A 72,089-nucleotide genomic window follows, 5' to 3' on the forward strand; every position below is an offset into this window, starting at 1 on the left:
AATGGGTTATTCCTCCTGTGCCTAACACAATTTTTGTAAAGATGGCAAGGAGGACGAGGATAGACATTGGCTCAGTTCTGTAGCAGTGGGATAAAGACTGGGTTTTTACTCGAGTGCCTGTTACACTCTGCCTTAATTATATGAGGACTGGTGAGTTGGGCAAGTGATGTCAAAAATTAGGTATATGAGGGCTCAGTGCTCCTTCCATGTGGGGGGGTAAGCAGACAAAGGCCTATGTTTTATAGAGAAAATAGATGTAAGAGTTGGGCTCCATGTAGGGCAAGAGGGTGAGTTGGCCTGGTGTAAGCAAAAATCCTAAGGATGAGACAGATTGTTGATTAAGTTGAGCTTTGGAGAGGGAGACATTACCACCTTTGTTGGGAAGGCGAGGAAAGTGATGGCGTAAGAAATAGAAGTGGGCAAAGAACAGCTACAGAGGAGAAGGTCATCCACATGTTGGATAAGGGTACTATTTGGAAGAGAAAGGTTAGAGGAATCTGATGCCAGTGCTTATCCAAAGAGGTGGTTAAGCTATCCCTAAAACCCTATGGGAGAATTGTCCAAGTTAACTGTTGGGGGTGTTGGGTGTTGGGGTCAGTCCAGCTGACCCCTCTGTATATTTACTGTATAATTACTCAGGCTAGGACTTCCAGTACTTATTAAATAGAAGTGTTAGTAGCAGGCATCCCTGTTTTGTTCCTGATCTTAAAGCAAAATTTTCAGTCTTTCACCATTGAATATAATGTCAGCCGTGAGCTTTTTGTAAGTGACTTTTATTATGTTAATGCTTTTCTACTCCTGGTTCACTGAGTATTTTTATTATAAAAGGATATTAAATTTTGCCAACTTTTTTTTTCTACATATTGAGATAATCATTTGGTTTTTCTTTATTCTATTATTGTGGTATATTATATTTATTGATTTTTATATGTTGAACTCTCTGTGAATTCCAGGAATAAACCCACTTGATCATGGTGTATAATTTTTTGAATATGTCACTGAGTTCTCTTTGCTAGGATTTTCTGGAAGATTTTTGCATCAATCTTCATCTGGGACATTCATTGGTCTATAGTTTTCTTGTAGTGTCTGACTTTAGTATCAGAATAATGCTGGCCTCTTAAAATGACTTTGGACGTGCGTCTTTTAAATATTTTTGAAGAGTTTGAGGCTTGGTGTTAATTATTCATTAAACGTTTGATAGCATTCACCAGTGAAGCCATCTGGTCCTGGTCTTTTCTTTGTCGGGCTTTGATTATAGATTCACTTACCCTAACTTGCTATAGATCTGTTAAGATTTTCTATTTTCTTTTCTAACAATCTAATTTTAGTGGATTGTTATACCTTTCAAAGAATTTGTTCATTTCATGTAGGTTTTCCTACTTGTTGGCATATAATTTTTCCTAGTATTCTTTTATAATTATATTCATTTCTGTAAAATCAGTTGTACTTTTTTTCTCTTTCATTCTGATTTTAATTGAATCTTCTTTTTTTTTTTTAGTCGATCTAGCTAAAGGTTTGTTAATTTTGCTGAGCTTTCAAACAACAAATTATTGGTTTCACTGATATTGTCTATTGTTTTCCACTTCTGTATTTTTTTATCTCTACTAGAATCTTTATTATTTCCTTTCTTCTCTTAGCTTTGGGTTTCGTTTGTTCTTTTTCTGATTCCTTGAGTATAAAGATAGGTTTCTGATTTTAAATCTTTTTGTTTGTTTTCATTTGTCTTAAGGCTTTTCTAATTTCCCATGTAATTTTTCTTTGGCTCATTGTTTTTTTAAGTGAATGTTATTTCCACTTTTTGTGAATTTTTCAGTTTTCCTTCTACTATTTATTTCTAGTTTCTTTCCATTGTGCTCATAAAAGACACTGTATATGATTTCAATCTTTTTAAATGTTTTAAGACTGTAGCCTAACATTTGCTCCATCCTAGAGAATATTCTATACGTGCTTGACAAAAATGTGAGTTCTGTATATGTTAGGGCCAATTGTCCTGTACTGTTTTTAAGTCCTCTGTTACTTTTTTGATTTGTCTAGTTGTTTCATTATTGGAAATGAGGTATTAAAGTTTCCTGCTATTATTATAAAGCTATCTACATTTCCCTTTAATACTGTTTATGTTTGTTTCATATATGTAGGAGCTCTGATGCATATATATATATATATTTATAATTTTCATATTTTCTTCAATTGAACCTTTTATAATTATATAATATTCTTTGCCTCTTGTAACAATTTTTAGCTTAAAGCTTATTTTTTGTTATACTAGAATGGCCACTCCTACTCTCTTTTGCTTGTTATTTGCATGGAATATCTTTTTCCGTTCTTTCACTGTTAACCTATTCATGTCCTCAGGTCTAAAATGAAACAGTATAGTTGAATCTTATTGTTTCATCCATTCTGCTAATTCTTTTGACTGGTAATTTTAATCCCTTTTACATTTAATATAATTACTAATAGAGAAGAGCTTACTTTTACTATTGTGTTGTTTTGTGTGTGTCTCTAACTTTTTGTCCCTTAATTCCTCCCTTGACTTGTTTTGTGTTTAATTGAGTTTTTTATAATGACACATTTTTCATTTCTCATTTCCTTTTGTGTATGTTTTATAGATTTTTTTTGTATCTTTATCATGAGGATTACATAAAACATTCCAATGTTGTAACACTCTATTTTGATGTGATAACAACTTAACTTCAATCGCTTATAAAAATCTACCTTACGCTTTTGCCACTAATTTTTTGTTGTTAATGTTACAAATTACATTTTTATGTATTGCATACCAATTAAAATAAATCTACAGTTATTTTTATACTTCTTTTATTTTTTTAATTTTATAAAAGAATTAAAAGGGGGATTATAAACCAAAATTAAATAATGGTCTTCTTTTGTACGTATAGTTATCTTTAGCTGAGAGCTTCATATTTTCTAACTGCTCCAAGTTACTCTCAGTTACCTTTTTATTTCAATTTTAAGACTTCCTTTAGCATTTCGTGTAGAGCATGAGTAGTAGTAATGAACTCCCCTACCTTTTGTTTATTTGAGAATGCCTTAACTTCCTCCACATTGTTTAACAACCGTTTTTCCAGACATAGAATTTTTGGTTGAAAAGTTTTTTTTTTTTCTTTCAGCCCTTTGAAGATATCATCCCATGTATCTATCTATCTATCTATCTATCTATCAATGCCCTTCTTACTTACAAGGTTTCTGTTGAGAAATCCACTGATCATGTTATAAGGACTTCCATATTTATTACCTACTATTTTTCTATTGCTGCTTTCAAGATTTTCTCTTTGTCTTGACTCTTGACAGTTTGATTATGATGTGCCTCACTGTGGGTCTCTTTGCGTTTCCTATTTAGAGGTCATTGAGATTCTTATATTTGTATATTCATGTTTTTCCTCAAATGTATATACTCTGTATTCTTCAAATTCAACATATTTCTTCAGACAAGTTTTGTGCCCCTTTTTCTAACTTATCTCCTTCTGGGTCTCTTATAATGTATAATGTATACGTTTGTCTGCCTGATGGCATCCCAAAACTTCCTTTGACTCTGTTCACTTTTCTTCATTTTCTTTTCACTCTCAGACTCCATAATTTCCAATAAACTGTCTTTTAGGTCACTAGTTTTTAATTTTGCCTGCTCAAGTCTGCTGTTGAACTTCTTTAGTGAATTTTTCAATTCAGTTGTTGTATTTTTTTTTTTTTTAGCTCCAGAATTTCTACTTGGTTCATTTTTATAATTTCCATATCTTTGTTTGACATTCTTATTTTGTTCATGTATTGTTTGCCTGATTTTATTCATTATGTCTTTCTGTATTCATTAAGCTATTCAAGACAGATGTTTTAAAAGTCTTTGCCAGTTAATACATAGACCTGGTTTTTTTAGGGTTAGTTTCTAGAGACTTATGTTGTTCTTTTAAATAGTCCTTGTTCTCTGTCTCTTTGTATGTCTTGTGCTCTTTGTTGAAAATTGAGAATTTGGGGCGCCTGGGTGGCGCAGTCGGTTAAGCGTCCGACTTCAGCCAGGTCACGATCTCACGGTCCGTGGGTTCGAGCCCCGCGTCGGGCTCTGGGCTGATGGCTCAGAGCCTGGAGCCTGTTTCCGATTCTGTGTCTCCCTCTCTCTCTGCCCCTCCCCCGTTCATGCTCTGTCTCGCTCTGTCCCAAAAATAAATAAAAAACGTTGAAAAAAATTAAAAAAAAAAAAGAAAATTGAGAATTTGGAAAAAATAGCCATTTCTTCCAGTCTTCAAAAGGGTCATCTGAAGCTCTTTACCTCATGGCATTTACCACTGCTTTCAACAGCCTCCAACCTAATATCCTACCTATGCTGACTGTTCTCTTCAGCTCTCCAAGTCAAGTACAAACCAGTACCCAGACAGCTCCCAGAGAAACCAACATATTGCAAGTTCCACTTTTTTCTTTTTTTTTTCTTTTTCTTTTTTTTTTTTTTTTTTTTTTTTTTTGAGCAGCAGGCAAAAGTTTGTTAGAGTATAAGATTAGAAAGTAAGAGTAGTAGGAAAGCTGTCTTTACAGAGAGGGGACATTCAAAAGTGAATGCCCCTTTTTCCTCTATCCTTAAGAGGAACTTGGAACTGAGCAGTTTATTCCCCACTACACCATGGTCCACCAGAGGTGGGATATGGCAAGGGCAAGCAAAAATGCCATGAAATTTCCTGGCATTTAGATTGAGGCTTTTTATTGGTTAGGTATTTGCTTGATTACTGCCACATCTTAACTACTTTCTGGAGTTCTTACAAAGCCATTGTGACCTGTATGTTGCTTTTTATTTAGTCTTTCCGTGGGCAGTGAGGGCTTGGAACTTTTCGTCTGCCATCTTGCTGACACCACTCCAGAATAATCCGCTTTTATGTTCCCATAAACTTTGTGGCCGTGCTCAAACGTCCAATCCCCGTCTTCAGTTGAAGATATTTCGGGATGATTCACTAGGCAGGGCTGATAATGACAGCACCCACTACCCAGAACCGCAAGTGTACAGGTACATTCTATGAAAAGAAGATCATGCTAACATTCAAAAATGTGAATTTAAACAGATAAAACCTTAAAATATAAACACTGAAAAACTTTATAAATATCTTCTCAAATATAGATTTATAATCGATATAGTGTTACCTCATTCATTTTTTTTTTGTTAAATAAAATACTGACAAGTACTAAATAAGCAATAAATATTTTCTCTTTCCCCTTTTACTCCACCGTCTTCCACGGGAATGTACTCTTTCCAACTCTTCTCCCTCCCACTATGTTAACCAAAATTTTACAATCTCAGCAATTTTACAATCTTCACTGAATGCTGAAGATTCATTCTATTAATTATATTCAATAGATGGTAACATAGCATGAACATATTAAAATATCCGTGCACTTCAAATATTGGTGTATGATAGTCTTTAATGACTAAATTACAGTAGACTTATGTAATGCTCTTGATTAAATGTATGCAAAACATTCTGACCTTGAAATTATACTAAATAATGATTGGCACAATTTACTACCGAGCATAACCAGGAACAGTGTAAAATGTACTCTGAATTATTCTTATCATACCTGGGAAAATTAGAGCATTATATTTTTCATGGCACTTACAAAAATCAATCAAGTTTAGTTCCGCTATTTCTGATAAAGTGTCCTTATTTTAGAATCACCAAAGGGGTCAAATTGGGTCAAAGCCCTTTCTACCTTGGTCCGTGGAAGCTAGACCCTGCTGGACTCTTCAAGTTCCTTCGGTGTACAAAACAAGTTTGGAGATAACGCAGATGTTTCTTTGCAAACTATGCAAGAGTTTTTGGAGGCAAAAAAAATGCGGGATTGAAGACTTTTATTACAAATGTGAAGCTTATTTGTAGCATCTGCATATTAATGAATCTTATGGCCTTTATACCACGGTTCTTTTAGTTGCAGTCTGTCACAAAATGGAGAATCTTTAGAGCCCCTTCAGGAACGATACGAGATCCTTAAAAATCAGGACAATAAAGTTAAGCAGGACATCTGGGAACATGAAGAATGTGACAATGTGATCAGAATATGCTCTGTCAAAATGAGAACATTGAAGAAGGATTTCTAATGGCTCCCTAAACAGACCTATTGGGTGACATAAAGTTGAAATACCAAAGTGGATATGAAAATTATTTTCTCCCTAGCACTGTCATAGCATTTATCTTATTGCCTTTTGGTTTCACATTTTTGTTTCCTTCATAGGATCACGAGCAATTTGAGGACAAGTTCTGTCTGTTCCTTTTTACTTTTATTGTGTGTGTGTGTGTGTGTGCCACAGCCCATTGTGTAATGTCTGACACATAATGGACATTCAGTCAGTATTTGTTGAGTGAGTAAAGGAAGGTTAATGTTCTGCCAGCAACATTTTCTATGGGGATAACAAACACTGGCCAATTAGAAATTAGAAGGCATTTATAAATATATGATGAGAGAGAATCAATAGATTTCAAAATATTCTTTTGAGTCTTCTAGGCTACTAATTGACTGAATGTTCCAAAATCATATGATAGAAATTACTGAAATGGGCCCCAGGACTTAGGGACCACTCTGTGGAACTGATGGGATTGTACCTTGGATGTTAGACCCAAAATGAAAATATCAGAATTTGACTCTTCACAGAAAGTATAAAAAATTCCAAATATTAACATACTTAAATAATATATACAAATACTGATTAGCTATATTTAAGTTTTTCTTATTTGTTATTTCCCATAATGTTTGATTTGACCAATTATGGTAAAAATACAGATGGATGATGATAATGATGATGATGATGATGATGATATTTGTGGTGATTTACACACATGGGATCTACTTTGATAATATGCAAACAACTGCTGCAATGTAATATGTAATACAGGCATAATTTCCCTTAATCTTATTGAACAGATAGATTATATTGAGTTTTCTATAGACATGTAGCAGTTTACTCATCTAAAGTTTGTAGAATATAAACCCAAAGAATAACGTTCTTTAGAAAATCAAAGAACAAAAAAAGGCTTATACAGAATCAAAAAGGTTGAGAGAGATCCTTAGATCGGGGAATTTTCTCCAAAACACCCATAAGGATTTATTCCCCTTGTGAACATATCATTATCCAGGATCTTGCCTTTATATAGTTTTGAGGCTTATGAACCTAAATTTAGAAAATATTTCAGGTTAGGACTAATTTTAATCTAATTTGTAAATCTGGTACAGTAAACCTACATGTCTATTTATTGATTTCACATGGATGTTTTACATAGCATGGACTCAAAGTCTCACTATGGTATAGTCCTTTTTTTCTCTCTCTTTCTAAAGAGAGGGATATGTTAGCTTGAGTTCCTCAGACGTGGACCCAGAGATAATAATCTGTGATTACAAAAGTTTCCCAGAAGAAATGAGTGAAGGAGGAAATGGGACAGAGAAGTGGGGAGACTACTGGTACTCTGTCAGAGACTCGCAGGAAATTTGGAGTGTGCCCAACCTCCGAATTGTCCCGCCCAGGAATAAGGCATTTGGGGCACCTGTTATTGCAACCTGTCACTTACTAGTGAAGCCTCATGCCTGTAAGGATGCAAATTCCCAAGTAAATTTTGTTCTCCATTCACACAGCTGATGAAACCTCTCATTCCCCTTGGGTAGCGTTCCAGAAAGAACGAGTTACAGGTACTCGCTGCTGGGAGCAAACTCTCACAGAAGCTTTGGGGGTGCACAAAATGCTCAAAAGGAAGCCAAGTGGTTCTGGGAAGAGCACCCATATGGTTGTCTCATACACATAGACATGTATGGGAAGCTAAATCATGATTGTAAAGTTTTGTGAAGGCAAACCAGTAACAAACTTGACTGACAGACTGGATCATTTCATGTTTTCAGATAAAATAATCTGGTACATCAGTAATTACAGGAAACATGGTCTATCCCATAAGGAAAGAAGCTAGTCAGCAAAGTTTTCCCTGTCCTGAAAAAGTGTGCATTTTGCCTTCGTGATTACATATACTTTTTCTTTCTTCTTTTCTTCCTCCCTTACTTCCTTTCTCTCTCTTTCTGTTTCTCTTTCCTTCCTTTCTTTCTCTTTTTCTTTCCTTTCTTCCTTTCTTTATTTTTTCTAAATTTCTTACCTTTTATTTTGATTTTCTTTTTTTTTTTTTTTTTTTTACAAATAATCAGTCCCCCTTCAGAATACCTTGTTCTTTCTTTGGAAATGTCAATAATGTTAATCAGAATACATAAAGATTATCAGACCAGCGTAATTACAGTAATCTTAACCAGAATATATAACGATTATCAGGCCAGCAACTTATTCTATAATTTTGACATACTAGTGTCAGTTTGCAACCCTTTCAGAAGCTTCTTTGGTGTAATCTCAAACCAGGCAACATAAGGACAAGGCAGGTAGAGGCTGAGTAAAGAAGCAGCCGCTCCAGGTTCATAGGTGGAAGTTTTAATAAACCAAGAAAACTTACACATCAGGCTTGTCTTGGGGGGCAGCTAGATAAATAGATCCCCACACTTGCCCTCAGCATCTCAGGTTTATAAAAAGGCCTTAGTTTTAGTCAGGTACACCATGCAGGTGTGTTCAACATCTCAAGGCTCTGTCCCAGAGCAGCTTCTGAGAGAGGGAAAGGCAAGTGGAATGCACATTGCAAGGACAGGGGAAGGGGTGGAGAACCTCTGAGTTCCCTGGGGGCAGCCCAAAGATCAATCACCTCTCTTCGATGACTTTGCCCAAAAATTACCACAATGCTTTTATGTTTAAAATGTAATTTTTAGGAGACAAAATTGTTTCCAAGTTATCGGTAGAGGTTTGCTGAAGGGTTGAAGTGCTAACAACACACACTGACACTACATGAAGTTACTAAAGCGGATTTAGTTATTTTACTTTGATCAGAGCAAAATAAACAAACAACAACTTTGGACGGTATGAAACTTTTAATCCATTTTGTCAGAACATACCTAATGTTACATTAATAGACACTTCTACAAAAATAAATTTAAAAAAACAGATGCTTCCAGTTTGGATTTTCTCATTTTTAATGGGGTGGTCCTAGATATGATGGCATTATCTTTCTTCCCACTGTACACAACGAAGACACTGGGTGAAATACACATTCAAACTTTTTCCACATATCAGACCAGACACACACACACACACACACACACACACACAGGACTGTGAGCTATAAGAGAAAGAAGGGGAACCCACAACAGTGCTTACTCACCCTCAGAGGCTGCTCTGGACCATGGGACAGAGCAGGAAGATTCAGGGGCAACCCCAAGCAGAGAGGCAAGGCCTCTCTGAGTCCAGGACTGTTAGGGGAGGAGTCAGGGGAGGAACAGGTGGATGGGATTTGAGTGCTGGAGTTGTAAAGAGGAAGGGACCCTGCAAACGAGCTCAAAAATCTGCATAAAAGACCCCTAATGTGTATGGGGTAATACTGAGTCCCACATGCACAGAGTGAAGCATCACATGACTGGCAATAAAGGGAAAGGAAGTATAATAATTCCATCAGCTTGCACGACATGGGGAAAGTGTTCTGATCAGCAAGACTCCTTGTCAAACCCCCTGGGTACTCACCCCAGAATTGTAGTGCAGGGCCAAACTTCCATACTGTGCTGAAAAGCAAGACTTAGACTTTTTAGTTTGCTCTCACTTTCGTAATAAGCCCTAAGACATAAAGTCCATGTTACCAATCACTTGCAATTTATGCTAGCATTTTGGCTATTAACATACCTTTTTTACTATTCTAATTTTTTTTATTTAATGTTATCCCATTATCAGACCACATTGCATTCTCTGAATACACTAGAGTAATCCTATTTTCATTTTGCCTTTCTACTGAGTTGTTTTTTTTTTTTTAATGAAACATACCTGTATATTTGTCCCTGTTTTAGTCTACTTCTTATTTGTTTGTCATCAAATTACTGAGTAGTTTTTTTTCTTAACAGAGCCTCATTTATTTATAATAATAATAAATGAGATTGTTATTATGAACACATATTGTAATAAAAGTCAATGAGCCAGATTATCTTTAGAATAGTCTTGACCAAAACACTTCCTTTCTGTTATATTTCACAATGGACATGAATCTCACTATTATATATGAATTCTTTCCTTAGTACTAAAAATTGCTGGTGTATTCATTACATACACAGAGTTTTTCCTTGTCTCATTGCCTGGGAAACAATATAATTATGGAAAATATTGTGTTTGCCTGTGCATAATATTTCCCAAATGAGAGATAAATGCCTAGATTTCTGCCATGATACGAGTATGTTCTGTCTGAAATATTTTCATATTCATTGAGTATTATGCACAAAGAGTAGGGTATGTATGAATATAAATGTTATATGCTTTCCTCTAAATGTAATTAGTTCCACAAAGAATATAGCTCTTTATTTAAAAATATAAAAACTGGGAAGGGACCATGGAAAGTTTTTTGCATCTCTCCTCCCTGAAATGCAGCCAGATCAACACCAAATCATCTTGCACACCTAGAAAACTGATTTGAGGGTAACACAACAATCTGCCCAATTTAAACCACAGAACTCGGCAGGCGAAGTCCCAGTGGACTCCAGAGAACAACCACATTTGCTGGTGTTGGAACAAGGACATTAAGAGTCAAGCCTGGTGTCAGATGTGTGTTGTGAGTTACCATAATCCCTGAAATGCTGCTGCTACACGATCACACAAACTTTTTCTGTGGTGGGCTGGCATCTGGGCATTGCTCAGTGAGACCATTCCCCAGAGGGTCTGAGCGGGTCAAAGCCCCAGTCCCTCAGAAGTGAGGCCTTGTGAAAGAGCCCCATCTGAAATAAAACTCAGGAGGGAGGTGCTGCCTCTCAGCTTGATGGCTTGGTCACAGACTGTGTAGAAGCAGGGAGTGGGCAGAAGACTGAGACAAAGGAGGGGTGCTTGATTACCAGTGGGGGAGAGCACAGAATTCTGAAACTAGAGACTGGGTAGCTGTGTGATGCCATTTTCACCCCTCCTGCACATGTGCATACATGCCTACACACACCAGAACAATCCACCCCAGTAAGCTAAGCAGTGCCATCTAGTGGAGAATGGAACCATTACAAGAAACCCCACCCAACTGGGCCAACTGCACTCTTGAGGAACACCACAAGTCTCTCCCCCTGCTTAGTTTACAGACTATAAAGTGCTTCATAGATTGACTTTTAGGGGAAACTGGATATAATTTCAGTAGGATTTCATTCTGTTAGCTTGTCCATCTATTGATTTTTTTCCTTTTCCTTTTTTTTTCTTATTCTTGAATACAGAAAGAGAAAAAAAAATATTTTTATTTTCCGTTTTTTTAAATTTTTTAATGTTTATTTACTTTTGAGAGAGAGCAAGCAGAGGAGGAACAGAAAGAGATAGAGACTCAGAATCTGAAGCAGGCTCAGGCTCTGAGCTGTCAGCACATATCCCGATGTAGGGCTCGAACCCATGAACCGCGAGATCATGACCTGAGCTGAAGTCGGACGCTTAACTGACTGAGCCACCCAGGTGCCCCCTTATTTTCTGTTTTTATAAGAAAGAGTTTTCTTTATTGTTTCCTACTTTATTTTTTTCACTTTTTTGTAAATGTTTTAAATTCTATTTTACTTTCATAGTTTCATTTTATTCTATTTTACGGTATTCATTTTTTCAAATTTGCAAAAGTTTCCCTTTTTTTTCTTTCACTTTTTTCTTTATTTTATCAAGCTTCTTCCAACAACCAGACCAAAACACATCTAGAAGCTAGAACCCTTAATTTGATTTTTTGTATTGTTTTAAAGTTTTTAATTTTTATATTTTTTACTTTATTATTCCCTTTCTTCCTTCAAAGTGACAAAACAAAGGATTCACCCCAAAAGAAAGAATAGGAATAAATGACATCCAGGGACTTAATCAACACAGATAAAAGCAAGATGTTTGAACCAGAATTTAGAATTATGATAATAAGAATACTAGCTGGGGTTTAATATAGATTAGAATCCCTTTCTGTAGAGATAAAGAAGTAAAAGCTAGTCAGGATGAAATTTAAAATGCTATAACTGAGCTTCAATCTCAAATGGATGCCATGGCAGCAAGGATGGATGGGGCAGAGCAGAGAATCAGTGATACAGAGGACAAAATTATGGCGAATAATGAAGCAGAAAAAAAGAGGGAGACTAAGGCAAAAGAGTACAATATAAGAACTAGAGAACTCAGTGACTCATTAAAAAGGGGAAAAGACATCCAAATCATAGGGTTCCAGAAGACAAAGAAAGAGAAAAAGGGATAGAAGGTTTATGTGAGCAAATCATAGTGGAAAACTTTCCTAACCTGGGGAAAGACACAGATATCAAAATCCAGGAAGCACAGAGAACTCCCATTAGATTCAACAAAAATTGGCCATCAACAAGGCATATCATAGTCAAATTCGCAAAATACTCAGGGAAGGAAAGAATCATGAAAGCAGCAAGGGAAAAAAGTCCTTAACCTACAAGGGAAGGAATATCAGGTTCACAGCAGACCTAGCCACAGAACTTGAAAGGCCAGAAAGGAGTGGCAGAATATATTCAATGTGCTGAATCAGAAAAATATGCAGCCAAGAATTCTTTATCCAGCAAGACTGTCATTCAAAATAGAAGGAGAGATGGAAAGTTTCCCAGACAAACAAAAACTAAACCAGCCTCACAAAAAAATGTTAAGGGGGACTCTCTGAGGGGAGAAAAGACAAAAACAAAACAAAACAAAGCAAAACAAAGCACCAAAAGACCAAAAGCAACAAAGACTAGAAAGGACCAGAGAACACCATGAGAAACTCCAACTCTACAGGCAACATAATGTCAATAAATTCAGATATTTCAGTATTCACTCAATAGACTAATTGTTTCAATAAAAAGACATAGGGTAAGAGAATGGATAAGAAAACAAGATCCATCTATATGCTGTATACAAGAGACCCATTTTAGACCTAAAAACGCTTTCAGATTGAAAGGAAGGGGATGGAGAACCATCTATCATGCTAATAGTTATCAAACAACAACAACTACAATTACAACAAAAAAACCCAGAGTGGCCATACTTATACCAGACAAAATTGTTTTATTTTAAAGCTAGATTTTAAAATAAAGACTGTAACAAGAGATGAAGAAAGACATTATATCATAACTAAAGGGTCTATCCACCAAGAGTATCTAACAACTGTAAACATTTACGCTCCAAACATGAGGCACCCAAATATGTAAACCAATCACAAAGATACAGAAACTCATTGATAATAATACCATAATAGTAGGGTATTTCACCACCCCACTTACAACAATGGATGGATCATTTAAACAGAAAATCAACAAGGAAACAATGGCTTTGAATGAGGCTCTGGACTGGATGGACTTGACAGATATATTCAGAACATTTCATCCTAAAGCAGCAGAATATACATTTTTCCCAAGTGCACATGGAACATTCTCCACAATAGATCACATACTGGGACACAAATCAGCCCTAAACAAGTAAAAATAGATTGAGGTCCTATCTTGCATATTTTTAGACCACTACGCTATGAAACTTGAAATCAACCACATGAAAAAATTTGGAAAGATAACAAGTACTTGGAGACTAAAGAACATCCTACTAAAGAATGAATGGGCTAACCAAGAAGTTAAAGATGAAATTTAAAAGGACATGGAAGCCAACAAAAATGACCATAACTCAAAACCTCTGGGACGCAGCAAAGGCGGTAATAAGAGCAATCCAGGTCTTCCTAAAGAAGGAAGAAAGATCTCAGATGCACAAACTAAACTTATACCTTAAAGAGCTGGAAAAAGAACAGCAAATAAAACCCCAAACCAGCAGAAGACAGGAAATAATAAAGATTAGAGCAGAAGTCAATGATATCAAGACCAAACCAAACCAAACAAAACAAAAAACAGTAGAACAGATCAATGAAACCAGGTACTTGTTCTTTGAAAGAATTAACAAAATCGATAAACCCCTAGCCAGTTTGATCAAAAAGAAAAAGGAAAGGACCCAAATAAGTAAAATCAAGAATGAAAGAGGAGAGATCACAACCAACACAGCAGAAATAAAAACAATTATAAGAGAATATTATGAGTAATTATATGCCAATAAAATTGTCAATCTGGGAGAAATGGGAAAATTCTTAGAAACATATAAGCTACCAAAACTGAAGCAGGAAAAACAGAAAATTTGGACAAACCCATAACCAGTAAACAAATCGAATCAGTAATCAAAATCTTCCCAAAAAACAAGATACCAGGTCCAGATGGCTTTCCATGGGGAATTACACCAAATATTTAAAGAAGAACAGCTTTTGAAGCCATTCCAAAAAATAGAAATGGAAGGAAAACTTCCAGAACCATTTTAAGACGGCAGCATTACCTTGATTCCAATACCAGACAAAGACCCCACTAAAAAGGAGAACTATAGAACAATTTTGTTGATGAACATGGATGCAAAAATCCTCAACAAGATACTAGCCCTAGCCAACTGGATCCAATAATACATTAACAGAATTATTCACCATGACCAAGTGGGATTTATACCTGGGATGCAGGGCGGTTCAATATCCACAAAACAATCAATGTGATACATCACATCAACAAAAGAAAGGATAAGAACCACATGATCCCTTCAATACATTTAGGTGAATGCAGATTCCCTTCCGCTGGGCTTCCTTGGAAACACCTGACGAAAAACAATTTTGGAAAGCCCTGTATGATTTATTTAGTTTCTTGGACCAGGGTTATCATATGGCTGTTCCCAATATCTTTCAAATTTATAGCAGTCACTTAGAATATTAGTTAATGGACAATTCATGTATTCTCAGCATTCTTATTTTAATTGCTGAAGAAAAATGCCCTAGTATCGTAAAGTTGTGAAGTTTTACCCAATTTGAATATAAGATTTAATCCAAAAGTTAATCCTAACATTCCTAGCTTCTTTATATGACAAAATCTAAAAATTTATAACATAGAGTACATCTTTATGAATACAACCTTTAGGAATACAACCTTGAGCAGAGCTCTGATCAAAATTATACATAGTATACTTGGAAATTTAATTAATATTCAAGCCTCTGATACCTTATGTATATCATCTGATTAATATATATAAATAAACAGGATCTACATGGGAAACATCGTATAATGTATTAAAAATTGTCTCCTGGCTAAACTCAGGATTTCTACAAATGTGACCATAATACTATAGACGGACAGCAAAGGGTGTACGTTACTTTACTGCAGGTAAACAGTCAGTGAAATGTTATGTGTGACTCCTCAGAGCAGAGACGCAACAAAATCCTGCAACATGGAAAAGTTTTGGAGACCCACAAAGCCCAGCTAACATGGCGAGAGGTTCTTGGTCTCAGTCATCTATGAGAATAATATGGGATCTTGTCAGTTGTTCTGGTTTGTCTTTTGCAAGAGTATTTTTTATATTCCCGTCACTGACAACTGTTCTAGAGAAACTGGCTAGTCCTTGTTGAGCTGCGAGGGGAGCCCAGAATATTCTAAGCATGAGGTGTCCCAATCACATTACCCACCCTGACAACCCAGGCCCAGGCCCAGGCTCATCTAAGGCTAGTCTTGATTAAACAATAATTAAAACATTGGATCCAATAGTGGTACCAGAAAGGCATCAGAAAAGAGAAAGGATGGGGATGTGCAAGGAAGTGACCTTCCTGCCATGTTTCCACAGCTGGACCCAAGCCTTTACTTGTTCTAGTAAAAGAGAAAGCCACCGTCTTCTCCTTGGATCATTTAGCAAACCATCCATACTGGAACCAGGATGGAGACTCATGAACACTCTGCTTTCTTTTCCCCAATCTTCATGTTAGAAAATATTTGAAAGGTATTTTATGTCAGTCAACAGAATTTGATTAGAACAAAAGAGTAAGCTACCTATGAAATGCGGAGATGTCATTGTATTTTTAGATGCTATAAAACTGGTTCTCCAATTGGTTTCTCTTAAACACCACCATCTAAAGCATTCCAGATTTAAATGTTATAATAAGAAGAAAAGGGCTAATAGGAATTAGAAATATAAAATAAACAGGGTTTATTGAAGGACAACATGGAGGCTATGTTGTCTTTAAAAACATTTTGAGGGCACCTGGGTGGCTCAGTTGTGTAAGTGTCTGACTCTTAATTTGGACTCAGGGCGTGAGCCCTGCGTGGGGCTCCCTGCTGACAGTGCGGAGCCTTCTTGGGATTCTCTCTGTCTTCCTCTCTCTCTTCCCCTCTCTGCTCTCTCTCTCTTTCTCTCAAAAATAAATAAATAAATTTTAATACAAAAATAATAAAAATAATAAATAATGGATACTCTTGAGTATCCATTACATACTAAATACAAAAAATACAATATCTTCCCCCTCCCTAAAAGCTTACATATTAAGTCAGTAATTTCTCCTCAACTTCTTGAGAAGCTTATTTAGCCTAATGATGAAGAATCTGTAAGTATGTGAAACAAAATTACTGCTGTTCGTGTCATTCAATTATTCTTAGATAAGCAGGTATCTTTAAAGGTCCTGGCTGAGTGTAAGTGAATGTACAGATACTTTTATTCTAAATGTCAGTAATCTTGATGGGTTCATGCTGTCAATGCAAGTTAATTACTGTCTTAAGAAGTGATATTCAGGCAGAGAGTTCTATGAGCCTCCTCATAAAATTGAACTATATTTCCTCATAAATTTTACAAAGCACTTGGAAATAAATCCACACTTTAGGAGAAGATAATATCTCTGACATGTGCAGCAATTTAGGAAAATGAAAATATCACATTGAAACATTATGATAAGGAAGTGTGGAAGGAAAGTTTAGGAAACATCATTACTTATGGAATGTATATTTGTTTCCTCTTGCTGTACAGAAATGTTTAGAGTATTATTTTAATTATATTTCGGTCTTCATAATAATTTTGAGATAGGTTCTGAAGGTCTGAAAAAAGAGATGAGTCGGGAAAGAAAACTGGCATTGAAAACATTTCAGGTAAGAAGTTTGGCTGTATGTAAATTGAGATTCAAGAAAATCCACAGCTGTATTGCAAAAATAAATGTTGGGTTTTGGCTTTATTAAATTAAACTATAATATGACGCAGAAAAGTGCACAAAATGTAAATGTCCAGCTCAATGAATAATTATCACCAACGAATAATTTCTACCTGTGAAGCCAGGCCACTGCCCAGAATCTCAAATCATGCTCCCTCCCAATGTTCAGCCCCTCACTTCTCAAGGAGAACACTTTCCCTTCTGACTTGCAGCAGCTTAGGTTGATTGTGTTTATTTTGAAGTTACATTAAATGGAATTATCAATGTATATATTTTTGCGTCTGCCTTCTTTCATTCAGTATTGTGTTCCTGAGTGTCTCCCATTTCGATGCATATAAGGGGAGGGTTTGCACTTTCACAGAGGCACAGGCAGAGTATTCCCATGTATGTTAAGAACCACAGTTATATAAGTCCGTATATGTAGGCATTCTGCTCCGATGTTGACCTTTGCATCATCTCTGCACTTGGGTTTTTACCAACAATTCAACAATAATTATTATGCGTATTTCTGATGTATATATGTATGTATTTTTGTTGAGCATATTAATTGAATCATAACTGTTGATTTTCTTACAGTGAGTCTTCCACAAGCAAAGTATATTTTGCTCTATTTTGCCCATTCTTCTAGTTTCATACTAGGAAATCATTAAGGCTTTTATATGCTTTCTCCAATGTGTAATAACATTGAATACCTTTTTTAAATAAACAATTTAATGTGCTGTTTTTGAAGTTCCTAATCAAGCTTTTTCTGCCATTTTTAAGTGAATATCCTGTTTTTCTAACTAATTTGTAGAATTTCTTGTAAATAAATCATAGTCTATGTATGAGACTTCTGTTGTCTATTTGTATCATAAATATCTTCTTCTAGCCCTAGTGGACCTCGGATATGCTGTCTCCCACAGTGGAAGAAATGTATTTGCATACCATGCCAGGTGGGTTTAGAACAGGCTTTTCAAAAATTATAGTTGTAAAATTTGCCAATATTAGCCTGGTGAACCTGAATACAATTATCAATTTTCAGTATTATACATAACATCATATGTGAGGATACATTTATAAACTAGTTTATGGGAAGTTTGAAAACAAAACTAATTTTCAACAAGCCGTTGCAAATATATAAGGATAAGATATGAAAATCTAAGAAGCAGTTGGAACGGATGAGATATTAGGAAATGGGAATAAAGAACCTTTTTCTAAGTAAAAAGCCATTATTGGATCCCAGCAGTTGGATCTATGACTGGCCACAACCAAAGTCATGGCAAGATAGGTTGGAAATATTTTCAGTACTGTCCCTAGAGATGTTCTGTATAAGCCCAGAATCTTCTCTGTCTTCTGAGAAATACATTTCAGTTTGGCCAAATAAATGTTCTGCACTGGCAGAAGGCTAGGTATGGAGGAAGGACAGCATCAGAGTATCATCACATACATCATTTTACATAACTCTAGACACCAAAACTTCATAACATGTACAACCATCTTCCTTACTGTTGCCAAAGTGCTTCTGTAAAGTTACTCAGAAAGACAGAGGTAAAGTCATTTACATCACTCCGGTGACTGGGGGAAACCGGCTTTATTCTCATGTTGATTTCTTTGTACCTATGGAGAATATATTCAGTTCGTATTGGAAACAGAATATCGATAAAGACATACAAGTGCTTTAATGCAATTTAAACCTAGGAGAAATAACATGCTGTCAGTAATTACGTAATTCAAGAAACAAAAGCTACGCAACAGTAAACTTAAAAACAGAAATCTTAATAAACCATAGAAAATCAAAACAACGTTAACATTTAATTACTGTGAACGCCTTTAAAATTTCTAGAATTCTAATTTCTTTCAGAAGAATGACTTAAAAGTTCAATGCATAATCAATAAAGCATTTATTTTTCTTTAAGAATGAATAGTGCTCAAAAATAAACAATCCCTTAATTTACTAAGCAGTTAGTAGTAGTTAGTGGTATTACACATAAAAGCAGTCGTCAGAGTTGTAGCAGCAATCATCATTTCAGAGGTCTGGCCGGTTTCTGTGCCATTGAGTGGACACGGGTAAGTTAGACTGGAGGCTACTGACCTCCAGACCAAGCATTTTCATTTCTGTGTGAACTCCGTATTATCTCTAACTCTACAATTGAAAGCATATTTAATTCTGGAATTTGAATTCTGGAAACAACATAGACAAATAGAAACTTGGCCGACCTCCGGTGCATCATTTCTTACCCGGGCAAATATGTAAATTACTATGGCTTGGGTAACATACTTGACATAATAATTTGGAGCAGGGAATCAAGATTGACAATAAATTGCTTAAACATTATTAGAACTGGGGCGCCTGGGTGACTCAGTCGGTTAAGCGTCTGACTTTGGTTCAGCTCATGATCTCACTGTTTGTGGGTTCGAGACCCTGCGCCAGGCTCTGTGCTGACAGCTCGGAGCCTGGAGCCTGCTTCGGATTCTGTGTCTCCCTCTCTCTCTGTCCCTCCTCTACTCATGCTCTGTCTCTCTGTCTCTCGAAAATGAATACATGGGGAAATATATATATATATATATATATATATATATATATATATATGGGAAAAAAATAAATGGTATATAGATGGAAAGAAAGATATCAGGTCATGATCCCACGGTTTGAGGGTTCGAGTCCCCCATCGAGCTCTGTGCTGACAGCTCAGAGCCTGGAGCCTGCTTCAGATTCTGTGTCTTTCTCTCCCTCTGCCCCTCCCCTGCTCATGCACGGTCTCTCTCTGTCTCTCAAAAATAAATAAATGTAAAAAAAAATTTTTAGAAATAATATTTTTTGCTAAAAATGTATTCTTCTATTTAATTCTACCCACCAACTGTGTATAAAATACATATATAGAGAAGAAGAATTTTTAGGGTATATATAAAGAAGAAATGATTTAAAAATAAAAAACAATATTTGAGAATTTATGCAAGAAAAATATCAGTAATGGGTAATTGCTCTTGTTAGAATAAAATATAGACCAAATGCAGTAACAGAAGTATTGTTAACTGAACAAGAAGAAAAGAGACGTATTTTAGGCTGTCTGGTATAAATCAGAAAAAATTGGAAATTTCTATCCTCGAAGAATTGTGCAGATTAGAAGTAAAAGGTAAAGTGTAAATTTTTTACCGTGAGGAGGATGTTTTTCAGGTTTGGACTGGAGAAAATGTATTTTGGAGCTTAAGGAAATAAACAAAAAACCTTAGGTTTTGAAAATTACAAAAAGAACAAGTTGGGAAGAATTCATAAAAAGTCAGTTATTTGAATCACGGAAGCGATTAAAAATGAGGCATTATCTGTGGCAGGGCGTGTTACAATCCCACCCTAAGAAAAGAAGGACTCTGCCGTCTTTAACCCCGTTAGCTTGTGAGTTCTTTTAACGCACTTATGCTGTTCAAGTATATTGAGCAAACAGCATCATAAACAAAAAAAGAGGGGGAGGAGGAACAGGAAGAGGGAGGGAGGGTTCTTATCTTCCATTGGCTAACCTATGTCTGACTGCCTCACCTCCACCAAGTGAGTGACATTAGAAGATTGTAGATAAGGGTCCCTTGGGTGGCTCAGTCCACTGAATGCATTCGACTTAGGCTCAGATCATTATCTTACGTCTGGTGGGTTTGAGCCCTGCATTGGGCTCTGTGGTGATAGCTCAGAGCCTGGAGCCTGCTTCGGATTTTGTGTCTCCCTCTCTCTCTGCCCCTCCCCTGCTCACGCTCTGTCTCTCTCTCTCTCTCTCTCAAAAATAAATAAGCATTAAAAAAAAAAAAAGTGTGTAGATAAATGCAACTGACTCATTTACCCCTAAGAGACAAAGGAGCTGGGCTGTATTTACTGTTAGATCAACTACTGCTACTAAAGAAAACAGACTCATTAAGCAAAATTATTACCTGGGTCATATTTATTTTATGTATGCAAAGTAACTTCTCATTCATAGACTATTTTAAACAATAAATTCAAATATCTGATAAGATCTTAAGTATGCATTGTCTCTTTTTTTTCCCAAAAGAAAAAAAAATGTTATAATGATTTCTGTTTTCATACACAGACTGACCAGCTGCACAAGGCTGGCAACAAGCTGAGGCAATCCTAAAAAGAACTTTAAAAAATCCGTCTGGCATGTGACCCTCTTTCTCTTTTGACCACGGAGCTTCCTCAGAGCTGGACTTTATAGATGTAATATTAGAAACACCATCACATTCTGTAACGTATTTTTAAGGACAGCTTCATGGAACCTGATGGACTGAAATAATTTGCCCATATCCCAATTATTGTGCTTTCTCATAACACCAGAACTTCTGCACAGGGGATGCTGCTGTAATGTTTTTTGTCACTTTGCAAGTTTGAGTTGTGAAAGTCAGTCTTGTACACCATTTTCCCTTCCTGTTGTCTCCATTTTGAGTAGTTTCTACAGTGTGAATGGTGGCTTCTGACTCTGGGAAACATGTTGAAGCGTATGTATTGCCGTATGATTAAAAGTTATTTTTATTAAAGTAATCAAGGATCAAAAGAGCAAATGTAAAGTTTGCATCACTTTAGACACTTTGGAGGGGTACACAGACATCTGTACTTGTGGCCAGCTGTATCTGGCCATGCTCCCAGGGCCCCAGTGGCTCTCCTGGACCCCAGGATGCTTTTAGGAGGACTCCAGAGGAAGAGGCTGAGAATGTCTGTTTGATTTCCACCTTCTTTCTTTTGCTTTCTACCTCCTTTATTGGTATCTTCTTAGCACATGCACCACTTCTAACACATAATTTTTCTCACAGCAACAAAAAAGGGAGAAACGATAAAACTAATTCACACTCAAATGCCAATGATAACTTATTAATATGAAGGCATAATATTAAAGAGTAAGTAATGAAATGCCACACATTTCCAGTACATTTTCTTCTTTGTAAGAAAATGTCCCAGTATAACCTTTTGAGGATTGTTCAATAAATGCAACTGACCTCAAGTGTTTAAGATATATAGATATAGATATAGATATAGATAGTATTATGCATTTCTATACTGACTCCATATTAATAAAAAAATGTGTCATCCTCCATTGGGTAATAATAGCCATGTTACTTTTTAAGGGTGTCAGTTGTATTATTTATTTAATGCTCAACACAAAGTTTTTAGTATTTTTTCTTATTATTACATTTTAAATATAAAGAAATTAAAGTACAAAGAAGTGTCTTCCTGAAGCTCATCAATCTTGAGTTTGTATGTTCCAGACTATATATTTAAATCTAGCTGTGTCTGATTCTGGAGCCTTGCTCTATCAATGTGTAATAATTGTGATAATAGATGAGAGTTTAAGGATAGTATGGGAATTAAAAAAAAGGATAGTATGGGAGTGTAAAGGGGAAAATAATTAAAATTTTAGTTTTCATGCTAATAGCCTCTTTAATTTCATAAAAGTTACATATATAAGCAGAAGATTAGCTCAACCAGCTTATCTTTGGAGGTTAAAATCCTGTCAAGGGCACTTAATTTCTTCATCTTCTTGAGAGATATAAACACAAATAGAGCTGTTCACTATACACTTTTGGAAAAATTTTGAATCCATAATTCTGTCTGCTCTGCATACATTTGAGATCCTATGACTTCAATGTAAGACAAGGAGTTTGCCCCAATATCCTTGGTCGAATTTGGAAATCAGCTGAATGTCTTGGCAGCTGAAGCCTTATTTTATCCCCAAGGCTGTCAGCCACCCTGTAAAAGCCAAATTTACTTGTTTTTATTTTTGCACATTCACTCCAGAGTGAATTTTATTCTTTCTAAAGACAACCTGTTTGAATGGAAATGTAGCTCTCATTAAAGATGGGAGAGGTTGCTCTAAGAGGTTTATTTTCCATTAGAGTTTCTACCTACTGCCTCTGTGTATTCTTACTCTCAACAAAGTCATTTACTTGAAAGGGGTAATAGCTGTTTTCCAGACCTGAAGAAGGAGCAATACACATTTTTATCAGCACAGTGTGTGCATGATTAATTGGGGGCTTCACCCATGAGCAAAATGATGTAGGAGATTTTGTCAACTCCTACCCGTTTGATCCGATGAAGATCAACAAAAGTATGTCTTTTAGTTCACATTCCCTAAGTATCTGAACGAAAATCTCATACTTGGTCCCTGACAACTCTTTTCACCAACCGTCTTTGCACCCATTTTCTATGTACAAATTCAAAGTGTGTGTGATAGAGGCACTGACTTCAGAAGGCTAGAACTGCTGTGATAAGCTCAAGGGGTAACTCAACCTCCAAAAAAGAATAAGTATCTGAAGACTTCGAGCCCCAAAAGACTCTGATCTATGTACATATACTACTGAAATTTTATGAATATCTCTAGTCTAGCTTGAGTAAAGAGAAACTACCTTAGGAGTTAACATTGTTTTGGGTATATTTTGAAAGACACTAAATGGACTGTTACCGTCATTTGGCATTTAAACTAACAATTTTCAAGTTGTTACATGGAAGAAATTTGGTCTTTCTTTCAGTATAATTTTTTAATGTTTATTTATTTTTGAGAGAGAGGGAGAGACAGAGCACGAGCAGAGAGGGCCAGAGAGAGAGGGAGACAGAATCTGAAGCAGGCTCCAGGTTCTGAGCTGTCAGCACAGAGTCTGACGTGGGGCTCAAACTCACGAACCGTGAGGCCATGACCTGAGCCAAAGTCAGACATTCAACCGACTGAGCCTTGGTCTTTCTTTCAAATACAACTCATCAAGTAAAGGTGCCAATATTAAAAATTATATTAAATTATTTAAAGATTAATTAAATTTAATCTCAGAATTAATTAAAATATTAAATTAATTAAAGGTATAACTAAATATTAATTAAAATTGCCAATTAAGAAAGAAGTAATTAATTACTCAGTTATAATCAGATTTTGATGTAACAAAATAGATATTAAACATAAAATTTATATAATCTTTTCTCCAAATTTTATATTTCCTTTTTCGATAAATGAAAACTTTCTGCAATCTCACCAATTAAACAGTTCTCTAAATATTTCTTCTCATAACAAACTTTCTTTCAGAGTCTACATGTATCCCAACCTGATCAACTCAAAGCACTGAAATATTATTTATATGAATTAAGCAGTGCTTTTCAATACTTACTATTCATAAGATACTCTGGTAAGCATTTTCAAGGGAGGCAATATACGATGTCCAACCTTCAGGTAGTCTTGTGATCTAGTAAGCAAAATAAAAGAAATGTACATAAGAAACTCATGCTCAGCCTGTAAACTACGCATGATTAATTGTGCGGAAAGCTACAATGCCTTTCTTCAAACACCCTTTTTTCTATCATGCCCTTCCAATTTTACTGTCACTTCTTCTTTAGGTCCCATTTGTGTACATTTATAGTTGTCACGTATACTTCCTTTCTCATGTTTCATCTCTCCAGCATTGGCACTCAGAATAGTTGTCCAATTAGAGCTACTTATCATAGATTCGTGGCGCTGAAAGTTGTGTTAACGCTCTCATTTAGAAACTGTTTCTTGCTCCTCTTAGTATTCACTCCAGCACTTAAAACAGAAATTATCACGTGGTAGAAACAGTTCTTTTCATTTGCTGAATTGGGTGGCTGAGTTTCTTTTCTGCTCCAAAATGCTTTTCTTTGATCCTCCCTTGTTTTCACAATGTTCTCAAAATTATGACACTGAAGTTTAAGGCCCAACATTATATGTGTTCAATTGATTTATCAATCTGGACTGATATGACTTCACAGAACAACTCTGCTATTTCAACCAAATCATCGTCTTCGTTATCCCTAGAAGATACTATTTTCCTTTTATAGTCTTTGACCTTCTCCGCATGCTGTTAAATCAATTAAAACCTCACCTGTCCTTTAGCAGAAACAAAAAGGAATGTTTTGGGTACACACACACACACACACACTCATATACATACACATGATGGAATATTATTCAGCCATGAGAAAAAAGGGAAATCATACCATTAGCAACAACATAGATGGACCTCGATGTTATTATGATAAGTGATATAAATTAGAGAAACACAAATACTGTATTATCTCACTTACATGCAGAATCCGCAAAGACAGTCTGATAGAAACAAAGAGTAGAATGGTAGTTACCAAAAATTTTGTGACTGGGTATTGGGGAAATATTGGCCAAAGATACAAACTTGAGGGGCACCTGGTTGGCTCAGCTGGTCAAGCATCTGACTCTGGATTTCAGCTCAGGTCATGTTCTCACAGTTCGTGAGTTCAACCCCACATCAGGCTCCGTGCTGACAGAATGGAGCCTGCTTCAGATTTTCTGTCTCCCTCTCTCTCTGCCCCTCCCCTGCTAGCACTCTCTCTCTCTCTCTCTCTCAAAATAAATAACCTTTAAAAAAAGATACAAACTTGCTTTTAGAAGATGAATAAGCTCTGAAGATCTAATGCACAACGTTGTGATTATAGTTAACAATACTGTGTTATATACTGTAAAAGAGCTAATACAGTAATTCTTGGTAATCATGTGACATGATGGCGATCTATTTAACAGTATGTTGGTAATCGTGTTGCAAAACAGACGTGTATGAAATCAATTTGTGCACACCTTAAACTTACACAAAATTATTTGTCAATTTTATCTCAGTTTAGAAAGGGTGATCGCAAACAATTGTTGAATTGAATGGGAATCTTCAGATAATTTCCGTGAAGCCTAAAAGATGCTGAGTAGCATGTATTAATTTAGTAGACATGTCAACACTTTTTCATCAATTAATTGGTTTTAATTATTGTTAATTAAAGCCTTACTATTTGCAAAATTCTCAAGATTCAGAAATAAATAAAATAGATATGACCTGCGTTTTCACAGACATTCCATTCTAAGAGGAAAGACTGAATGAATAAGCACAGGGAACGTCTATAACAATCTTCACTTTTCTTACATAGCTCTTATAATTTTATTCTTTTTTTAAAAAAAAAGCTCACTTTTTAAATTTTCTTTTCTCTAATTCCAGAAAATGAAAAATATTTTAATTTTATTTTTAGAGAGAGAGTACAAGCAGAGGAGAGGGGCAGAGACAGAGAGAGAGAGAGAATCCCAAGCAGCCCAGCATGGAGCCCAACACAGGACTCTATCCCATGACCCTGGGATCATGACCACAGCCAAAATCAAAAGTTGGTCCCTCAACTGACAGCCACCCGGGCGTCCCAAAATGAACATTTTAAAATAAATAATTAATTGATTATTGTATCTTTGTAAACAAATAAGGATTTATCTTTCCTTTGTAATTTATTATCATCTTTTTCCTAGCTTCATTGAAATATATGTGACATATGATATTGCCTGGGCTTAAGATGTACAACCTGTTCATCTGATACACAAATAGTGTTTGCCAACCCCATGATCATGTTACATAATAAGCTTTTCTTTTTCATGCTGAGAATATTTAAGACTTACTCTTTTAGCAATTTTCAAGTATATAACAGAGTACAGTTAAGTAAAATCAGCATTCTGTGCATTAAAACCCCAGAACTTATTCATCTTGTAATAGGAAGGTTGTTCCCTGTAAATCACTCCCAGTATTCCTCAATTTCCAGCCCCTGAAAACCTCCATTTTAGTCCTTTTATGAGTTAAGTTTTAGAATCCACACATAATTGAGATCATATAGTATTTGTCTTTCTGACTTATTTCACTTAGTATGGTTCAATAAGAGTACAACCATGTTGCAAATGGAAAATTTTCCTTCTTTAATTCTGAATGAATAATATTTCTCTATCTATCTGTCTATCTATCTATCTATCTATCTCTTTAGCCAATCATCTGTTGTTGGAGTTTAGATGGTTTTCATATGTTGCCTGTTGTAAATAATACTGCAACAAACATGGGGGTGAAGATGTTTTCCATACCCTTCTTTCATTTTCTTTGGATACGTACCCAAAAGTGGGATTACTGAATCATGTAGTAATTTTCTTATTGTTTTAGGAGAGCCTCCGTACTGTTTTCATAGTGGCCGTACTAATTGACATTCCCACCAACAGTGCACAAGGGTTCCCCCTTCGCCACATCATCGCCAACACTTGCTCTCTCCTGTCCTTTGGATGATAGCTATTCTAATAGGTGTAAGGTGATACCTCACTGGGGTTATGATTTACATTTCCCTGATGACATTGAGCACCTTTCCATGTACCTGTTCGTCATTTGTATGTGTTCTTTGGAAGATGTTAATTTAGTTTCTCTGTCCATTTTTGGTGAGACTTTTTTTTAATTTTTTTGCTATCGAGTTGTATAAGATCTTTTATATTCCCCCATTAACCCCTTATCAGATATGATTTGTACATATTTTCTCCTATTCCTTAGGTTGTCTTTTCATTTTGTTGATGGTTTCTTTTGCTGTGCAGCTCTTTAGTTCAATGTAGTCCCATCTGTTTATTTTTGCTTTTTCTGCCTTTGCTTTTGGTGTTAAATATCCCCCCAAAAATCATTATTAAGATCAATGTCAAGGAACTTTCTCCTTGTATTTTAATCTAGAAGTGTTCTAGGTTAATCTAGAAGTTTAATCTAGAAGTTGATTTTATGTAAGAAGCAAGATAATGATCCACTTTCATTCATTTACATGTCTTCCTAACAGTTTATTAAAGAAACTATCATCTTCTTATTGTATATTCTTGACTCTCTTGTCATAAATTAATTAACCATATATGTGTGGGTTTATGTCTCTACTCTCTATTCTGTTCCATTAATCTCTGTGCCTGGTTTTATGTCAATACCTTACTATTTTCATCACTATATTATTATAGCTTTGTAATATGGCTTTAAATCAGAGACTGGTGATGCTTCCAACTTGGTTTTTTCTTAAGATCGTTTTGGTTATTTGGGTCTTTTGTGATTCCATACAAATTTTAGAATTTCTTAAAAATTTCTGTTGAATATGCCATCATAATTTTCATAGGTATTCCACTGAATCTCTATATCACTTTGGGTAATATGGATATTTTAACAATATTAATTCTTCCAATCCATGAGTGTGAAATGTATTTCCGATTACTGGGTCAACCTCTTTCATCAATATCTATATTTCTCAGTGTACACATCTTTTACCTCTCTAGTTAAATTTATTCCTAAGTATACTTAGAATTTGTATTTGGCCTCAAAAAAAAGTGCTTGGAAGTATTCTCAACTCTTGTATTTATTTATAATTTTGAAGAGTTTAAGAAGGATTGGTATCTTTCTTCTTTAAATGACTGGTGGAATTCACCAGTTGAAGGCATCTGGACTTGAACTTTTTAATTACTGATTCAATTTTCTTACTATTAATTACTCTGTTCAGATTTTCTATTTCCTCATGATTCAATCTTGGTACACTTTACGTTCCTAAGAATATGCCCATCTCTTCTCGGTTGTGCATTTTGTTAACACCCAATTATTGACACATAAGAGTCTCTTACTACCCTTTCCATTTGTGTGATGTCAGTCTTTTTAGCTCCTCTTTCATTTTTGATTTTATTTACTCAAGTTATCTTTTTTTTTCTTGGTAAGTCTAGCTAAAGATTTGTCTATTTTGTTATTTAATAAAAACAGCTCTTGGGACGCCTGGGTGGCTCAGTTGGTTAAGTGTCCGACTTTGGCTCAGGTCATGATCTCACAGTTCATGAGTTCAAGCCCTGCGTTAGGCTCTGTGCTGATTACTCAAAACCTGGAGGCTGCTTCAGATTCTGTGTTTCCCTCTCTCTGCCCCTCCCCCTTTCACACTCTGTCTCTCTCAAAAATAAATATTAAATTTTTTTCTAAAATTAAAAAAGAAAACAGCTCTTAGTTTCACTGAGTTTTTTATTGTTTCTGATCTCTATTTCCTTTACTTCTGCTCTGATATTTGTTATTTCCTTCATTTTAATAATTTTGGGCTTAATTTTTTATTTTTTTCTAACTTCTTGAAAAATAAGTTGTGTATTGGAGATCTTTTTCCTCAATATAGGAGTTTATCATTTTAAACCTCAGTTTGCTACATAAGTATTGGTATTTTGCATTTTCATATTTATTTGTCTCAAGATACTCTTTGATTTTTTTCTTTGGATTCTTCTTTGACTCGGTTGTTTAAGAACATGTTTTTAATATCCACACAATTTTGAATTTCCAGTTTTCCTTTTACAATTGATTCTGGTTTTATACCATTGTAATTGGAAAAGATGCTTATATGATTTCAATCTACTTAAACTTCTTAGGCTGTGTGTGTGTGTGTGTGTGTGTGTGTGTGTGTGGCCTAACATAGGATCTCGCCTGGAGAACGTTCCGTTTATGTTTAAGAAAAATGTGTATTCTTGGGGTGCCTAGGTGGCTCAGTCAAACATCCCACTTTTGATATTGGCTCAGGTCATGAACTCACAGTTTGTGGGATAAAACCCTGTGACAGACTCTGCTCTGACAGTGCACAGCCTGCTTGGGATTCTCTCTCTTTTTCACTCTGCCCCTCCCCCACTTGCTCGCGCGCGCTCTCTCTCTCTCTCTCTGTCTCAAAATAAATAAACATTAAAAATTTCTTTAGGGGCGCCTGGGTGGCGCAGTCGGTTAAGCGTCCGACTTCAGCCAGGTCACGATCTCGCGGTCCGTGAGTTCGAGCCCCGCGTCGGGCTCTGGGCTGATGGCTCAGAGCCTGGAGCCTGTTTCCGATTCTGTGTCTCCCTCTCTCTCTGCCCCTCGCCCGTTCATGCTCTTTCTCTCTCTGTCCCAAAAATAAATAAACGTTGAAAAAAAAAATTAAAAAAAAAAATAATAAAAATTTCTTTAAAAAGAAAAACATCTATTCTTCTCCTGTTGGATGGAATATTTTGTAAATGTCTATTTGGTCCATCTAGTCCAATGTATAGTTTAAGTCCAATTTTTACTGATTTTCTGACTATCTGTTGTTGAAAAGGGGTAGTTAAATCTTCTAATATCATTGTATTACAGTCTATTTTCTCTGTCCAGATCTATGAATATTTCTTTTATATATTTAGTTACTTCCATGCTGGTTGAATAAATATTTACTAATGTTACATCCCCTTGATGGATTGACTCCTTTACCAATGTATGATGAACTTCTTGGTCTCTCATTACTGTTTTGGCTTAAAGTCTGTCTGGGACGCCTGGGTGGCCCAGTCGGTTGAGTGTTTGGCTTTGGCTCAGGTCATGATCCTGCAGCCTGTAGGTTGGGGTCCCAGGTTGGGCTCTGTGCTGACAGCTCGGAGCCTAGAGCCTACTTCGGATTCTGTGTCTCAGTCTCTCTCCGCTCTCTCTCTCTCTCTCTGGCTCTCAAACATAAATAAACAACAGCAACAAAATTATAAAGTCTATTTTGTCTGACACAAGTACAGCTGTCCCTGCTTTCTTTTGGTTTCCATTTATATGGAGTGTCTTTTTCCATCACATTATTTTTAATCTATGTTTGTCCTTAAAGATGATGTGTCTAGACAGCATGTAGATGGGTTTCATTCAGCCACTGTATGTGTTTTAACTGGAGAATTTAGCCTATTTGCATTTATCTTCATTACTGATAGGTCTGAATTTCTCCTACCATTTTGTCTTTTTTTTTCTAATCTCTTTGTCCCCCTGTACTTCTCTTGCTGTCTTCCTCTGTGATGTCATGATTTTCCATAATGGCATGTTTTGATTCATTTCTCTTTATGTTTTTGTATAGACTATATGTTTTTGCTTTGTGGTTAACATGAGGCTTATATAAGACATCTTATAACAGTCTATTCTAAGCTATAACAAGTTAGCTTCAAACACATACGAAAGCTGTACATTGTTACCTTCCCCACACATATTTTATAGTTTTGAAATCACACTTTCTTTCTACATTAGTATCCATTAACAATTTATTATCTTTCTAGCTATTTTTAATACATTTGCCTTTTAATGTTCATAGTAGAGTTATGAGTGATTTAACCACCACCATTGCCACATTAGAGTATTCTGAAGTTACCTCTGTATTTACCTTACCAGTGTTTTTTATATTTGTGTATGTTTTCCTCTTCCTGACTTACGTTCTTTTGTTTCAGCTTGAAGAACTCCCTTTAGCATTTCTGGTAAGGTTTTCTCTAGAAAACACTTTATCTCTCTTGTTTGTAGGGAGCAAGAGGAGACACCCCTGCACAGAGGATAGCACACCTGGACAAGGTCTTGCAGAGTCACTGTAGATAAGAGGTTTTTGAAAGCATTCCTGCATCTGTTACCCAGAAGGTATTCCTATGCCTGAAATACAATTTTGTGACCTCACCTCATCCTGTTAAGTCAGGGTGCGTGCATGATTGTTTTTTCTGTTCTGAGAAAGTTAGATTTCACATTGCAAGTGATAAAAATGACGTTTATATTTTAAGGCAGGAGGATCACATAAATTAGAATAATCATCCTGGTGATCATCTAAAAAGTAGGATGGGAAATGAAAACACCAGAAAAACCCCTGTGTAGGAAAATAGACAGAGGGGTAAGGGAAATGGAGAAGAAGAGACGGATCTCCTGGGAAATCCAGGAAGCGAAGTGGAGATACCCTGGTGGCTAAAATAATGTGAGGAACATTACGTTTTCTCATTTGAGCAATTAATGCTTTTAATCATGACTAACAGTATGACAGAGGAGAAGGTGCAAAGTACGAGAAACAGTGGGTTTCATTCAGATTACAAAAAATAGAGCACTTGTCCAATTTCTGGTGGAACTATGGTTGAATAATAGTAAGCATAAAATATGTCTGCAACCATAATAATAACCCCTCAGATAGATAAATGCCAGTATGCTAAATTTCCCAATTAAAAAAAAAGATAATTAAGAACATCTTCGTGACTTATTTTTAGCCACATTTCTATAAAGGGTTCCAATCCCAAACTAATTGTTCTGTCCACTAACTTGCCAGTGGGTTTGGGGACTGTGTAGCCTTTGGAAGCAGCAAAATGAGTCTCCCATACTGATTAGAGAAGAGCGTCCTGATGTCCACGTATGTCTCTTGGTATCCTTCTTCAAGCCCGTGACTTTCATACTGGAGTCAGTTCACAGTGAGTAACTATAACATCTTATGCTTCTCCCCTAAGTGGTTCTAGGCTATATATACATATATATATGTGTATACACATATCCAGTGTATATATCCAATATATACATATATATATATGTGTGTATATATATATGTATATATATATATGTGTGTATGTATATATGTATATATCCAATCGTCTGCATGATATCTTCTTTTGTATATGCTTAATAGGCTTTATTTTCTCGTAAATTGCAGAAACATCAACTCCAGATGGCTTAGGCAATAAAGGACTACACATCAGAGTTAGGAACAGCTTCAGGGTTGGTTTGATTCAGCAGTTCAACAGTGACATGGAGACCAATTTCTTTTCATCTCTCACTCAGCTTTTCTTCTTAAGACCGGCTTCCTCTTATGGTCCCAAGATGAATGGTAGCAATTACCTTGGCTTTCTACTTTGTCTTTGGGGAGAAAATTTTGCATTTATTCTCTTGCACAGCAGTGTAAAAGCGCTAAGGTCTTTGCAACTTGACTTTGTCTTGTCCTATTTTGATGACTTTTTTTTTTTAATTTTTTTTTCAACGTTTATTTATTTTTGGGACAGAGAAAGACAGAGCATGAACGGGGGAGGGGCAGAGAGAGAGGGAGACACAGAATCGGAAACAGGCTCCAGGCTCTGAGCCATCAGCCCAGAGCCCGACATGGGGCTCGAACTCACGGACCGCGAGATCGTGGCCTGGCTGAAGTCGGACGCTTAACCGACTGCGCCACCCAGGCGCCCCAGATGACTTTTGGACAGGTTCCCAGTCTGCCAGCAGACAAATGCGCTTCTTGGACAAATGAAGGGTTTTGTGTTACGGAGAGGAAGATGCCTTCGGTAGACACCCGTTTGCTGATATTGACAGTTTTCAGATAGTTTACATGAGCGGCATTGAGCCTGTTCTTTTAGTTCTTGTTAATATATCATGAGATGGTAAAGATGTAAAGAGTCCTCCTCCGACAGAATTTAACTAAATAACATGAGGAGTTCTTATAACACTTTTCTTCATCCAGAGTTGCTTTTGGTAGCTTTTTCAGACAGACAAAAAAGTTTCACTCCCCGTAAACCCTCATTAAAAGTTTTCTCAAGGTCCATTGGCTAAAAATGGATCATATCCAACACTGAAAGAATAAATGGTAGCAAGACACAGGAGTTTCTGGCTAGAGTGAGTCTGGGCTGCGTCTTAGAGACAGAAGTCATAATAGCCTCCTGCAACACTATGAGCTGCATCAGGGAAGAAGGGACCTGACCAACGTTAGGGCGCTTATAAAAGCAAGGGATTTGAGCATTGGGAAGACAATACCCAGACGGTCAAGGAACAGACAACCCCAACTTTGAAAAGTCTAAAGCAATATGTTGTGTTTTCTCCCACAATCAGCCTTTGTCATTTAAGTCAAGGGCAACACAATCTAGTGCCAATTACAAAAAAAAAAAAAAAAAAAAAAAGGAACGCAAGAAAGAAAAGGAAGAAAGAAAAACCCAGAAGACGCTCTCTCTTTGCTTTGTATCCCCAGCACTGGAATGTGGTTGTGAGCACATCCACGTGGCTCTCAGTTCCAATCCAGTGTTATCTCTCCACGCTCACTGCAGAGCATCTTTGCAGACTAGGTCGGCCACGGGCCTTCCCGGCATGCCTCCACATTTGCTGTTCTATCGTCCAGTCTCCACGTGTATAGACTCTTTCCCTGCCAGAGCTCAGACACAACCAGTAGGATCGAGGTGTGGAAGCATAGGACAGGTAGTAGTTCCGTCTTGAGATATAAATTACAAATATGCCCGCTCTTCCATCACCACCACATACAATAAATAAAAGCGGCCTTGTCTTCTGTCTTTATAGCTGACTTCTCACTCAAAGGAAAATTCGTCAGTAAATATGCCCCCTGATGGGAGCTCTTTTTCAAGAGATCAAACAAATATATCATCTGAACAAGTCCTTAAATCATTTGATCTATTTGCAGACTTTACCAATGATGAAAGTTCTCTTTCTTCAAAACAGTTTAGCCACTGCTCTAGTCTAAAGCCATTCAGAAATGTTTATTGGATTGCAGCTGTAAACAAAAAATAATAATAATTAACTATAGAGCTCAGCAATAATTACACAAAATAACAACTGTTGTCAAGGTAAATAACAATACTGGCTAAATCGGTAAGCTAAGCTTCAAACTATTATTATAGTAAGTGAAACTGACTCCATCCAGGAGGTATATGTTTATTTCATTGATTTTACATCTCTACAGATTTAACAATGATGCAATGATTGTTTAGGCGTTGGAATTTTAATGACTGTGTTGTTATCCATCACTATTTTTTATGTCAGTCAATTAAAATTCTAGCCCTGGCTTTGTAAATACCAAGTGTGTAATTTAGAGCAATTTGTTAAGCTTTTCTGAATTTCAGTATCTTCATCTATAAATGCTTACTTTCCAGTGTTGTTGGGAGACACTCAATAAATACCCGTTGTATTTATATCTAAACAAATGCTGAGATTACTTTGAAATTAAAGTTTTCATATTATACAAAAATTAGCATTTTGAATAATTTATATCAATTTTTTTACTCCTCGATTTTCCTTATTTTTTTCCTGGCTTTTCATCCCTGATTTACTGAGCACATTTTTGTTGGACTATTACAGATATAGATTATTCCCGTTGCTGGCCATAAAAAATTGCGTGAGGAAGGGGAGACAGAAGGAGGCGAGATCCCTTCACCTTGTGGTCTTCTAATGTGCAATTTAGATGACTAAATTGTAAGTAAATAAAAGAAACAAGTCACTGATAAATAGCACAACCTGTTCAAACTCATATAGACAGTAAATAAGAGAACGTACTCTGAATGACAGTGCAATAAAGAAATAACTTTATTTTCTTATTTTCAGATTTTTTTAGTAACCAGAAATTTTACTATTTTATTTATGGTGTTGCAGGTGACTATTAAAAATATGTAAAATGTCCTCTTATCAAAGACAACAAAGTAAAAACTAATAAAATATAATAAAAACAAACAATACTACCCTGCAATCAAAAAAAAATTTTTGATAATTGTTCTGACTTAGCCAGTAAAACACAATGGGAAATCATTGCTTTCGCTTCATTAAAATAAAGAAGCGGCCAGATTAAGTCTGAAGTCTCCTCCAGCTTTAAAATTTAGGATTGTCTTTCTTTGACCCATGAAAATTATGTAGCTTCATAGAAATCCAAATTCGCTAAAAAGGTTACCCATGTAACTAGTCCTCCAATGAAGACAGGGATTGCATCATCCCGGAAATTTCCCCTTTATTGTCAATCACCCACCCTCGTTCGTCTCAATCACCAGCCTGGCCTCTGTCCCTGTAGAAATTAATGAAACTGAAATTCTGTGGCACATATTCTTTAATGTTTGGTCGATTTTACTCAATGTGACGTCGTTGACATTAGACTATGCTGATGCCTGCATTACCTATAGGTGCGTTTAAACATTTTTGTCTTCTCTATTTATAACAGTTTATTTTTCTTTCTACATCTTGTATTGGCCCAGGGGCTGTAACACAACACTGTAGATTAGGTGGCCTACACAGCAGGAATTTATTTTCTCAGAATTCTGGAGGCTGGAAGTCCAAGATCGGAGTGCCAGTATAGTGAGCTCTTGGTAGACCTTCTTTCCGGCTTGCAGATGGGTGCTTTTTCACTGTTTTCTCACATGGCAGAGAGAGTGACCCCTCTGGTGCCTTTTCTTATACGGATATTAATCATCTTAGGAAAAAGCCCCAGTCACATAATGACCATATTTCCTTAACTACCTCGTTTTTGGCCCTATCTACAAGTACAGGCACATTGGGGGTTAGGGCCTCAACCAACTTTGGGGATACAATTCAATCCAGAATACATATTGACCAACAAGGGGGTTCCAGTTTGAAGTGATTCTGAACAAAATGCCGTGAGCAATCTTGCCCACATCTTTTTGAGGACACGTGCTTTCGTTGCCTTTCGATCCGTTCAAGTAGCAGAGTTCCTAAGTTGCTAGTTCCTGGGGTGGCGTATGCTTGGGATTACCAAAAAAGCTACCAAATTCCATTTACACTCCAGTCAACAATTTTAATAACGTCAGTCGTTCAAAGTCCTCAAAAAACTTTTCAGTGATCCAGACTTTTAATGTTAGCCATGCTAGTGAAAGTGATGTGATTACTTTTCATTTATCTGATCTCTAAGGAAGGTGAGCATTTTTTTCAAGGTATTTTGTCTGCTCGTATATCTTCTGTGAGGTTTCTCTTCACATCTTTGCACATTTTTATTGGTTTTTTTCTTATTTTAAATTTAATTTGTTTTCTAAATATTTGTGAACATTGTTATTTTGGAGACAGATTGAAGATCAAATATGTGTATTATGAATATCCCCCCCCCCATTTTGGTTTACTTGCAAATTAAAATGATCTTGTTGAGACATGGTTTTAGAATGTCTTACAGCCTTCAAGAATCCTTATTTTAGTACATTTCTTCGTCTTCAGTGTAGCCATTCTACTGTCTTATTTGAATATTTCAGATACGTGGTAAGATTTTGCCACTCTGGCTGGTCTGAAACTCCTGTGTTTCCTGGCGTGCAAAATCTCTACCATTTTCATTCTGTTGTCAACCCAAGCTGCTGCACCTGTATGACAGATAAGACGCAGCCAAGGATCCTAGTGTAATGTTGATAGAGAATTCCATCTTTCCCTCTCCCAGCTCTGGTCTTTCTCTAGTGAACTTCCCCAATAGACCCAGGTGTCAGAGCCCCTACTTATGATTTCTGTCTCATCAGTACAGTTGGATCATGACAACCTCCTTGTGTTCCACCTCTGTTCATTGTTTCAACTCCAGGAAATTTTATCTATGCAGAGATCCAAAGAATATACTGGCCTCAACTCATGGATTTCCCTGCTCTGAGAAATAGTCCTGTGCTTCTAATTTTGTAAGGTCTAAAAATCGATGCTTTGTATATTTTGTTAGTTCACTTTCAGTTGCAGGGAAATTCTAGTACAGTTATTCTATCACAGAAGGAGGTATAAATAACCATTTTTAAAATATAAGTGAATATTTACACCAAGAAAATGAAAACATAATTTGAAAAGATATATGAACCTCTATGTTTACTGCAAAATTATTTACGATAGCCAAAATATGCAAACAACTTCAGGGTCCATCAATAGATAAGGAAGATGCCGTATATATATGCAGTAGAATAATATGCAGCCATAAAAAAGAGGTCATGCTTACTGAGACAACATAGGTGGAACTACAGGGTATTATGCTAAGTGAAATAAGTCAGACTGAGAAGGAAAAATACCATATTATTTCACTCATAAGTGGAATCTAAACAAATGAATAAATAAAAAGCAGAATCAGTCCTATAAATGCAGAGAGCAAACTGAAGGCTGCCAGAGGCAAGGTGGTGGAGATAGAGAAAAATGAGTGAAGGGAGAGGGAGATACAAGCTTCTGGTCACAGAATGAATAAGCCATGGGAATAAAAGGCACAGCATTGTCAATGATGCTATAATACCAATGTAGGAGGACAGAAGGTGGCTACACTTATGGAGAACATAGCACAATGCATAGACTTGTTGAATCAGTATGTCGTATACCTGAAACTAATGTAACACTTTGTGTCAACTGTACTCAAATAAAATAATTAAAAACTTAAAGATAAAAGAGAAGATAATTCACAAGAGAGCTTGATATCGTGCCCAGTCATGTGATTCAGGTTCACCAGTTTTCCTGCACTGATATGCATGTCCTTCCAAACTATCCTAGTTACTTGGAAGGAAAACTCAACATAGTCACTTGTTAATAAAGTCATCTGAAATAAACTTGAAATATATATATATATATATACACACATACATATATATGTATGTGTGAATACATATGTTTACGTTTCTCCCTTCTTAGGTATTCAAAATAATAATATTCAAATTATGTGGATATCTTTAACCTTATTTTTTAAATCTAATAATGACTCATGGAGATTTTGCCATAATAGTGCATCGAGCTTTGTGTACTACATTGTATGGCTATATCATAATTTATTAATTATTAATGGACATTTAAATTCTTTCTGATCTTTATCATTTAAAATTGAGTTTCAGAATAGTATTATGCAGGAGAGGGACCAAGATGGCATAGCAGCATGGAAGTTCTGTGCATCTCTCGTCCTTGAAATGCAGCTAGATCAGCACCAAACCCTTTTGCACACCTAGAAAACTGATCTGAGGATTAACACAACAATCTGCATAACTTGAGCCACAGAACTTGGCAGGTACATGCATGGAGAGGTAAACTGGGGGAGAGAGAAGCCACAAAGGGTAGGGAAATGTTTTTGTGGAGAGGAGGGAGACAGAAGGGAGAGTACAGGAAAAGCACTCTCCCCAAAAGTAGCTGGAGGGAAAGAGAAAAAGTGGAAGTGACTGAACAAGAAAGGAAGAAAGGAGAAGGAGAAGGTTTCAATACCATTAGGACTCTATACACAGGGGAGACCAGAGTCAGCAATTCTGGAGCTCAATACCTGGCATTGCTTTGGTGGGAAGGGCAAATCCCTAGGAGCAGGCAGCAAGGTCCAAGGGGTCCATGGGCGACATGGGGAGAAGTGGTTCCCCTGCTAGGAGGGCATTTGGTAGAGGTCATGTGGCTACCCCATAGGCAAAGGTCCCAGCAGGCCTCAGAGGACAGACAATTGCTGGTATTGGAACAAAGACGCCAGGGTGTGGTGATTGGCATCAGTTGTGTGTTGCGATTTGCTATAATCGCTGAACCACTGCCGCTATGCAATCACATGAACTCTTTCTGGGGCAAGCTGGCACCCGGCCACAATCTGTTAGCCTCCGTAGCTGTGCAATCACAGGAGCATTCCCAGGGACAAGCCAAAACCCAGCCATTGCTCAGGGAGACCCTCCCCCAGCGGGTCAGAGTAAATCGATGTCACGGGGCCCTCAGAAGTGAGCGGTTTGGACAGCTCCATCTGTGATGAAAATTCAGCAAGGAGGTGTCCCCCGGCAGGCAGACAGCTTGGACACAACAGTGTAGAAGCAGGGAATGGTCAGAAGCCAGAGACAAAGGAGGGGTGCTTGATTGTCGCTGGTGAGAGCACAGAGTTCTGGCGCTAGAGACTAGGACGCTGGGTGACCCCATTTTCACCCCTCCCACACATGTCCATACATGTGCCCACGCGCCACAATAATCCACCCCAGTAAGCCAAGCATTGCCACCTAGTGGAAATCTCTCCTGCTTCGTGTGTGGACTATAAAATTCTTCATAGTTTGACTTCGAGGAGAAACTGGATGTAATTTCATAAGGATTTCATTCTGCTTACTGGTCCATCTATTCATTTTTCTTTTTCTTTCCTTATTGTTGGATACAGAAGAAGAAAAATTTTATTTTTATTTTCCATTTTTACCAATTCTTAAATTTTTACTATAGTCTTTCAATTTTTTATAGATTTTTTTATCCTATTTTACTTCATTTCATTTTATTCTATTTTATTGTATTCACTTTTTAATTTTTATATGTTTTCTTTTCTTTTTTTTCTGTTTTTCCTCATTCTATCAAGCTTTTTTCAACAACCATACCAAAACACATCTAGAATCTAGCTTCCTTTATTTGATTGTTTGTGTTGTTTTTAATTTTTTGATTTTGAATTTTTTATTAATTATTTTTATTCCTCCAAAATGACAAACTGAAGGAATTCACCCCACCAAAAAGAAGGAAGAAATGACAGCCAAGGACTTAATCAACAATGATAGAAGCAAGATATCTCAACTCGAATTTAGAATCATGATAATAAGAATACTATACTTGAAAAAAGCATAGAATCCCTTTTTGCAGAGATAAAATAATCTAGCCAGTATGACCAAAAAGTAAAAGGAAAGGACCCAAATAAATAAAATCAAGAATGAAAGAGGAAAGATCACAACAAACATAGCAGAAATACAAACAATAAAAAGAGAATATTATGAGCAACTATATGCCTCTAATTTGGGAAATCTGGAAGAAATGGACAAATTCCTAGAAACATATAAACTACCAAAACGGAAACAGGAAGAAATAAAAAAATTCCACAGACCCATAACCAGTAAAGAAATTGAATCAGTAATCAAAATCTCCCAAAAAACAAGAGTCCAGGTCCGGGTGGCTTTCCATGTGGAATTACACCAAACATTTAAAGAAGAGTTAAGGCCTATTCTTTTGAAACTGCTCCAAAAAATAGAAATGGAAGGAAAACTTCCAAACTCATTTGATGAGGCCAACATCACCTTGATTCCAAAACCCGACAAAGACCCCACTAAAAAGGAGAACCATAGACCAATTTCCCTGATGAACATGGATGCAAAAATTTTCAACAAGATAATAGCCAACCAGATCCAACAATACATTAAAAGAATTATTCACCACGATTAAGTGGGATTTATACCTGGGATTCAGGGCTGGTTCAATATCCACAAATCAATCAATGTGATACATCACATCAATAAAAGAAAGGACAAGAATGACATGATCCTCTTAACAGATACAGAGAAAGCATTGGACAAAATACAGTTATTCTTTCTTGATAAAAAAACTCTCAAGAAAGTAGGAATAGAAGAATCATACCTCAAGATCATGAGAGCCACATATGAAAGACCCACCGCTAATATCATCTTCAATGGGTGTAAACAGAGTGCTTCCCCCCTAACATCAGGAACATGAGAGGATGTCCAGTTTCACCACTGTTATTCAACACAGTCCTGAAAGTCCTAGCCTCAGCAATCAGACAACACAAAGAAATAAAAGGTATCCAAATCAGCAAGGAGGAAGTCCAACTTTTATTTTTTGCAGGCGACATGATACTGTATATGGAAAACTCAAAAAGCTCCACCAAAAAAATTCCTAGAACTGATCCATGAATTCAGCAAAGTCACAGGATATAAAATCAATGCACAGAAATTGGTTGCATTTCTACACACCAGTAACGAAGAACCAGAAAGAGAAGTCAAGGTATTGATCCCATTCACAGGTGCACCAAAAACCATAAAATACCTAGGAATAAACTTAACCAAAGAGGTGAAAAATACATATACACTGAAAAGTATAGACAGCTTATGAAAGAAATTGAAAAAGACACAAACAATGGAAAAATATTCCATGCTCCTGGATAGGAAGAACAAATATTGCTAAAATGTCAATAGTACCCAAAGCAATCTACATATTCTATGTAATCCCTATCAAAATAACACCATCGTTCTTCACAGAGCTAGAATAAACAATCCTAAAATTTGTATGGAACCATAAAAGACCCTGAATAGCCAAAACAATCCTCAAAAAGAAAACTAAAGCTGGAGGCATCACAATCCCGGACTTCAAGCTGTATTACAAAGCTGTAATCATAAACACAGTATGGTACTGGAATAAAAACAGACACTCAGATCAATGGAACAGAGTAGAGAACCCAGAAACGGACCCACAAGTGTATGGCAAACTAATCTTTGACAAAGCAGGAAAGAACATCTAGTGGAATAAATAATCTAGTCTCTTTAGCAAATGGTGCTGGGAAAACTGGACAGCGACATGCAGAAGAATGAACCTGGACCACTTTCTTACACCAGACACAAAACTAAATTCAAAATGAATGAAAGACCTAAATGTGAGACAGGAAACCATAAAGTCCTAGAGGGAAAAGCAGGCAAAACCCTCTTTGACCTTGGCCGCAGCAACTTCTTAGTCAACACATCTCTGGAGGCAAGGGAAACTAAAGCAAAAATGAACTTTTGAGACCTCATCAAGATAAAAACCTTCTACACAGCGAAGGAAACAATCAGCAAAACTAAACAGCAGCCAATGAAATGGGAGACGATATTTGCAAATGACATATCAGATAAAGGATTAGCATCCAAAATTTATAAAGAACTTATCAAGCTCAACATTCAAAAACAAAATCCTGTAAAGAAATAGGCAAAAGACGTGAATAGACACTTTTTTCAAAGAAGACATCCAGATGGCTAACAGACACATGAAAATATGCTCAACATCACTCATCATCAGGGAAATACAAATCAAAATCACAACGAGATGCCACCTCATATCAGTCAGAATGGCTAAAATTAACAACTCGGGCAACGACAGATGTTGGCAAGGATGCAGAGAAAGAGGAACCCTTTTGCACTGCTGGTGGGAATGCAAACTGGTGCAGCCACTCTGGAGAATAGTATGGATGTTCCTCAAAAAATTAAAAATAGAACCACCCTACGACCCAGCAATTGCAATACTAGGTATTTATCCAAAGGATGTAGGTGTGCCCTTTTGAAGGGCATCCCAACTTTATAGCAGCACTATCAACAATAGCCAATGTATGGAAAGAGCCCAAATGTCCATCGACAGATAAACAGATAAAGAAGATGTGGTATATATATACAATGGAGCATTACTCGGCAATCAAAAAGAATGACATCTTGCCATTTGCAACAACATGGATGGAACTGGAGGGGATTATGCTGAGCGAAATTAGTCCGTCAGTGAAAGACAAATATCATATGACTTCATTCATATGTGGAATTTAAGATACATAACAGAAGAACATAAGGAAGGGAAGCAAAAATATATATATAAAAGCAAGGAGGGGTACAAAACATAAAAGACTATTGAACATAGAGAACAAACAGAGGGTTGATGGAGGGGTTGTTTGTGGTGGGATAGGCTAAAGGGCAAGGAGCATGAAGGAAGACACTTGTTGGGATGGGCACTGGGTGTTATACATAGGGGATGAATTACTGGATTCTACTCCTGAAATCATTACTACAACATATGCTAACTAACTTGGATGTAAATTGAAGAAGAAGAAGAAGAAGAGGAAGAAGAAGAAGAAGAAGAAGAAGAAGAAGAAGAAGATTATTATTATGCATACATTTGTTTATTGATTTTTTGGCATTTTATCTTCACTATAATTTCTTAGAATGCTGACCAAAGGTAAAGTTATGTATAATATATATTATGTGATATATCTAATTTTATAATGACAAATTCTCTTTCATTGGAAGTACCAGTTCCATTTTGCATTCCCACTAGTATTGTGTAAGAGTTAAACACACTTTGCGGAAAGCCCATTTCTATTTTGAAAGAGATAGTGAAAAGGCAAATTATAGATTAAGAAGGAAATGCCTTGCCACAATTCTTTTTCATTAGTTACAGGCAATGGGATCCATTAGTGGCCATTGCTGTGTTGAAAGGAAGTGTGCTCAAATCTTTGCTTTTAAATTAAACAAATGAATAATCCAGAGGAAGAAAACTTTCTGAAACTTGTTCTTGGAGACCATTCATTTCTAGTTAAATGAACATTCTTAAATCAAAGCTCTTGCAACCTGCTTATGTCTACCTAACATTTAGAAGAGCATTTAAATACACCCCTATAGGGGGCGTGGCCAGCAGATTCTTCGTGTGTAGGTGAGCCTCTGTAAGAAATACTCCCCCAAATTTTCCTTTGCTGTTGCATTCTACCGTAGCAATCATTTTTGCCAGCCTCAAGAATTATCCAGCTTGGACTTTCTTACATCCCTCTATTCGTATTCCTCATAATTAGGGAGCAGCTGTTTCTAGCCTTCTCTGACAGCAACTGTCACCTGCAGATGGGATTTTGATGATTGAGGAAAATGACAGATTGCTTAATGTCAGTGACTGAATACCACAGTGAGGAGTCTCGCAGAGATGCAATATCTACATTTTACATCTGAACCTTATAATTGGCTTATTTCTGTCAGATTTCAGCAAGGGGGCCTGCAATTTCTTTTAGAATAAAACCATGAATATATGACTAGACATACCTATAGCTATGTTTCATGCTCTTTCTGTATGAAAATCAAATTACAATAATCAAACACCTTGTTTAAAGCAAGATGAGTTAGGAATGAATAGATTTGCTAGATTATTTACTCTGCAGTTTCCTTTTATGTTACAAAACTATTATAAGTTAGACAATATGTGATGAAGGTTTAATTATCATTAACTCCAGCCTAACCTCTAAATTAAGGAAGAGATCGTTACTACAGCTGTCCTTTGGAGAGTTACTTAGTTTTGCCTTTAGAAGGGTAAGGTATACACGAAGAAGAGTCTCAGAGACAGAGATTCCAAAAGCGTCAATTGTGTATTTGATTTCAAATCATATATAAACTATTTAATTAACATGATTTACAGCATAAGAAATTTGAATTCAATGGAAACAACCATATGAAAGTGCTAATTCCTTTAAAGTTATATAATTGATTTTTTTCTTTTTTCTGAAGAAGTACCAATGGCCTATGGCACATGAAAATAGAGAAGAAATAAAATAAACTAGGTAACATTCAACTTAGAGATATTATGGGAGAGGCAATATTTAAACATACCTGTCCAAGTTAAATTCCTGATTGTATTCTGCATCATTACATAAATTAATAATGTTGGAAACAAACTGATTGAAAAACAATCTTTTTTAAAAATCAGAGCACAGTAACATAAGCACTTTCTAAAAATCCAAACATAAGCCACTTTGGGTAAAGCATTTTTTTTTCAACGTTTTTTTTTTTGGGGGGGGGGACAGAGAGAGACAGAGCATGAACGGGGGAGGGGCAGAGAGAGAGGGAGACACAGAATCGGAAACAGGCTCCAGGCTCCGAGCCATCAGCCCAGAGCCCGACGCGGGGCTCGAACTCACGGACCGCGAGATCGTGACCTGGCTGAAGTCGGACGCTTAACCGACTGCGCCACCCAGGCGCCCCGGGGAAAGCTTTTTATACTGACTTACCTTCTGTCACTATATCTGGTATCTGGTAGCTGAGAGGGCAGTGAAGAATTTCCCAGCAAAGATATTAGTTATGTTACTTCAAATAAAAAAAGAAGCTAAATTTGCACAAACGTTGTTAAGAATTTCTTCTGTACCAAGTCCATACTGCCCAAACCACTTCACCACATCCCAGCCATGATGGAAATTCTTTTAGGTCTCTAGACTCAGCACGTTTGAGCAGAGGAAAAGCATTGGTTGAAACAGCTATCAAGGACCATGATGTTATTCCTTCCTATAGTGTACTATCAAATGCCATATCATGGGGAGTACAAATTCCTCATATTTATGGGGAAAAGAGTAGGTATTGGCACCCAGAAAGCAAGAAGAGGTAGACCCAAAAAACCTTTTGTGAAGATGGAAAATACAAGCCAACTTTATAGACCATTTTGTCTTCAGTTGACCAATATGCCTTTTATAAATTATTCAGAAGCATTCCAGTCTATTTGATGTAGATAAGCCCTCCAGCATCCAAAAGCTGATTGCTTAGTTTAAACTAAAAAACCCAAGCAGATGGCATCCCAATTCAACTCCAATTGAAAGAGAAGAAGAAACAAGAGACGGTGAATATTGCTTGCAGAAATTTGAAGATCTCAAAACTCATCTTCTAAGTAAGCAACCCAGAAACTGCCCAGAGCAATCTCTGTCAAGTTGTTGATGATACTGTATCTAAGTTAATTTTTCACTTTGTGGAACATGAAAGGGACATAACCAAAAAGAAAATAATAAAATACACTGTTTTATAGAAATCCTTTTCTCCTGTTATTGCAACTATCCTGAAAAAGTCTGAACCAAAAGAAAAGCTGGAATTGCAACATATTTCTCAGAAAGACTTCAGAGAAAATAATGTACAGGGAATTGGGCAGAGTTTCATGTACAAAGAAACGCAGGAACCTGAATAAAAGTTTGTGCTTATTTCAGAATGCATCCTTGACCCTTCAAGTGAATTGAGAGGGTTTGATGAGAAAATGGCTAGTAAATGGTACATGTTAAACCCTGCTGAAAATGACATAAAACTAAATTTTACACATCTATGCCCACATAAAAATAAATAGGGATGTGTTCTTGACATTTCTGGACATAACTTAATAATAAATGAAAATGACTTAGAAGAATTAACGATAGATCATCCATGGAGGGTACAGGTGTATGTACAAGTTTCTAATGTCAATACAGATAACACTGCATCTCAACCAAAGCAGAAGTCAGATACTGTGCTTTTCCCAGCAAAGGATCTGAAGGAAAAGGATCTTCATCCTTTGGTCGCAATTCTGATCTGTTAGCAACGAACAGTTAATAAGATCACCTAACAGTTCCGGCAAAGACTCCATCCCAAAGTCCTCCTGAGGAGCCCAATGAATGTGACAAAAGGGAATATGGATAGTTTACCTTTTGGTAAAGTCGAAACACTAGGAGTAAATAAGAAAATATGTAACCAACTGTGGTATTAGATAAGGAAAGAACTGAACTTCTCGGTATACAAGAAGGAAAGAGAATTGGCACCTCACCAGTGCGATCTCTACTGGACTTATTTCAGACTAGTGAAGGGAAGTCAGAAGTTTTGGGTTTCACAAGCTACACTGGAAACAGTGGTACATGGGATGGTTTAGATATTTGGAAAGAGGAAAATTTAAATAATTTATTGTCGGTGTTTTTCTCTTCGCCTTCAACTTCTACATTTACTGAGTTTTACACTTAAAAAATAAATCGGGGCACTTGGGTGGCTCAGTTGGTTAAGCATCCGACTTTGGCTCAGCTCGTGATCTTGTGGTTCATAAATTCAAGCCCCAGAGCCTGGAGGCCTGCTTTGGATCTCTGTCTCCCTCTGTCTCTCTGCCCCTCCCTCGCTTGTGCTCTCTCTCTCTCTCTCAAAAATAAACAAACATTTAAAAAAATAAATAAATAAATAAATAAATAAATTTTAGAAGTGAAAAAAAAAATCAGGAGTGCAAATGAATAAATGCACTCAAAGACAAGTTCCTGTCTTCCATTTTTCTTTAGTTATCATTTACTTTAACTTTTCTGTTATGTTTTGAGGCATTCACAATAACTTTTTGTGCAGTTATTATACTAATGAGAAAATGGATTGGAGTCATACATTGATACATGGCCTCCTCACATGCGTCAAGAGAAAAGATTATTACTAACCTTGGCTGAACTGAAGCTTCTATGGAGCCACATGTATTGTGTTTCCAACTGACAGTATTTTTCTTGTATTTAGCATAACTAACTCACACACAAGTTTTGGGAGATTAAGAGTCCTCAATAAATAGTCCCTGTTTTAACCTGGAGCCTCAACACATAGAGAAATACAAAAAGATAAAACAGAGAGCAAAAAGTCACTCCTAGAACTGATGACATCTAAACAGGAGAATATACACTGAGGTCTCTTAGTCAGTGAGGATTGCTAATAAATACCTGAGAATTAGGAAAGCCTAGCGTATTTTACAGGCAAAGTGGGACAACCACCCTGTGTTTTCCTAAGGGAGAAGCTTCTGTGGAAATGTCACATGGCCTTTGAATCCAAAAGTGCTATGAATGAAATACTTTGGACAATACATTGGACAAATCCTCCAATGATAGCACTAAATATTTTAGAAAACAATTTTTAACTATAATTACTTGCGAGACTGAATGTACAAGCAATTTAGCAGAAATCTGGCACTAATGAAGAACAAAACGGTGGATTGGAAGACAGACCAAAAACATCTAGCCAGTGGAGAGTAAAATATATAGCATACAAGATGCAAGACAGAATCTAACTCTGTTTTTGATGCTTTGACTATTGACACTTTCAAGCCCCATTTCTACCCAATTCCCTTTTGCCCCATAACTCATCAGATGGATTAGAAAGCCCAGGAGCTCCTTCCCTCGATGCTGAATAGGAACTACAAATAATGCATATTGCGCTTGGGAATCCTAAGGGTCAGTCCAGCCCTCACTGTAAGAGGAGAGCTCCTAGCACCTGTCTTCACTCAAGCCAGTTTTGATGAGCTTGGGTATCACTATGCTCTCCACAGAGTGTCCCATGATGTAAGTAATATGTTCATACCTTCCCGTTTAGATGTGACATTATCTGTTTTGACATCTGAACCAATTTTAAGTTGATGGAAGTGGGAATTGATTCTGCTTTCCAGGGGGCAAGCAAAAGATACATGAAAAAGAGCATAACTTTTGTGCAAGATAAAGCAAACGAGTCTAACAGGTCTGACGAAAGTCCCAAAGTTAAGTTGTAAACCATCTCTTTCCCATTAGACTTAGTAACAATTTTTAAATCATTTTATGCATAATAAAACGTTTTAAAGTGAATATTCCTCAAATTTACCGTCCTCAAATGATTTCATTACATTTCCATAGCAATGTGAACTTGGACACTTTCAGAAATTAACCTAATGTTACTATGCTTTTATTCTCATCATTATCGGATGGGTCTTTACTAGCTACGTTTATTCACGTATGTTGTTTACAGAGTCACAAATGAGGGAGATGTTTTTAAAGTAAGCTGCTAATTCTTCTATCACATGCCATCACTTAAAAATAATGGTCATAGGGCTGTCTGCGTGGCTCAGTCTGCTGAGCACCTATTAATTTTGCTCAGGTCATGATCTCACAGCTTGTGGGTTCGAGCCCCGCGTCAGGCTCTGTGCTGACTGTTCAGGGCTTGCTTGGGATTCTGTCTCTCTGCCCCGCCCTGACTCACAAATTCTCTCTCCCTTTGTCTCTCTCTCTCTCTCTCTCTCTCTCTCTCTCTCTCTTTCAAAAATAAAGGCATAAACATTTTTAAAACACAAAAATAAAAGTGATGGTCATAGAATAAAAACCTGGTTATTAATCAGATCTTTTTTTACAGCATGAAATTCTCACCTCACTCTTTTCCACCTGAGTGACGGGGTATGACTAACCTACGACAAACAAAACATATTTTTATTTATTTTTATTTTCTTTAACATTTATTTATTATTGAGAGACAGAGAGACACAGAGCGTGAGCAGGGGAGGGGCAGAGAGAGGGGGAGACACAGAAGCCGAAGCAGCCTCCAGGCTCCGAGCTGTCCGCACAGAGCCCCACTGGGGGCTCAAACTCACAGACCAACAGATCCTGACCTGAGCGGAAGTCGGTCGCCCAACCGACCGAGCCACCCAGGTGCCCCAAAAGATATTCTTAAATATAAGACTTAAAAGGCCTTCAAGAAGGTAACTTCTATAATTACAAAATGCCACCTTTAAAGTTATGTTTTGTAATGCTTCAAATGTGAAGCTTTAAACAGAGTTTTTAAAAAATCTCTGCACTTTAGTGAGTCAAAGGTGTGAAGTGATTTCATGGAACATCATTTGCCTAGAGGAGCAAAATAATCCGTACGCTTTAAAGTTGGTAATTTTATGATTCTGGAATTGTGGGTTTGCGGAATTGTCCAAAGAGCACCACCAGCCTTGGGCGTCTCTGTCACTTTCATTTCATTCTTTGGAAATGGGTTTCCCCATCATTAAAGAAACAAAATTGGACTTGATCTGACCTAGGCTTTCTTCTGCTTCTAAAATTATGTGATTTTCTTTGTGACATATATCCCAAATTCATTAAATTCATTAATGTTAGAAAAATCTTGATTATGTAGATAATATCATATGCCTTGATGTTTGCCTGAAGTGGGTATTTTATTTTATCTGTTTTCATCTATTTTTGCTTTTCTAACTATTGATAAGATAAAAGCGAATTTAACAAAACTTCTCAAGACAGTTTTACGCATAAATTACAACAGATGTATGTTGATTTTTTCTTTGTTGATTCCTCTTCTGATTTACTATGTAAGGTCTATTGCTTTGTTCCTTTTAGTCATAACCATTATTTTCTAAGTTTTGTTTTGTTATGAACATAAAATTGGTATATAGCATCATACAAGTTTCAGACGTACCACATATGACATCTGTATACACTACAAAGTGATCACCACCACCAAAAATCGAATTACTATCCATCACCATAGAATTGACTCACTTCACCCATTTTTAATCCACTCACACCCCCTTCTCCTCTAGTTTCCAGCAATCTGTCTCCGTGTCTGTAAGTGTGTTTTTGTACTATTTGTTCTTTTCTTTTGTTTTGTGTTTAGATTCCAAATGTGAGTGAAATAGTGCGGTATTGTCATTCCCTGTCTGACTTAAGTTCACTTGGCATAGTACCTTCAAGGTGTGTACATGTTGTTGCAAATGGCAACATCTCATTCGTCTTTGTGACTCAGTAGTATTCTGTCGAATATACCACGTCCTCTTCATACGTCATTCATCAAAACACCTGAGTTGTTTTCCAAATTTTGGCTATTGTAAATAATGCTGCAACGAAGGATAAGGGTGCATGCAACTTTTTAAATTAGTATTTTCATATCCTTTGGATAAGCAATCAGACATGAAAATGGTGGATTGTACAATATTTGTCTTTTTCTATTTTTTTAAGCAATTTTGTACTGTTTTCCATAATAGTTTCACATTTCCACCAATCCCACCAAGGGGGTTCCATTTTCTCTACACCCTCACCAACTCTTGTGTTTTTTTATCTTTTTGATAATAGCAGTTCTAACACCTGTAAGGTAATGTTGCATTGGGATTTTGATTTTCCTTTCCCTAATTATTAGTGACAGTGAACATCTTTTCATGTGCCTGTTGGCCATCTGTGTGTCTTCTTAGGAAAAGATGTCTATCCAGATTCTCTGTCCATCTTTAAATTGTGCTGTGTGATTTTTTTTATTGTTGAGTTTTTCTTGTGAGCTTTGTGTATATTTTGGATATTAAGTCCTTATTAGATATATGATTTACAAGTAACTTCTAATCCAGTAAGTTATCTTTTAATTTTGGTGGTCATTTCCTTCACTCTGTAGAAGATTTTTAGTTTGATGCAGCCCCATGTGTTTTTTTTTTTGCCTTTGTTTCCCTTGCTTTTGAAGTCAGATCCACAAACACATCATTAAGACTGACATCAAAGAGCTTATTGCCTACAATTTCTTCCAGGATTTTTATGGTTTTAGGTCTTACTTTCAAGTCTGTTATCTATTTTGAGTTAATTTCTGTGTATGATGAGAGAGAGTGCTCTGGTTTCATTAGTTTTCATTTGGCTGTCCGGTTTTCCCAGTACCATTTATTGAAGACTGTTTTTTTTTCTCCATTGTACCTTCTTGGCTCCTTTGTCATAAATTATAGCCCTGTATGTATGGGTTTACTTTGGGACTTTCAATTCTGTTTTATTGACCTGTGTTTAAGGCCAATACCATACTGGTTTGATTATTATAGCTTTGTAGTATAGTTTGAAATCAGAGAGCATGATACCTCCATCTTTGTTCTTTATCAAGATTTCTTTGACTCTTTGAAGTATTCAGTGGCTCCATACAAATTTTAGAATTATTATTTTCCTGTGAAAATGCCATTGGAATTTGAGTAGATATTGCACTGAATTTGTGGGCTAATTTGGGTATTATTAATTTTTCTGTTCTATGGGCTCAAAATACCTTTTCATTCATTTATATCTTTTTAACTTACTTTTGTCAATGTCTTATAGTTAAGACTTGATGCTTAAAAAACAAAACAACCTGAGAGTGACATCAGTAAGATGATAGATGAGAAGCCCAGGCCCTGGTACCCCCACAGAGAAACTAAGTTAATAACAATATGTAGGGCAAATTGTCTTTATGACATTTAAAAAAAAAACCAGAATAGAATGTGCAGCATCCCAGGCAAGCAAAAAACCAAAAGCCACCTCAAAGTAGGTAAGAAAGCGTGTTGTGTTTGCCAGCTACAACCCAGTCCTCTACCCTGGAACAGCATGACATGACTGGGGACAAATACGGTGACTAAATTCAAAATTTTACTAGGAATAACTGACTTAAGCAGAAGAATCAACAAACCTAAAAAAGAAAGACATTTGAAATTCTTGATTAAGAAGAACAAAAAGAGAAAAGAAGGAAGATAATTGAAGAGAGCCTAAGGGATTTATGAGTCGCTAGCAAACAAATGACTATATGCATCATGGGAGTTACAGATGGAGGAAAGAAAGAGAAAGGGGAGGAGGTTCTATTTGAAGAGATAATGGCTGAAAACTTCCTAACTTCAAGGGAGGAAAGAGACATAAAAATTTAAGAAGCTCGATGAACTCCAAGGTATAAATCAAAGGGGCTCCCACTGAAACACATCTGAGAGCAGCAATATCACCCAACTCAACTGCATTCAAGTGGAAACTGGCCATATTATCATCGTGTTGTGTTTTATTCTTTCAACTAGTGTTTCCTGCCCATACTCAGTTTGGCCATAAAAATATTATCAATTACATAATTGTTACATATTCATCTTTCAGAGGAACTCAGTTGTGTAAATATGTTGGATGGAGTAATGATCCCAAGTCATCAGTTTGGTATGTTGCATTGTAACATAATCTAATCATAGATTAGATCCTATATGAGATATATCCTATATGAGATCTATAGGATTAAACATATCCAGCCCTTTCTGGAGATATATTAATAAATAAGTGGATTTAGGAAATGAATATACAGACAGGTAATTGCCAGAGAGTCTATTTAATTTTGTATTGTGTTTAGCCATAAAGCACATTGAAAATGGTGATTAAGGTAAAAATCCATGCATAAATACCTAAAATGTGTACGCACATTTTGGTGATTTAAATAGAACTACTGTATAAATACTACTACTGTGTAAATGATAACTCTTGAATAATTCTGTATCTAGTTACTTCATTTCTTATTGTAGATTCTTCAGTTTTTAATTTTCTTTAAACTGTTTTTTAAAGAAATAGAAGATGTATTTGCTTGGGCTTCCATAACAATGTACCACAGACTGGTAGACTTAAAAGAAATTTATTTTTTCACAATTCTGGAAGGTAGAAGTCCAAGATCAAGGTACCAGAAGGACTTTCTTCTATATCCATTCTTGGTATATAGTCATTTTCTCCTGTGGAGAGGTCTTCTCTCTGAGTGTGCCTTTCGTAATCTCCTCTCATAAGGACACCAGCCATATTGGATTAAGACTCACTCTAACGACTTATTTTTAATATTAGTATCTTTTTGAAGACCCTGTCTTCAAATTCTGAGGTATTAGGGGTCAGGACTTCAGTGTATGGATTTGGGGAGTACACAATGGCTGTAACATGATATGGGCATATTTTAAGCTAAAATTAAAAATGTACAAATTAAACGTGTGTGTATAAGACCATGTGTGAATATATGTATATGATATGCACATGCACAAAATCTGAACTAACGTCAATTAGGTGGAGAGCCATTTCCAGACTGAGAATGTTACAAAATATTTTAGGTATAGCTAGAAGCCAGGATGTATAAATTCCCAAACTAATACGTAAATAGCGGTACAGAGGTACTGGATGTTTATCTTATTCTAATTTATCTTTTTCTGCATATATATTTTAAATTCTCATAAAGGAATATCAAAACAGTTATGGAGATAACACATTAAAATTAATATTGAATTCTTCAATAGAATTTGGATCAATATTTTTTTCAACTAATCGAACACACACTTGATGACTCAGGTTTGCTCTTCATTATAATAATAACATTTTTTAAAAAATGAAACATGCTTTGTAATATCATAAAAAGGAATCTTGGCAACTATTCCTAGTGCCTTCTCCTTTTAACCAGTTCTAGGCCTATATAATGTGCCAAATTCGATTGTGGGATTATCTCCATATATAGTCACAGTTTAAAAGCTATATACACTTTACTTTGGTGTCAATATCAAAATAGTTTGAAGTCTCTATATTATATACAACTGTGTCATGTATACTAAATGACTTGTACACTTTAAGGTTAAATTATCATATGTTGAAAAGAAAAAGTGTTTGTGAAGTAACAAAATGGGTATTTTCATTCATTGGAGAAGAAAATACACATCATCACAATATCTGTGGGAAATTTGGTAATATTTAGAAAAAGCTTTAAACATAAAAATTCGCTTGATCAACCAATTCTACTTTAAGAATCATCCTCCAGAAATTTTATGCAATTGTGGATAGATGGGTGAATAGATAAATAGATAAATAGAAAGGGAGGGAGAGGTGTTTATCACAGTACTGTTTTTACAGTGTAAATTTAAAACAACTCAATTTCAAAATAAGAGGATTTGTTCACTAAATAACTGTATACAGTAAGTGTAATAGGCTACCTTGCAATCATTAAAATCAAAATATATTCACACTTACATAATATCTTAAGCAGTTTATTATGTTAAAATTTTTAAAGGCGAAAATCAAAACACTGCCTTATACTCTCATGCCGTATGGTCTAACTCTGCACACACACATATATATATAAACACACACACATGTACACAAATGTGTGCATACATAATTTATATAAGTATGCATACATTTGTATAATTATATGAGTAGGTATACTTGTTTGCATATATATATTTATCTATCTATTGAGACAGTTTCAAGCAGAGAAACAGAGACAGTTCCCTTGAGATGGGTTACTTATAAGTTTTCAAAGAATTTATCTGCAGTTCAATTCATCTTATAGAGCAAATATATATTAGTGTGTCGAGTTGAATTATAGTTTCTTCAATTTCATATAAGAAAAAATATACATACCTAAACAAATACCTAAAAAATAAATATTTCTTTACATTTGTGACTGTGGTGAGTGAGCATTTACAATAGTGTTGATTTCTCAATGAATTGAGTAAATGGCCGCAATTCCTATCATGATGCTGGAGTTGTAACTGATCTCATGTCTCATCAGCTAGTTAGTGACCGCCACGTGCTTCACGGACTATAGCGAGCTCTTTCTTACCCTTGGGATTCCATATGCCCTGTTATTTTTTCCTTCATTTACACAAAATGAAGTTCCACTAATTATTTTTCTTTCAGACTATATGTCATATCTTCAAAGAGCATCTTACTGATTTCCCAATCTAAATTGAATTTCATAGCAATGGTCCCATTTTGTACATTTACAGTTGCTGCTGCATGATTAATTTGTTAAATAGCTCATACCCCCCACTTGGCTATGAACTCAGTGAGGGCCTGAATATGCCTGATTTATTCTCCAATGCATATTCAACACCAAATACTATTCAGCATATTGTAGGCAGTAAATGCACACTTGTTTGAGGAAACATATAAAATAATTTTACTAACTTCACATATAAGCTTACCTTCAGTCCCTAATATGTTACACAAAGAACACAGTGTTCTATTTGATGCTCACATACATTTATCTTGATCATTAGAGTAAGATACCAAGTTTCCTCTGAAGCAAATCCTTTGAAAAATATAATCACCCGCAAAATATGAAAAACTACCCTTATTTAGAATATTCACGTAGTTTTCCTTAGGCTCTGAAGATAATTTCCTCAAGGAAGATTCAAACAGGTTTGAGTATATTAATGGATTAGTTTCCTCAGATAATCTTCAAAATGGGAGAGACATTTATGTATAATTGCTGACATCATCCAAATCTTTAAATACTGATCACTTTAGTTGGAATGTTAATATCACTATCTGTTGCGGTTTAATATTTCTGGTTTCCATGATGAAGAAAATACATTCCTAAAGGATAGTACTTCTTAAAGAAAGAAATAACAGCATTGTACAGTCTGGTTGGAATTAAATCATTATTATTATAAGTTATTCAGAAACTGAGCAAATATTATCATTCTAAATTCCTTTCCAAGATAGCTACCTTAGCTTCATTTTCTCTAGGTTATGAGTAAATTAAGATAAATATTTAAATACATTTATATTGTTTAGTAAGTTTTATAATAAGGAAAGTATGGAACATTTCCATAGATCTGTGTGACTAATTATATGGGAATAAAAGTCAACTGAGTAAAATCTTTTGCTTTTGGTGAGTAATCCTGCCCCACAATTACCAGTAAGAAAATCATCTATCTGTTCTTAAACTGTGATGTAAAATATTTAGCCAACTTCTTGATGAACTCCACAGCGGGCGATTGTATGAATTGATGTGTAAGGGCCTTAATTATCACATTTAAAATTTTACATTTACAGTTTCAGAACAACTAGAGTTTTCCTTCTATAAGCAAGAATGTACCACGTGGATATGTTCAACTGATATTGAAGAAAGAGTGTTTAAAATATCACTCATTGTTTGATGAAGAAAAATATGTCTTCTTTTACTGTGTTATTCTCTATAGTAGTTGGCAGATATATAGCACATTGTTCTGATAAGGAAAAGAATGCTTATACTTTCTTTTGTTTAGCTAATAGTCCCATGATGGCTAGTGTTTATAGACTGGTTGTCTCCCAAATAATCAAAAAGGGCTTTATGTATATAGTTTTCTATCCGTTCTCACAAAAATATCAGTGAGAAAGTGCTATCACTTTAACCACCTCACAGATAAGTCAAGTGAGATAATATTAAGTAACTCTTAGGCCGCACGGTTAGTAAAAGGCAGAGTCAAGGCTGTTCAAGTACGTTCTCTGATAACTCCCTGCTCTGTTACTTTACTGCTTGTCAGAGGCGGTGACACTTAAGGTATCATCTCGGTTATTAGTCATACTCCGGACTGCGTATTCAAATCCCCCCTTTATAGAGCAGTAATGAAAGTTCTGAATGATTATGTAACGTTCCAGGCAGAACAGAACTTGAAAAGGAATTGCATTGAAAGATAAAGCCAGGTCTTTTGAGTCCAAAGTCAAAATTCTTAACCTAAAAGTAAGTAGAGAACTGCCTTAGTCTGAATCTTATGTTGCATAATGTCAGCTTTATCACTAAGTGGAATAATGTAGACCGAACTTTATTTCTCTTGAAATGTCTGAGAATTATAAGATATTTACAGCACTAGTTACCAGTCAAAGTTTGAAATATAAGTTTTGTTGATAGAAGTTACTATTGTGATAGAAGTAGCGCGCTCTATTGAAAGAAATGCTCCTTAAATTTTATCTGATAATGTTCCAAGTGCAGATGCCAAGGAAAATGAAACCTTAGAATCGTCTTTTGGTAGATGGCTATTTACACTAATAGCATGAATTTTGTGTTCACATCCTAAAATGTGCATACCAGGGGTCCCTGGGTGGCTCAGGTGGTTAAGCATTAGACTCTTGATTTCAGCTCAGGTCATGATCTCACAGCTGATGACATTGAGCCCCACATCAGGCTCCGGATCTCATTGGACTCCTCTCTCTCTCTCTCATTCCCCCTCCCCTCTCTCTTTCTCTCAAAATAAATTAATAAACATTAAAAAATAAAAATAAACAAATACTATGAGTGTGCCAATTTTTACTAGTGGTCACGTCCAATAAATCCCTACATTAAAAAATGTCCTGGGGCTCCTGGGTGGCTCAGTTGGTTGAGCGTCCAACTTCAGCTCAGATCATGATCTCATGGTCTGTGAGTTCGAGCCCCACATAGGGCTCTGTGCTGACAGCTCAGAGCCTGGAGCCTGCTTTGGATTCTGTGTCTCCCTCTCTCTCTCTGCCTCTCCCCCACCCACACTCTGTCTCTCTCTCTCTCTCTCTCTCTGTCAAAATAAACATTAAAAACAAAATTTTTAAATGATCTAATGTTCTGTATGTGTTGAAAGTGGAAAAGAATAACATTAACTGATAAATGTTACAAATTTTGAATAATAAAATTCAATCAAAAAATTTTAAAACAGACATTTAGAAGCAGGATTTTATATTTAGATAATGTGAGCAGTGGATTTATCACGACTTGAAAAGTATTTAAGAATAGGTGTATAACCAGCTGCATTTTCTTTTTTCTTTTAATTTTTAATTTATTTTTTAGAGACAGAGAGACAGAGCGTGAGTGGGGGAGGGGCAAAGAGAGAGGGAGGCAATCTGAAGCAGGCTCCAGGCTCTGAGCCATCAGCACAGAGCCCAACACGGGGCTCGAACCCAAGAACCGTGAGATCACGACCTGAGCCAAAGTTGGAAGCTTAACCAACTGAGTCACCCAGGTTCCCCACAAGCTGCATTTTCATTCTCAGTATGATATGAGCAGTTTCAGTGCTGAACACAGAAAAGCACAGATTTGCTTCCACTCAGCCCATAGGAACGGTCCGGTACCATCAGCTTGGGAGAGATCCAAACAGGCTGACTCAGGGGCTGGCAGGTGGACAACCCAGTGGCGGGAAGCAGTAGAGAGCTACATACAGAGTGGTTTCACTGTCACTGTCCCCTTTGTGGCTTAATTTCCATTCTTTAAACCAAAGCATGTTAGCTTTGACAAGTGCATGTTTTTACCATTTCAGCCTGAAATTAGCACAGAGTCTACTCTGTTGATTTTCTTTCTTTTTTAGTTTTTTTCTTTTTTTAATAATTTAAATGTTTATTTATTTTTGAGAGAGAGAGAGAGAGAGTGAGTGGGGAGGGGCAGAAAGAGAGGGAGACATGGAATCCAAAGCAGGCTCCAGGCTGTAAGCTGTCAGCACAGAGCCCAATGCGGGGCTCAGACTCACAGACCACAAGATCATGACCCAAGCCCAAGTCGGACACTTAACAGACAGAGCCACCCAAGCTCCCTGTCACCAATTTTCTTGGTGTTGATTGTGATTTCATTAACAATTTACTCGTCTCTTTATGACTCCAGTGGAGTCACTTGGTCAACCTTAGCAATTAGTTGTTTTATACCCTTTGTGGAATCCAGAAGGGCATGCTCACAGATAGCCTGTTCTTGGGGAGATGATCTTCAAATTGACCAACATCAGCAACCACCACCTCAGACAGCACAGTCAACCAGAGATGTGACTATAATCAGCTTTGTGGTAGTCTTTGTATACTAGGTCATTGATGATCATCGAAAAAAAGACTTTCTGTTCTGAAATTTCCACAGGGAGGTTATCAATGTTGGTACCATGCTTACACTCAGCAATGAGTTTACCCACCGTACGGGCCTGTTTGAAAGAGAACTCTCTTATCTCAGCAGCATCTGTGTTTTGTTAATTGTACAGCATTCACAGATCAGGTGCCCAGTAGTCGTTGCTCCGGAGACAGGCCTCCTGCTAACTGTGCATCCTGCCTTGTGTTATCACATCACACCCCAAATAACCATCCATTACAATTTTCCAGTAACGTAATCCTTTTACCCATTCTTCAGGCTGTGTGCTATCTGTCAAACCTTTCCAGGCATACCTTGGACAGTTGTGGGTTCAATTCCAGATCATCGCAATAAAGGGAATATAGCAATAAATGAAGTCAAATGAATTGTTTTTCTTAGGGCATATAAAACTTATGTTTACACTCTACTGTAGTCTATCGAGTGTGAGACAGCACTACGTCTAAGTAAAAAACAAATGTACATACCTAAACTCAAAAAAAAACCAAAACACTTTATTGCTAAAAAAGTGCTAACCACCATATGAGCTTTCAGGGAGGTGTAATCTTTTTGCTGGTAGAGGGTCTTGCCTCCATGTTGATGGCTTCTGACTGAACAGGTGGTAGTTTCTGAAGCTTGGGGTGACTGTAGCAATTTTTAAAAATAAGATGACAGTGAAGTTTTACACACCAATTGACTCTTCTTTCCATGAATTATTTCTCCGTAGTATTTGCTGCTGTTCGACAACACTTCACCACAGTATAACTTTCCAAATGAAAGTCAATCCTTTCAAATCCTGCTGCTGCTTTATCCACTATTTGTGTAATATTCTAAATCCTCTGTTGTCATTTCAGTACTCTTCAGACCATCTTTACCAGGAGTAGATTCTGTCTCAAGAAACCACTTTCTTTCCTCATCCATAAGAAGTAACTCCTCATCCATTACAATTTCATTGGGAGATTGAAGCAACTCAAATATAATTATGATGAAAAAAGTGGAAATATTGTGAGAATTGCCAAAATGTAACAGAGAGGTATATAAGTGAGCAAATGCTCTTGTAAAATGATGCCGATAGGTTTGCTCAGTGCAGGTTTACCAAAAAACCTTCAGTGGGAAAACACACAATATCTGCGAGTGCAAGAAAGTGAAGTGTAATAAAATGAGGCATGCCTATACTTCTGCATACATTATAACTAGAAGCGTACGATGCTATTGTTTTATGCTTTCAATAGTCAGATATCTTTTAAGAAAATTAGAAAAGATGGCAGGGGGGCACTTGGGTGGCTCAGTTGGTTAAGCATCTGACTTTGTCTCAGGTCATGATCTCACGGTTTGTGAGTTCGAGCCCCGTGTGGGGCTCTGGGCTGACAGCTCAGAGCCCGGAGCCCTCTTCGGATTCTGTGTCTCCCTCCCCTGCTAGTGCTTTGTCTCTCTCCCTCTCAAAAATAAATAACATTTAAAAAAAAATTCAAAGAAAGAAAAAAAAAGGGGAGGGGATCCATATCTTGGACACTTAACAAATTTATTATTTCTTGTGATCTCTATTTTTCTTCCTGTAAATCCGTTTCCTTCAGCCCTAAAAAAATCTAAAAGATTTTTGTTTTTTGCTCGTGTAGATTCATGGAAAAGATATCTCCGCTTGGTTATCAGAAAATGTCTTTATTTACCCCTCACTTTTGAAGTGCATTTTCTTTGGATATAGAATTCAGATAGCTTCTTTTCTTCAATATTTGAAAGATGTTACTCCATTGCCTGGCCTTTACAATTTCTGCTGAAAAGTCAACTAAAACATGTATCATTGTTTCTCTGTATGTAATGTATCTTTTCTCTCTGATTGATGCTAACGTTTTATCTTTTTCTTTGTTTTCGGTAATTCTGTAGGTTTATTGTGTTACTTACATTTTCTATTTACCTAATTATATTTTTTCTGTTCTTTCTTTTAGCTTTGTGACAGGTACCACTATGATTATAGATTTATTCTTCTTAGAAAGAAGCGTCTGATATGTTCAATATGTAGTTAAATCCATCTGTTAGCAAAATCAGTTTCAGATACAGTATTTTTTCACGTCTAGATATTTTTATGGATTCAAATTCTGTGAGTAAGTTTTCCATTCTTGTATCTATCTTGTGTATCTTTTTTTTTTATTTTCTTGAAGGTACTAATTAAAGTTAAAGCTCTTACTTGCTAACTTTGATATCCAGATCATGGTGACTCCTCCTACTTTCTGTTTTGTTCTCTTACTATTGATCACACAGTCTTGCTTCTTTTAGTACCTGTTACTTCTTCTTCTTCTTTTTTTAATATGCTAGACTGTGTGTAACATCCATAGGTGTTTCAAGTAGCCAATGCCTGCCTCCTTCTTTCGTGAACATAGATTGGGGCAGATCACCTCAATCAAACTATGGACTTGGTTGGACGGGGACACCGGCAGGTTCGCCGAAACTCTGTCTTCAATGACTCGACTCTAGAATGCAGCCTGCCGAGGCCTTTAGTTGACGGTTTGTCAAGTTTTGCCTCAGGAGCCTAAGATGACTCTAGAGGAAACTGTCTTTTTCCTTCAGAGAAATTTTAGTCAGCCCTTGATGCTCCTCTCTCACAAAGTCTTGAATTTCCCAATTGTCTTGAGTGGAAAGTTGGCTATTTTCGTCTCGCCTTAAGTGTCTGAGTTTCTCACTCTGGCCCAGAGGAGTACCAATGTCCTTGGCCTCTTTCTGTCCTGCAGGGGTGCCTTCTTCCAGGAGCTGAGAGCCATCTTGCACCTTCCGGCTGCACCCAGAATCATTAAGTTCCTCTTGGTCAAAGTGACTGTAGGTAGCCAGTACGATTCGCCACTCTCCCTATAATGCACCTGCTCTGTTTCAGGACAATGCTTGTGCTAAGTCTTCATTTTCTGACAATCGAGAGAACGCAAGAGGCTCCCTCTGATTCTTGGAAGTTTTCGGGGCAGCGGTGAAGATCTCTGTGCAGGTTCCAGTGCAGTAATGTTTTGTTGCTGTGCTGGGGGTCCCTCAAATCTTCACCGCCCAGACACACAACCTCAAAAAGTTGGATGGTTTGTCTTCTCTCCAGTAACGATCCTTTTCCCGGGCCAGCTCTTGATCCTGGTGATTCAGTCCAGGTGCTGGCACCGGTAACGTTCTCTCCTCACCTTATCCCGGGACAGTCCCTCCTTTTCTATAATCTAGTCTATCTTATCTTCATAACTTTTCAAGCTCTTTCGAGCCTTCAAATAAGCGACCTGTAGATTCATCTCGTGTTTCTCTTTGGTGTTTGTGGGAACATTGATCTCATGACTTCTTACCCGGAAACAAAAATCCCTGACCGGCGATATGTTTCATTTGAAATCACCATTGCCACCGACATGTTCACGACCAGCTGCATTTAAAGGGAAAGATGCCATTCGGAAAAGTGCCTGTTTCGCCCATCACCGCAGTGCTCCTACACCCGCTCCCAAAGAGGAGGTATGAGAAGGCACGACTAATTCCCCTTAATTTGCAAAAGGCTTCGAGGCCCATTTCAACCATTTTATTTGGAAGATTGAAACTCAAAAGTGAGGCATCGTTATTTATTTTGAAGACATTAAGCGAGTTCCTTCACTTTTGGAAAGGTCTAGTTATACTTTTTGGCCGATGAAACTGAACATCTTTCCGTTTGGTACGATACAATGGTTTCCACCAGCCACTGACGAAAATTTAAAAATAGATGTAGATTTTTAAAAAGTAGACATAGATGTTTTTTCCAAACAAAATATTCCAAAACAAATTATTCAACAGAAGGAAAAAGTTAGTCTGCCCGTGTCCATCTGGTTCTTCCCTATCTGCTTCCTCACATTAACCCTAAAGGAGTTCCGTGCGATTAGTTTGAAAAATGCTGCCTAAACTATTTCAGTTTTATGTTTTATTTTTCCTTTTCCTTTTACGGGGAACAAAGCAAATCAAGGTTGCTTTATGTTCCGCACCAGGTTCAATCAATGTTCGGAGGGATAGATGAGAACTTCTGATTCCAGAGATTACTTTCTTCCCTCTGCCCCAACAGTTGTTCTTTCTGCTGCTAAAGCAATTTAGAGCAGACTTTAATTTATATGTTAATCAGATTAGATTATGGGTTAATAAAGCCACAGACAGCCATGATTAACCTAACAGTTTCAAAAGAATTTTACACGTTAATTCCAACTGTCTTTCTACTTCAGGTAATAGATTTTGAGATGACAAGAAATGGCTTTTACATTTTCTTTACTATCAGTTAAGAACCCGTTCAAACCAAATACTAGAGCAAATTAATTTGATTAATGATATTTTTAAATCTTAAATTATGTTTGAACAGAGTATTTTTCTAATAAGGCACTTTAGCTAATGTTAAAGGCAGTATTGAAATGCAATTTGCCTTGTTTCTGAAGATATACTCAATATATGATTTCTGTTATGCCTTAAGCTTTTCTGCTGCGGGCGGAACTCTGGGAGGAGAGAATCACTGGCAGACACACTCTATGAGACTTTTATCCTAGATCATCACACACATCGTACTTAGAAGTCAGAGTGGATAAGAGATACGATTTGGAGGAAATGCCAAAGATATTCCTAGAATATTTTCCCTGCTCTTTCCTCTTACGCCCAGATTATTTTATCTATCCAATAACATGAAAGTTAACCTATCAGAATCAAAACTCATGCCACTCAAGAGCAACCTAGAGGACCTAAGTGTCTGTTGAGGCTCAGGGACAGCTAGCCTATTTTTCTGTCTCCATGGCATTTTAGGGTCAGGGAAGCATCTAAGCAGAAATGGCTCGAGCTCCCTGTGCAATGACCAGACACCTCCGGAGATGAATGTTGAGCAGGATGGTGAACTACCTTCTGAGGTAATCCTGCTGGAATAGGGAATCTGGAATCTCTAGAGTCCTAGGAGCGGATGTGGGACTTCTACAGTAAACACCAAGCACCAGCATGCTTGTGGAATGAAGTCCTAACCTCTCAAACCCACTGAAGCTTTAGAGGGTGGACCTCTAAAATTCTTCTCATTAATTTCCACCATGCCCATCCCAACCGGAATTTGACTTCTTTCCTTCAACCTGACCCGGTTAGATTTGGAGGCTCAGACAATTCTTTTCCAGTTGTGATATGGAGTGACACGGTCTGAATTCTCTGACCTTCATCACTGCCTGATTCTGAGGACTATACTACCAATGGTAACAAGTGGGGGAAGGGCAGGGAGAAAGACCACGTGAGCAGGAGAGAGGCAGAGAAAGAGAGAGAGAGAGAGGGAGAGAGAGAATTCCAAGCAGGGTCTGCGCTGTCAGCACAGAGCCCAATGCGGGGCTCAGCCTTCCGAAAGTGAGATATGACCTAAGCCAAAATCAAGAGTCAGAGGTTTAACCACGCAGGCCCCCCAGATTTTCAAACGTTCAAATGAAGTTTTGGCAACTGCAAAAACAACTGCATAAGCATAAGAAAAAAGTGCTCTAACAGCAATATTGACCTCCACATATGAATAATCTCTCAAGCCATTACAGGGCTCACTAGCTCAGTAAGTCAAAAATCTTCCCATTGCCTATATGCCTTCCAATTGGTTTCTGTAATTTTTCTCATGCATAATCTACTGTAGAATATGAATGTTTTTCAAACTCGGTCTCCTAAAAAAGCTAAGCAGGTGATTTCCTATTATAATTGCAAAGAAAAAAAAACATAGTTTTATACAGAAATCAATTTCATGACACACAAATACAGTAGTCATGTGCTTTTCAGAAACTTTGAAATATGTCAGAAAATAAAGAGAATAAAGTCAAGATTTAATTGTGCAAATGATACTTAATTCTCAGCTAAAAATGCTGGATCTATTGTATTTTCCATTATGTCATCCAAAAATATAGATAAGAGGCCATTCTTCTATTTATATCCTCACTCTGGACATTGGCTTTCAAGTATATTTTATTACTTGTCTATTACAGACTATGATGTAAGTCATGTCGGTGCTTCTGACAAAGTAGTTGTCTAAAACTCATTATTTAATTGCAAAAAAGATTTATGAAAGGTAAAAAGAAAATAATTCTGATAAATGATTTAAATGAGACTGAAGGATCTTTTTTTTATAACATACTTGATTACACTTCTATGAAAGCACTTTTCTCTCCTGGTGGCTATATTTAGACAAAATATCAATAGGACACCTTTCCTTAAGGACAACCTATTCCAAAAATAAAATTGCAAGAGTGAGATCAATTCTTTAAAGCTTCTGAACATTTCTGCCTGAAGGTATTAAGACACAAAGGAATTTTTATCTTGAGTTTGCATTACATGGAAAAGTACATTATTTTAGGAAATAAATATCAGTGCTTTTCTTATAACCTAAACATGGGCTGGAGCTAAGAAAATATTAATAAAATCTGTTCTTAATTAGGCTGTAGAGCCTTCCAAACTTTCCCATAAAATTATTCTCTGATAATCATTTGAAAATGTTTACTTACTCAAGCAAATATTTCCTCACATAGTTAGGAATTAGTAGAAATAGAACTAAATGAAATTAATGGGATTGTGAGCCAAAGTATAATATTTTAAAAATATATAATAATATTAGATGATGAAAGTTTCATAGGGCAAACCGTACCATCTACAACTAGCACACTCAAGAAAAAGATATTCTAAAGACAGGACAATACACCGTTGGAGGGTAGAATGTGCCACCCCGAAATTTGTCTGTTTGGCATAAGAATTATTTTGAGATTCTTTTTTGAGAATCTGCAAACTCAAGGGGCGCCTGGGTGGCTCAGTCGGTTAAGCATCCGACTTCAGCTCAGGTCACAATCTCACCTCTTACGAGTTCGAGCTCTGCGTAGGGCTCTGTGCTCCCAGCTCAGAGCCTGGAGTCCACTTTGGATTCTGTCTCCTCTCTCCGCTTCCCCGCTAGTGTTCTTTCTCTCAAAAATACATAAACATTAAAAAAATTAAAAAAAAAAAAGTAAGAAACTGCAAACTCCGGAGAGCTCTGAAAACCTAGGAGAAGTTACTTTTCCGTAAGGGAAATCTACAATTATAAAGGAAATTTACATTAGAAAGGGGGTCTGTACCAGGGAGAGAGCCACCATCAGAGATAAATTTTTCATTTGAAGTACTTAACTGTAAGAACTGCAACATTTGTTTAGCAAACATTCTTCTCGCCTTCGTGAATTGCCTTCTCTGCTGTGAAGCCCAGACCCTTATCTCCTTCCTTGGCTCAGGACGGTATATAAATCTCAATCATCTACTGCCTTTTGAGTCTCTTATATATTTGCGATGCCTTCATACATACATATGTAATTAAATTTTTTTCTCCCGTGAATCTGTCTTTTATTACAGGAAGATTTCAGCTGAGAACTCGTAAGGGTAGAGGGAAAATTATTTTTCCTCCCTTACACTGTGCATGTTCTAAATCAGTGGTTAATATGAATGTTTAACTGAATGAGCCTTTTCACTTGCCTTCCACGAATACAGATAGTGTATGTGTCATGTAAGCATTTCGCCAGCATATACTGCTCGAAAAGAAAGCCTGTGATAATATTCTGAAAACGAGTAAAATAAAAATGCCTTTCTATCTTATAGAACAATATGAGATACTTTATGTAAGTTAATTATATCGTATACACTGGTAGTTGGCTTTTACTAAAATATGAAAATATTTATAAACAAACAAAACCTATACTAGACTTTTAGAAGTAGAGTGAATATACACCACAATTTCTTTATCCATTCATCGGGTGTTGTATGGAAACCAATTTGACAATAAACTTCATATACTGAAAAAAAATAAAAATAAAACTAAAAAAAAAAAAAGTAGAGTGAATAAAAATGTACCGAATATTACTATTAGGAAAACAGTTCTACAAATTTGAAATGTAAGAATTTACACGTAGATTTCATTTCATTACAGATCTTCTAAAATGTACAGGACTATGATTTTATCTGTGGTTATAAAATTTCTGGCTAAAACTTCAAACGATCGTCCATTCTGCCATAGAAGGCAAAGTACTTCAAACTGAGAGATGTGTGTCCCGTATTACTTCAGCAGGCTCTGTGACAATAACAAACACATAAGGTAAGTTTTGGGAAAACACTGCATCCAACTTCTTCCGTGTTGCTGGCTAATTTCTCCACCAAGAAGCTTCATGAAGGATTTCAGAGTTTTACTCTTTATCTTTTAATAAGGTACTCAGAAATTCACTACTTCAACACTTTAACTTTCTCTGCCTGTGGTGATAATGTTGAGGTTTAGAAAAAAGCATTTATGAAAAAGCGAGACTCCATTTGCTAGGATAAATTGAAAAATAGAGTAGAAAATGAAAACCAGAGTTTTGTATCCCTCGTCCCATCTAATTCTGGAAAATATGCACTGCTGATGCATTCAACGATCTGGTGCATTGGGTGGATGGCAAGTGACTACTGCCCATGTTGAAGTGACTCTTGAGGAGGAGGGACGTAGCATTGTCACATATCTCTTTTCTCTCCTATATATACAACCCTCTGGTTTGTTCTGATGAAAACTGCCTCTCCTGAAGATTGTTTTTCTTTCGACTTCTATGTATATATTCAAGGACCCCTGAATCCTTTATCATTAATATAAACCTGTCTCTAAACTTCATACCAGAATGGTCACCTGTCTATTGGAAAAATTTTCTTGCATGTTCTACAAAACCAGAAAATGTCCAAGATGGTCATGATTTCACATCCCCTGTCCACCCAGTTTTTCTTGCTCCTGTAGTCGACATGTTCACATAACGCAATGCATCCAAAGGGTTGGGCAAGACCTATCAGACTATGTTGTGGAAAGACAACCCCAGAATTTCAGGGACTGAAGGCAACAGTTTATTGCGTGTTTATGTGAATAGTCCCCTACACAAGCCATTCATAAAGTTTTCAGTGTAATTTTACTGAAATCCAAGTTCCCTTTTCTTTTACCAGCTCCAACCATCCCTTGCAAGAAGATTCACCTGAGGTAGACAGGACAGACTTTCACAGGGCAGGATTCTGTGATTTTAACAGTCGACATTGGACAATAAGAGTCGGTCCTATGGTAAGAACTAGTATGGAAAAATTCAGAGATCAAATCTCAGGTACAATCTTGGAGGTTGTGCCATATAGGCATTTTTTAAAACTTTTTATGTGACAATGGTTTTAGACGTATCATATGCCCCAAACCCAGTTCTTGGTATTTGTAACATCCAAATGTACATTGCAGGCACGTTTGCCACAATCAATGAAAAAGACAGGCAAACAGCCGAGGAAAGGAGAATAAAGCATGGAGAGTCACTGGCATGTTCCAGCACCCCATCCAGGATTCCACATTACATGAGTCACAATGTCTCCTTAGACTCCTCAAGACTGGCGGTTTCTTAGACTTTCCTTATTCTTGTTGAGGTTAACAATGTTGAGGAGGCCTGGTAAAGTATTTTGTAGAATGTTCCCCAAATGAGATTTGTCTGATGATTTGTTCATAACCATCCCGGGGCCTGAATGTTTTGAGATGAAGAACACAGCAATAACGTGCATTATCATCACATCACATCAAGGGCACCTACTATCGACCTGACTTGTCTCTGTCGATACTGACCTTGGTCGGCTGTCTGGGGTAGTGTTTGTCAGGCTTTCCATTGGTAAGTTACTCTTAGATTTTCTCTGTCCCTGCTGGAGTCTTTGGAAAGAGTCTCTATTTGCCACCACCTTCAGGAGTGAGGAATTATAATCCCCTTCATGATAGTGGAGAAAATCATTTGGCATTCATCTGCATGAGAGACTTGTCTTTTTGTTGGTATTTATTTATTCAATTATTTATTTATGTCAGTATAGACCAATAAATATTTATTATATACATTGTGCCATAATCCAATACTTCTTTATTTTTTTTTATTTTCTTCCTTCCTCCCTTCCTCCCTTGCTCCCTTCTACTCTCTCTCTCTCTTCCTTCCTCCCTTTCTCTCTCTTTCTCTCTCTGTTTCCCTCCCTCCCCCTCCCTCTCTTTCCTTCCTTCTTTCCCTTTCTTTCTTTTGTTCTCCAAATATTTCAGCTTCACCATTAGGAGCTCTTTCTGTTAGCTCCTATGTTCCTTTGACATAACCCACCTTTTGTTCGTTTGCTTATTGCCTTACTTTCTGACGTTACAAAAGACTCCACAATCATCTTGTATATAATCTGTCCCAGACCTCATGTCAACCATTTCTCCAAAGAGCCCTGGCTTCCTTTATTGGTGACTGATATTAAAAACCAAGATATGTCAGCAGATGTACTCATCTACTGCGGTGTCACTGTTTGTAGGTCTTTCCAGCTGAGAGAGCAGAAAAAAAAAAAAATGCATGTGGATTGCCTAACTTGTGTATATATACATGTGTATATTCTTATGTGTATCCATTTATTTTTATATCTTATATCCATCTGTTGTTTATATTATGAACATATATGTTCATGATGACATACACAGCTCTAGTCTCGGACTACATGGATCATTCCAGTCTTCCCTTGTTTGTCTGGGACGGCCCATTCCAACAGTGAAAAACGTGACTTCCACTATCTGCCATCCATTTACTCATTTTACTCCAGTATACGTGTATTATAGTGGCAATAATAGTTCATCTACACCCTCGCCGGAAGAAACTTTATCAACTCTACTACAGTGGGTATAGATAAGTTTCTTTTGACTGCAGTTTTCCAGACTATACTCATTACTTAGGTCAGCCCCCCAGCCCCCTTGGGTGAGGTAGGTTCATACATTTGTCACACAGTTAGACTATGTCACATCCTGCTTTCCATCCTGGAATTCCACGGCAACCAAATGGCTTTTTAAAAATTGTGGACATTAAGGTTCCTACTTTGTGCTGTGAATTTCTATGGCTTTTGAAAAAGGCAGCATCACGTATCCACAATCTCCCCTGCTGGGTTTTTATCCTCGTTCATGCAGAAGTAGAGGATGCCTTTCAATAATCCATGGTACCTTGAATTCCAATGTAAACTCATTCTAACGCTTACCATGAGAGTAAAAAAAAAACACTGAATTTATCAATGAAGATCTATCTCTGACATTCAGTTTGTGGTTTTGCAAAGCATCAGGTAGTGACTGAAATGTAGACAAGGGTAGATGCTCTGCTAGACTCATATTCTCTGCTAGAATGTGAGGTTTCTGATATTATACAGCTAACCTCCTCTGTAGTACGAGGTTTTTTTTATTTTTGTTTTTGTTTTTAAGTAAGGTTGAATTTCCTTAGGTAGAAGCCAATTAAATGACAAAGTCAGAATATCACACAATTAAATGCAGAGGGGTTATCAATGTGAATTAGAGATTACACACATATTCTTTAGTTTTCATACAGACTTTCTTCCAAACCGGACATTTCACGAAAGTTGAAAATATTCCATACCCGACGAAAGTCAACAGTGAACAGTATAGTCCGTAAAATTTTTAAAGCAAATGAATTCATGTAAAACGGATGGCCTTAACTTAGTTCATCACCATAACTGTTGAGCAGAGGCTGGTCCTAATTCAGTAGGGACTGGTGCTCAGTAACTGTAACATATTTGCTGTCATAGAAACCTGAAGTGGTGTTTTTTAAAAAAAGAATAAATACATCCAACAATTCACTCTACACTAAAAATGACTATCTTATAAATATAGTGTTGTTCTCTTTCTGAGTTTTATGAAAGATGAGTAATCAGGCACATTACATGTTCTCTGACATGGGAGTGAAGGAAAACTTTTCATGATTTTCTACTTTAGTTACAGCAGGATAACATTGCAGGAGTTTAGATGAGATGCTGCATCCTAGACTTATTGAAGATAATTTTTTTTATTTTTTGTTAAATTTTTTTAATGTTTATTTATTTTTGAGAGAGACAGAGTATGAGCGGGAGAGGGGCAGAGAGAGAGAGAGAGAGGGATACACAGAATTGGAAGCAGGATCCAGGCTCTGAGCTGTCAGCACAGAGCCCAACGCGGGACTGGAACTCAAGAACCGCGAGATCATGACCTGAGCCAAAGTCGGACTCTCATCCAACTGAGCCACCCAGGCGCCCCAAGATAATTTTATTTTTAACTGAAATTTTTAAAAAATATAGAAATGCGTATGAGTTAGGTTTGGGCCATGTACTGCGTGTAGAAACTGGTTGGTGTATTTTAAGCGTCCCTGAAATAAGGGCCATAATTCTTTAAATCACTTTCTAACTTTCATTAAATGTTCTATCTGACGTCAAAAGATTAGCATCCTTTTTACGTACCGATAACCTAAGGTTGGTACGAAAGTTGAGGATATTTCATTAAGCTCAATGTCTCAGTTTCTTTTCCTCTATTACCTATGTGCCATTCATCGTCCACCAACGATAGCAATCCATTCAAAAACCCACCAGGAGATTCCTTCACTTGGGCAAAAGACTACTATCGGGTGTATTTTAGAAGGTATGTGGAATGTGGGCAAGAAGACAGAGGAATGAAAACCATGAGTCACTTTTTGTATCATTACCATTTTTTCATACATATTAATATTCATCTTTTCATGAAACATTGATGAAATCAGTGTTTGTTGCCTTGGGGAAACAGTAAAGAGATGAAAGCATTACTCCCTGGAAGAGCTTATAGTATGTTCTATTCAAGGACTTTCTATAAGGCTGATATTGATCTGTGGCTTATGCCGTCTATAATGAACACACAATCGTAATTCAGTTCGCAAAGCACTATACTCTGCATCCTTTAAAATCTAGAAATACATTACACGGCTCTGTTAAGAGAAAGAGAGAAAAAATCAACATGTGCTGAAATTAAACACGACTTTTGAATGTCAGTGTAGCATTAGAATTGCAAAATTATGCAAATTTAAATAATCGGAAACAAACCACCCTAGGAAGAGGTTTTGAATTGTTTTATTGCTGACAATACATTCTGCACGTACACTGTAGTTACAAAATTGCAGGTCCGCACTACTAAAATGAACCTAGTCATGTGAACATCTTTTATGGGGCATTTTAACCCTTGGCTTCAGAAAGATATACAATAGTTAATTACATGAAAGGTCACATTACAAATTCCATAGGCTGAAAATTGAAAGCCACAATATGAATACTTTAAGAGATGTCTCATTTCAAGGTACCTGAGAATCAAACGTGTAAATTATAAGAGCATTCCCTCCTACACTTTAATCAAAACACTACTGTGAAGGAAGAATTTGTAGCACACACACACACACACACACACACACACACAAAACGTTAGAAAGGAACAGAGCGTTACTGAATTACCCACTACTTTCAAATCAATACAACATAAGGTGAAAATCAGGATGAAAACGTGGGTGGAAAGATTTCAAGGTGGTGAGCTAGTTCACACAGCTGTGACAATCCCAGAAGGATGGAAAGTTTCGGAAACGAGGCATAGTTTCTGTGTTCAAAGATGAAAAAATTATAGAGCAGGTGGTTCTCTAGTCAGCAGGTGCATTTTGAGCACCGTGCTTTCAGTCGTGTGAGCTTGTTGCGG

General features: G+C 36.7%; 1 pseudogene; it reads left to right on the top strand.

Annotated features, from left to right (window-relative positions):
- The first annotated feature begins 38,655 nt into the window (after positions 1–38,655).
- On the top strand, positions 38,656–46,513 carry LOC124507942 (protein DBF4 homolog A-like; annotated as a pseudogene).
- The last annotated feature ends 25,576 nt before the right edge of the window (positions 46,514–72,089 follow it).

Source organism: Lynx rufus, unplaced genomic scaffold (genome assembly GCF_022079265.1).
Source record: "Lynx rufus isolate CCGP_SWC_20201006 ecotype Redwood Valley unplaced genomic scaffold, mLynRuf1.p SCAF_12, whole genome shotgun sequence".
NCBI lineage: Eukaryota > Metazoa > Chordata > Mammalia > Carnivora > Felidae > Lynx > Lynx rufus.